The sequence below is a fragment of the Apteryx mantelli genome, chromosome 2 (genome assembly GCF_036417845.1).
Source record: "Apteryx mantelli isolate bAptMan1 chromosome 2, bAptMan1.hap1, whole genome shotgun sequence".
NCBI lineage: Eukaryota > Metazoa > Chordata > Aves > Apterygiformes > Apterygidae > Apteryx > Apteryx mantelli.
Window position 1 is genome coordinate 65,589,354 of NC_089979.1, and position 71,672 is coordinate 65,661,025.

Below are 71,672 nucleotides of genomic sequence, written 5' to 3' on the forward strand. Positions count from 1 at the left end.
GATAAAGAGATTCCTCTAAAAGGAATGTGCCTGGGGGGAAAAGTATGTAGTAGCTCTGTATTTGGAAACTGATCTATCATCCAGGAGTAGAAACAGAAGCAGAGGTTTTGTGTTTTTCTCTGCCAACTTAAGGATTCTCGATGCTGTTCAAATATGGTGGCAGAATGGAAAATACCTGCTGATACTTGTCTTGCCCTTACCATTTGTCTGACTTTCAACCCAGGAATTGATGAGTTCTCTAGCTTGATCTGCAGCTGTTTGAAAGCTGACAGTTTCCAAGCCTCCTTTATACAGTTCCTTCATACATTGTAAGTATTCCTGTAACGTAAAAGTGTGCATTTGTCAGATCAGAATTTCAAAGCATTTTGTGTATGTGAAATGCAAGACTGAAATTAATGGATATGGACACTATACTATTGTAATATAGTATGTTACACTATATTTTACTACATACTATACTTAATAATGTATTTAGTAGTGTAATATATTTACAGTATGCTCTATGTAGCTCTTGCTGTAACTATTCATTAAAGCTAAACAATAAGCCATGATTCTAGTTCATAAACTTTTTAAGATTTGACATTTTTTGCTTCAAGAAAGAGTATATGCTCAGTTTTTAAAATATATTCCAGAACTGAGTTTGATCCAAAAATGTTGATTCATTTCAGTCAAAACTTTTTTTTTTTATTATGCCCACTTTTCATTTTGAAACTGTATTTTCCTTTAGCTTTAATTTCCAAATGAAACATTCCTTTCAATTGGAAAACTTGGATATTTTGTTTTGAAAGTGTCAACTGGAATGTTTTTGAGAGCAAAAAGTTATTTCCAGGTTTGTTTTACAAGTTAGAAAATAGTTTGTGTTAACTCCTTCCAACAAAAGTTACCTTTACTAATTACACCATGACATGGCTGGATCATGATTGTGCTTTGCACAAACACTTTTTCTCTGAAGACTGCAGATGGTTAGGGTTGTGACAGAGTGAAGTCATGAATCCTCTCTTCTCTTTGGAAGAATATTTCCTTAACAGAGCTTAGACTTCTGACACTGCTCTTGCATTATAGAATGACACAGCTTTGACATAGAAATACACTCAGATCTTAGAGCAACTCACCGGCAGGATTGGATATGTCTCTTCAGCGTAAAGTCTACTGGCAAGGCTGAGTGAATAATTGTCACTTGGTTTGGTGATTTCAGAGAGCATGTCTTTAAGTGAAGTGTGGATGCTTACAGATGTGCCGCACTGAGTCATTGTGATGAATATAAATAAAAAGATAGATGATGTTACTTTAGTTTTAGTACTTAGCAGGTTTTTCATACTGTGTGAGAAGAGTAACTAGTTCAGACACTTTTGCTTACGAAACTACTGTTTTTGTCCTAGATGTCTTGTTGCTATAACTATATTGATGTAGTTGTTTCCCAATATATACAATTCCGTGCTGTTTTTCTTCTGTCATTTCCTCATACCTCTCTCTAGGAACTCTTGAGTATCAGCTACAGTAACCTAGCTCCAGCAGATCAAGTAGGCTTTCCTCCTTTTGCAACCAGTCTGTTTTAATCAACATTATCCAGCTACCTTGAATAATCATACAAATATCTGTAATTTTCCCTATTTGCCCAATATTTTGATCCTGGGTTTCCTCTTCTGATTGTTCTGAATCCTCTGTTACCTCCCTTCTTTCTCTATTCTTATGAATAAAATGTTCCCCCAACTGCTGGATACAGAGCACTAGCTTCTTATCAGGGAGGGTTTGGAACTGCTAGGAGACTGCTTTTTCTGCTAGATTTTTCTCCCAGGAGAAAGTGACATAGACAAGGAGATGAAGTTATTTCAGTACCTGAGATTCCACAGACTCTCCAAATCCTGTGATTTTATCAAAGTGAATAACCTGTAATTGAAAATACTAGTAGTAAAAATAACAGATATAACAAAAAAAATTTATGCAGCTGAGATTGACAAATGATGTTTGAAGTTAATGGCTGACTGAAAACAAAGATGACTAAAAAGCTGTAATCCATCTGTACCATCTGTGAATATCTGTGGATACTTTTCTCGGCTTAGATGATCTCTTTTCCAGTGAACATCTACAAATCAGTTCCAGTGTGTGCCGTCAGTAGCACTAACTTTCTTCCAGTTAGCAAGCTGGCCACTCCACAGGAAGAAAGTGGGAACTGTACAAAACTCATGTGATACATTTTGCAGACTGGAAACATATTTTGTCTCTTTCCTTAGAGAATTTATCTAGTTTTTTCACTCTAGACAAAGTCCTGTTCTCCATGGGAATCCTGCTGCTAACAATGATAAATTTCAAATTAAAACCAGTTTCAAGATTTCTGGCTGGTGTATTTGTTTAACGCTCTGGACTGGGAATTTGAGGTGGCCCCAGCTTTAGATAACTTTGGATCTGGATTTTTTAACTTTGAACTATGCAAGTTCCAAGGAACATTATCGAATAATTAAGTGCTATGGCTCTACTGAGCAGGAACAAAGTTTAAATCCTTAACTGTAGCCTTACCTTCTCCATCTGAGCCTTAGTGTTGTCTCTTGCACCTAGGTAGACCATGGACAGGGCTGAAATGATGGTCAAGGGGGAGAAGATGATGTTCTGATTGGCATGCTGGACTTTCATCTCTTTGAACATATCAAAACAAAATTCTGTGCTTGCTGTGCCAATGGAGCCCATTGTGAAATCACTGTTCCTAGAGCAAACAACAGAAGTACGATGACAATGTAATGATGGAATGCCATACAAGCATAATTCAAGGCAGGATATTCTGTAGTATGCTACTGCTTCAAACAAATAGGAGTTCTTAGCCAAGGAAATATAAACAGGTAGATTTAAAACCATTCTGCAGTAACATGCCTATTGCTATGCCCACCTTCCATGCATGTTATTAACTGTATCCATAAATCTATTTCTTTCTGATTTTGTATTGTTACCTTTTTGGCAGTAAACTTCTTCAGAGATCTCAAATCTATATGTGATTTCTGTTTAACTTTTAAAACAGTCAAACAATTTTCTGTACTTATTTTCATTCAGTGAAGACAGGAATTCCTTGATACTTTGCAGTACCTTTGGTCAAATCAAGAAAATATGAGCTGTCTTTGACATACTTGCAATGCTGGAACAACAGTGTTAATATCAGTAGACTTGCTCTAGTTTTGCACAGACGTAAGTGAAAGCAGAGGTTTGCTGACTACTCTTATTTCCTGAAAAATAATTAAATACAGTAAAATATCTACTTATTACACAGTACCTACTGTCAGCACATCTCAAAGGCTTGTATCTTTATCCTCATTTTTGTAGTGGAAGCATGGAGAAGGAATATAATTTTGTCTAGTGTCACATAGTGTATAGGATACACTGATAAGTATAATTCATATTCCACTCTATTGTGCTCTCAGATATAGCTTGCTTTGCTTAAATGTATGTATATATACTACACTATGGCCTTTCTGAGAAGTTAAATTTTGTTAGTAATGTTCAGACAGAATAGAAATGTAGAGCTGATAAAATAGCAACGCATAACATAATACAGCCCTGTTAAATGAATATGTTCTTATGGCACAGACCAGTAAAAACTTTACATTTGTTTCTCCCTGTGGCTGTGACAAAGGAAGCGCTAAGCTGTGCAAGCCCTGTATAGCCAGTATGCTTACATAAAGGGCAGCTGTTGAGGTCAGCATGAATCTAGTTTCCTTCTTGCAATTTATAGAAATTGTGGAAGTTTGTTGTCTTTCCAGTCCCTTATCCAGGTGCTTAATGCTGGGATCTCAAGTTTGTCTTTGGAGTGTTAAACTCCACTAAGGTTTTTAGTGACCATACATGACAGTGTACGCATACACACGCACACACTTTTCACTCTCTTTTCTGTATACAAGTTATATTTATAGATTATTGTAGAATGTACATCTATATACTCTCACACATTTTTATCTTGTAGAGTGTTCAGCAGCAGTATTTTCTGGGGTTGCAATTGTTAGAGATATTTCACTCTAAAATAAACCTAGCACAGTCACTGAATGCTGCTGTTGTGCTCTGTGTGCACTCTTTTGAACAGGAGGTCAATCAAGCAATTTTCTATTCTTCTGCTGCCAAAATCAGAGTTAAAAGGTACTGAATGAAAAATTAAGCTATTCTGAAATAAAATCATATTTTAAACACAAAGGATAAACTTTAAAAAGGTCTCCTGAAAACAAATAGCTAGGCTTTACACATAGTAAAATAGTATAGGAGGTAAGAAGTTTTTGTAGAGGATATCATTTAAATATTCCTCCCTTAAAGATACCAACAATAACACAATAAGTACTGATTTCTTTAAGTTTAGGTATAAGCAAGAAATAATACAGTGAGAAGGTAAATTTTCCTAGAGAAATGCTTACCTTTTGAGCTTCAGCACCAGAGGCAATACAGCTTTCCAGCTATGTGTAGACAGACTGCCTGAGCTCTTAGGAATTTATATGGTCTGAATTCTGACCCACCCACTGTTGCCCTTCAGGAGTTTGACTTTTGACACCATAAAAATCATTTAATGGGATTAGGTCAGACTTTAGTTTCAATAGTTCCATTTTTGATTGAAGTGAGAGCAAATATGAGGTTTTATTCTGTGTAACAGTGTTTTCCACCAGTACACCAGGGCTGTTGGGCTGGAGTTAGACTGGAAAATACTGCTCATGTTCTTTTACCTCTCATTTGCAACTAGATACTGGGATATTAATAAAAACAAAAAATGTGAAAACCTTAGAGATCAAAAACACCATTAGCAATTATCAGTTAATTTATTTATTGTTATGAGTGTAGAAATAGACCAGAACTCTTCTTTCAAATGTTCCTTCCTGAACATGCAAAATGCAGCTGAATTATGCTAGACAGAAGATTAATAGGTGAGAACAGGACTTGGGCTGTTATTCTACTAATAAAAATGGGAAAATATGTGAGAAAATCGGTTGAGGTAAGACTCAAAAGCAGAAATTTTGTCTCTGAAGAGTTGAAATCTTTAGAAAAGAGCTTTTGACGGGTGTACAGGGTTTTATAGCAAACTATTTCATTCTCAGGGAGTAATAGCAACACTGAGCTCCAAACAAAATTTAAAAAAAACTCATTTCCAAATGTGTTTATGTATATGTATATATGCATGCAATATTTCTCATAGGTCTTCCATGTGTAGCTTAATGGTCCAGCAGATGATGGAGGAACAGTGAAACACAGCTGAAGGGAGGTTCATGGTCTGTGGGACAATCATAATATACAATAGCAAATATATTTCAGTTATAAAAGCTATTGTTCTGTGTTGAAATAATAGAATGGGCAAACAATAAAGAAACCAGTTTGACCTCTGTAAAGCACCCTGTGTTTTAAAAACAGAAAAAAAAATTCAAAGTCAGTACAACACAATTCTTCAGAACATATATGGAGATGACTGTGATCTCTGTGAAGGAGAAGAGGCAGGCTACTTTACCATTGGTGGAAGTTTAGACAATATGGTTTCCTTTGGCTCAATTGGCTTCCTTTTATAATAAATGTGCCATAGAAATCTATGTTCTCCTTGCAGAGTTGTTGTAGCCCAGACAGTCTAAAGACTTAATGAAGAGAAGATTGTAGGTGGAAGTGACATTTTTTTTTAGATCTTTATTCCATGACTGGCCTGTAGTTTCCTGGGTCCTCCTTCTTGCCCTTTTTGAAATTGGAGTGACATTAACCTTCTTCCTCTCCTCAGGCGCCTCTCCTGTTCTCCATGACCTTTCAAAGATGATTGAGAGTGGCCTAGCAATGTCATCCGCCAGCTCCCTCAGCACTCATGGGTGCATCCCATCAGGGCCAATGAACCTGTGTATGTCCAGTCTGCTTAAATGATCTTTAACACAATCCTCCTCAACCAAGGGAAAGTCTTCCTTTCTCCAGACTTTCTGCCTGGTCTCCAGGGCCTGGGATTCCTGAGGATTGGTCTTCCAGTAAAGACTGAAACAAAGGCAGCATTCAATACCTCTGCCTTCTCTGTATCCTTTGTCACCAGGGCCCCTACCCCATTCAACAGCAAGCCCACATTCTCCCTAGTCTTCCTTTTGCAGCTGATGTATTTAAAAAAGCCCTTCTCACTGTCCTTGACATTCCTTGCCACATTCAACTCCACATGGGTCTTAGCCATCCTAGTCCCATCCCTGCATACTTGGATGATATCCCTATATTCCTCCCAAGTGGCCTGTCCCTGCTTTCACCTTCTGTACGCTTTCTTTTTCTGTTTGAGTTTTGCCAGGAGCTCCTTGTTCACCCATGCCAGTCTCCTGCCCCCTTTGCTTGACTTCTTGCTCATTGGGATGTATCGTTCTTGAGCTTGAAGGAAGTGATCCTTAAATATCAACCAGCTCTCTTGGACCCCTCTTCCTTCTAGGACCCTATCCCATGAGATTCTTCCAAGCAGGTCCCTGAAGAGGCCAAAGTTTGCTCTCCTAAACTCCAGGGTTGTTATGCTCTTTGCCCTGTTTCCTCCTCTCAGGATCCTGAACTCCACCATCTCATGGTCACTGCAGCCAAGGTTGCCCCCAGCCTTCACATCTCCAACCAGCCCTTCCTTGTTTATTCATAGGTCCTCATTTGTTCATAGGTGCAAGGATCCAGCAGAGCATCTCTTCTCATTGGCTCCTCTATCAGAAAGTTATCATCAATGCTCTCCAGAAACCTCCTGGATTGTTTATGCCTTGCTGTGTTGTTCCTCCAGCAGATATCAGGGTGGTTGAAGTCCCCCATGAGAACCAGGGCCTGTGATCATGAGGCTACTTCCAGCTGTCTGTGGAAGGCCTCATCTACTTCCTCTTCCTGATCAGGTAGCCTGTAGCAAACACCCACAACAGTATCACCCATATTAGTCTGCCCCTTAATCCTTACCCATAAGCTCTCAACCCACTCATCATCCACCCCTAGGTAGAGCTCAATACATTCCTGTTGCTCTCTCACATAAAGGCCAACTCCTCCTCCTCACCTTCCTGGTCTGTCCTTCCTAAAAAGTGTGTAGCCATCCATGGCAGCATTCCAGTCATGCAAGCTATCCCACCATGTCTTTGTAATCGCAATGAGATCATAGCCCTGCAACTTCAACAGATCTCTAATTCATCCTGTTTATTCCCCATGCTGTGTGCATTGGTGTACAGGCACTTCAGACACTTCAGAGTGGTATCCAAGCATACTGATTTCCCAGAAGGGGGGTATAAGAGGTTTCCCCATAGTCTTGTCTTATAGGTACTTCCTTAGCTGCATGCAATTGCTTGAGATATCCCCACTTGAGCCCTGTTTTGCTGACTGCATAGTCTCTATAACTCTCCCCTTTTCCCATCTTTCCTAGTTTAAAGCCTTCCTTATCAGGTTGACCAGCCTGTTGGCAAAGATGTGTGTGGCCCATTTAGTGAGGTGGATTCCATCTCTCCCAACCAGTTGTCAGTCTTCAAACAGGATCCCATGGTCATAGAAACCAAAATCCTGTTGCCAACACCAGCTGCACAGCTAGTTGTTTATTTGAAGTATCTGTCTACTCCTCCTCCCATCCTTCCCCCTCACTGGCAGGATTGAGGAGAAAATGAGCTGGGCCCCCACACCCATGACCACCCTCCCCAGAGCTCTGTAATCCTGTTTGATATTTTCCAAGTTGCCCTTGAGAGTATCATTGGTGCCCATGTGGAAAAGCAGCAGGGGGTAGTAGTCAGATGGGTGGACAAACTTTGGCAGTCTTTCCATGACAACTCAGATCCGAGCCCCTGGCAGACAGCAAACCTCTCTAGACAAGAGGTCAGGTTGGTAGATGGGTGCTTCTGTCCCCTGCAGCAGGGAGTCACCCACTACAATCACTCTCCGCTTCTTCTGGGTTTTCCTGCATGACACAGGTTCTGTCGGTCCCGTTGCTTCACTTGAAGCTATGCCCAGCTCCTCCTCAGCTTGAAGGGCACTGAACCTGTTCATCAACTGCAAGTCTTCAGGAGGAGCAAGAGCCTTTCTGCTCATATGAGAAGTGATCAGTTTCCAGCCTTCATCTTCTACAGAGTTATGACTTACCATTCCACATGGCACAGAGCCCACCTGCATCTCCACTGCTCCACTGCTCAACCCTGTGGAGGGTTGAGACTCTTGAAGCTGTAGGGTCTCTGAGAATATCCTATCATCTCACACTCATCTTCTTGGATGCTATGCAACCTGCTTATTTCCTCCCATAACTCCTTTCTCTGTTGACACAACTCGTCAACAACAGCACATCTTCTGCAGAAAAGTTGACTGTCAGCCCCAGCCTCACAGAGAGGTCCCAGGCACTACTGCAGCCTGAGACCTGCAGAGCTGCATCACCATCAGAAGGTCTGTCTGGGTGGAAGCCTCCGACACAGCAGATGTTGCGACTCCAATGGCTACTGGGGAATATGCTCTGCAGCATGTCATAACCATATTTGAGGAAGTGTACACTACTGTGACTGGAGACGAAGGCCCCTTCTTTGCACCCTTCTGCATGAACTGCTGTGCAAACTGCTGCACCTGTTCGCTGCCTCTGTTAGCTGTGCTCAGGTGTCAACTGAGTTTCCTGTTTTGGTTTAATTTTTCTTTCCTCACAGCTAAGCTGACAGATACATATCTACATTTAAGCACAGAATAATTCTTCTCGCTTTTTTTTTTTAATCTTGAAGTCTGCTACTTCTATTTCAGCCCCTAAGAAAGCATAAAAAGATGGTCTGTTCATTCTAATGATAGATGTGGTTCTCAGAAAGCATTCTTTCTACCTATAAAATATATATCAGCCTGATGATGGAGAAAGGGGAAGGGTAATAAGTCTCCCCAGGTGCATGGGTAACCGACAAGTAGTTAATACACCATCTGGTATCATAAAATAAATAAATAAATAAATAAGTTGTGTACATGTACCCTATTTAGCTTTTTGTGTCTGTTTGTTAATATGCAGATTGATGTAGACCAGGAGGTTCTGTCACACAGAAACATCCTAGTGAAGTACCAAGAAGAAGAGGGGCAGTTTTTCACAGAGTCAAGGAACTGTTTACCAGCCATCCAGGTGCCAGGGAAGGCATCTGGCCTCAAAAGAAATACTTCTGTCTCTAAGACAATGAGATAGTGCTACCATAGATGAGAATGGCCAAAGATCTCCTGGAGAAGAAGACAGTAGAATCAGTTTTAGTGTCAGAATTTTCATCTGTCTGGCACTCTGGTCTGAGAACATCACATGGTTACACCCAGGGGACTGGGCAGCTCGGCCAGTACCTAAGCTCCTGGCTCACCCTCCACTGCATTCAAAAGTGGGGTCAGCTGTAAGGGTTAGCAAGTCTCGTGAAACTAGAAGGACACAGTGGTGTGTTTTTTATGAAACCTCTCCAGGAGAGTTGTGAGATGGACAATCCTGAATAACTTCTGTTTTATGAGACTCTCAGCCTCAGGGGCAAGTTATCCATAAAGGCCTAAACTGTGAACTATCTTATCTTAGCAGACACCAGCTCAGCTGAGTAAGGGCATGGTGTTTGCAAAATAACCCTGTTATAAATAATTAAGCTTTCTCTTTTTTTATTACTTACTTCTTTTATGAATATTGTTTAGTGTGTTGCCTCTTTTGGGTGTTATGAATAAGTACTGTTATTAACACTCCACCAAAACCTGTCTTAAAAGTGGTGAATAACAACAGGACGTTTCTCACCCAATTGTATGGTGTACCCGTGGGCCAGAGCACTGAACACTTTAACAAGTACCTACATTGCCTCTTTTGTATCCAGCAGCAGAGCTGGTGTCCATTTTGTTTGTGTAGCTCTGGAAGTGAGGTGGTCACCACAGAGATCAGGAGAGGCAGAAGTGCCTTCCAGTACCAGGTGGCTAAAAGAATATCTGGTGTATAGTAAAATGCTGGGATGTATGCCTGGACCCTGAGAATCACTAAGAGTGTATCCCACCTTGCTTTGCTTTTAAGCTACAGCCCTCATACATGTCTTTAAAATAATGGTTATTGGGAGTCCTTCAAAGATGAAGATGACAAGGTTAAAGAGGACATACCAAAGTGGGCAGATGTGTCTACGCTTAATAAGCCCTTTTCTCACACTGTTCGTAGTGACCTTCAGATCTATGGCACAGTCTTCATTCTTTATCTCTTTATCTTTATCTTTATCACATCTTTATCTTTATCTGCTCATGTTACCAAAAGGCCTCAGACAAGAAAGAGTCTCAAAGGGGTGGGGGGAATGGGGGAACCGTTACCAGCTCAGACAAGAAGGAGTCTCAACAGGAGCCTCAGACAACATACCCAAGGGCACAGGTCTTGCAGCTGTGACTGATACATCCTGAGAAAGTACAGATAAACCAGCAGAAGCCAGTTGGAGCCAAGATTAGGACCGAGATAGCTTTCTCAAACAAGGAAGCGAGCCAGGTTGAGACCATGTATGGAAAAAGGAGCTCAGAGTTCATGGGCAGACACTGAGAGGCACCTCTTCAGAGACCACTAGGGACCACCAGAGACCACCAGAGACCCCCACAGAAGACCCCCGGAGACTCAGACCACATGCATAATGATTATGTAAATGCAATAATTGTTCTAGGGAATAGAATGAATATATATAATCATTCCAGGAAATTTAATGCATATGTATGTGATAGAGCAATATAAACTTTAGATGATGTGACACACGGTGTGCACGTTGGGTGGAACGATCCCCTGTGCATCCGGCACTGTAATAAAGAGAATGCCTGCTTCTTAATACTACATTGTGTTAAGGAGTTTTACTGCTGATTTCGGTGACACTCAGAACAACTTTGTGTTCACAGAATGTTCATTAAGACTTCTCCCACACTGGTCTTCCATTGGTGCATATAAGATGTGACCCGTACTGAAATCTACTTTCCAAACATACCTCAAGCCCCTTTCCTAGGCAACGGTGATTCCCATTCCCTTGATTTACTTTATCATATATGAACCACAAAAGTGTCCAGACTTGAGTCATAGGTCCATCACAGATGGCCTCTATTTTAGTACCTGTAAATAAATCCAGGAAGCAGCTGCGGTTTTGTCAGTGATCACCTTGTCATACCATCACACTGCTGATTTTGGCTTTGTTTTGAACCACCAACCATTTCTTGAATATAAAATATGCCTTTTGTCTGTCTCATGAAACAAAGCTCTGCAGGCCAAATGCAAACAAAACTGTTATTCAGGTCCAGAACCAGGACACTATGTAGAAGTCAAATTCACAGAGTAGAAAAAATACCTCTGGAATCATTTTTATGTTATATTTGCAGTGTGATGGTGTGACAAGGTGATCACTGACAAAACCACAGCTGCTTCCTGGGTATATTCATGGACATGGAGGGTAAGAAGTTAAGCTTTGCTAGTGGATGAGAAAAAAGTGCTGTCCTCTCACTCAGAGGCCTGTTTTGCTTTTGGTTTTCTATGTTCAAACTGATGGTTAATGTTGGGCCAGCTGCAGAAGCAACAAAATTACTCCGTGAGCAAATGAAGAACTTGATCAGAACATCCCATCCGTGTAGAGTCATCAATATACAACTGGTCTTGTGTAGTCTGCTTGGCATGGAGTCTGGAGAGATTAAACAAACCTTCCTGCAGTTCAAAAGCTGCCTGGGACAACTGGTAATGGATTGCCTTGTCCAGCACAGCTGTGCAAAGCAGTACAAACAGTTCTGTCACACATCCTTGTTTGACAATGCTTGTCCCAGAAAAGAGGTCAGCTAAGACTCTGCTGCCCTTTGCTCTGCCAGGCATTTCATTGTAGAGCTGTCCCTAAACCAACAGACTCTTGAATATCTGAGCCTTGGACACCTGAGAATAAAAAAGGCACTCAAAAGGATACGAAGTTCAGGTCAGCTCACAGATCAAAGCCTCCCATCCAATCACAAATACCTATGAAGAACTCAGAATTTTGTTCTCATCCTTGCACCTGCTGTTTTGCCAGTACAAAGGAGCATGTTAATCGTTAATTGTTTTGTGTTTGTCTTTGGTCCACACTGTGCCTCTGGAAGCCTCCTTTCTATGAGGGGCAGAAGGAGCCATTCCAAGAGAATGTGAGAAATCATCTTGCCCTGATGGCAACAGACTGCCAGTGACTGTTTTGGGGATTGCCTTCACAGACCTTGGTTCTGTAGCTATCAATGAGGGTTTCTCTCTCAGCTGTTCTTTGGGACTGTGGCCCTTCCGCAGTGCAAATCAAATGAGCTGTCTGGTCAAGCTCCTTCAGACTGGGGCATAGCCCACCTGCAGGAGCACTGTGCCATCCTGAAGAGACTGGAATTGTTGTCTGCAACGCTACCTTGTTCTTTTACAGGCTGACAGAGGTATTTATATCTTTGCTCTTGATTCTCACTGGGATGAACCATATTGGGCCCTCTTTTACCTGACATCATAGTCTCTGTCTTCATTGTACAGCTGATGATTTCTTATTGCTTCCTCAGTGATATTTGATCAGACATAGTCTGACGTGGCCTTCATGGCATAACTTTCAATGATCCTGTCCCACAGGGCAGCAGCAGGTTGGATGGGAGTATGTGACCCAGAAGCTGAAGATCTTCCTCACTGTGACTGAATCAGTTTTAGCCTCACCCTAGATGCAGAGCTATTCATTTGCTGCCATACATGCCACATGTCTTGCTTTTGGCATAATGCACAGGCTTTCTCTGATTATGAAGACTCTTTTATTCTGACTGAGCTCAAATGCAAAAAGATAATGTACGGGAGGTGGAAACAGGCAATCTACTTGGCAGGAGTAGCTTTTCCCATGCATGAAGGGATTGAATTTGGAAATCAAAAGTTCAGCTGGAGGGAAAAGTGGCAAGGGATGGGAAAGGCAGTAAGAAGAGCTTCTTAAGGTATAACAGCAAAATAAAGACTAAGGAAAGGTCATGGTAATTGGGAAGGTTTCTGATGACTTGAAAAGGGGACTCTTCTTCAGAGGAGATGGAGGAGGAGAGTAGGAAGAGAGAAGAATTCAAGGAACTACAGGTCATCTCAGTCACTGGGAAGTAAAGCTTCCTGGAAGCCATTGCCAGGCTCATGAAAGAATGGTGATTGGGAAAAGCCAGCACGTATTTACCAAGGGCAAATCACCCCTGACAAACCTCATTCTCTTCTACAGTGAGATGACCAGTTCAGTAAACAAGGGGAGAGCAGAAGATACTGTACACCTTGATTTAGCAAGGCCTTCAACATGCTGTCCCAGAGTATCCCTGTGGCCAAATTGGGGAGGTATGGACCATATAAGCAGACAATAAGATGGGTGGAAAATTAGCTGGACTGCAGGGCTCAAAGGTTGTCATCAGTGGTAAAAAGTCCACTGGAAGCCAGTTACTAACAGGGATTGATAGCAGATCTTATACTGTTATTATCTTTGTTAATGACCTGGACAATGGGACAGTGTACACTCTCAGCAAGTTCACATACAGTACAAAGCTGGAGCAGGGGTCAACATGCTGCAGGTTAAGACTGCCGTTCAACGTGATTTCAGCAAACTGGAGGAATAGGCCAACAGAAAAACTCATGAAATTTGCCAAAAAAAAGGCGCTAAAGCTTGCACCTGGAATGAAATATTTATTTGCAACACTTTAGAAATGGGATCCACTGACTAGGAAGTAGCTTTGCAGAAAAGGTCTTGGGGGATGACAAATTGAATACAAGTCAGCAGAGTGTCCTTGCAGCAATGAGGGTTAACCACATTCCGGGCTGCATCAGCAAAAGTGTAGACAGTTGATTGAGGTAAGTGATTATTTTCTTCTAAGCAGCACTTGTGAGATGTCACCTGGAGCACTGTGTCCAGTTTTGGGCCCCCAACACAAGGGAGATACTGATGAGCTAGAGCAAGTGCAGAGGAGGGCCTGCCATAGAGGCCTCCAGCACAAGGGCTGGAGCACATGGCATGTGAGGAGAGGCTGAGAGAACTGGGCTTGTTCACCCAGGATAAGAGACAGCTGAAGGGGGATCTGACTGCTGTCTTCAAATCTCTAATTGGAGGAGAAAGGGGGTCACAGAAGAAGGAACCAGATTTGTCTTGGACATGCACAGCAAAAGGACAACTTGCAACAGTGACAGGTTGCAGCACTGGAAAATCTGACTAGATATACAGAAAATATTTTTCACAAAAAATGTGGGAAAACACTAGTTCAGGTACCTGAAGAGGCTCTGAAATCTCCATCCTTGGAGATATTCAGAACACTACTGGACAAGGCCCTGAGCAGCCTGATCTAGTTGGGCCTGCCTTAAGCAATGGATATGCCCAGATGACCTTCAGAGGTCCCTTTCAACCGTAATTGTTCTGTGATCCTTAAGGAGGGTACTTACAAAGACCTTGCTCACAAGTGTCTCGCACCTATCCTCTGTGTTTGCTTAACAGCCAGCACAGAGCACCCAGGGCCTGCTGCCATACAGGGTCTGGACCAGGGCACAGAGCAACCCCTTTGTTGGTCACCATGAGGTATGGCAGAGTCCCTCCAACATCCCTCAAGTCCCTGGGATCAGCTGTCGGGCAGGGTAAGGCCCTGAGTGATTTTACTTCACTGGGTCCTAAGGAGGCAGCATGGACAACCAGGCCCCTATGCCCAATGTACACATGCTGCAGGGCAGGTAGCTGCTGGTGTTGGCACAGCTAGTCCCTGGGCTGTGCCATACGGGAGGTGAGTTAGCAGGGTCCCTCCCCACAGAGAAGCGTGTTTGTGGCAGCCTGTGACTAGCACCGCTCATATCACCATGCCTGCCACTTTACCTTCCACTGCTCACTGCAAGGCTCCAGCACACCAGTTACCTTAACTCATACTCCCATGAAATTCCTGTGGACAAGGAAAACCCATTGTCTGTGTCTGTTTCTCTGGAGATTCCCATTCATTAAAATTTTCTGCCTGGAAGTACACTAGCACTGCACTGAACTGTATCAGGAATGCATTTACCCCCAGAGTGCTCTCTCTTGACTGTGACCAAAGAGCATGACCAAAGAGGATGATCAGGGAAGTCTGTGAGAAAGGGCACAGGCATACCTGATACATCATCTTAATCTTCTCTATTGTCCCAGCCTCTGGCTCTCAGGGAGCAGTGGGAACAGGGCTGCTTTACAAGAGAGGGCGAGCCAGGAGCCAAGGGTGACCCCAGCACAGGTAGTGCCCTCACTGATGGGATGCCACCCTTCAGAGTCTGAACATGGTGGACAGAGCCAGGTGCTGGTAACGGGGTCCCCTGACAACAGCCCCAGACACAGCAAGTGGTGAACCAGGCCGGTGTCCATCAAGGGAGCCGTCAGGAGGAACAGGAGATGGGGCCAGAGACAGGGCTGGAGATAAGGCTACAGCGTGGGTCAGAAGTTCATCCCAGAGACAGGGCTGGAACACAACTGGAGACAGGCACACCTACAGTGTAGCTCAGGCAGTGACTGGGAGCCCAGGGCTGAGCTGAAAAGGAGCCCCTGCGCAGTGGGTAGAGGGTGGGGGTGGGGGTCCCAGGTGAGGCTTGTCAGGACCATTAAGGCCTATTGGTGCCATCAGGGCACTTGACACTGGCTATTTTCAGTTCTAGGGCTTTCATAACTGGTTCCATTTTCTGTATGTTTATTACCTGTCAGAGGGCCCTGTAATGCACTGATGCAGCTGTTTGTTATGGATCCAAGTAAGAAAGGCGCTCAGACTCTGTAAGGCATTGATTAAAATGTCATTTATTGGAAATGACATGAAAAGGAAAAAGGGGATAGCATAGGTAGTTTTAAATCCCTTTAGATGCTGGGAACTCCAAGTTGTGCAGCGTTAGACATAACTCTGCTCAGGGCATGGCATGCTGTGTAGATAACATCTGTGGAGAGGTTCACTGGCATTGTGGTCTTTAGAGTTTTTACAGAATGTCCTTAGAAGTAAACTAACATTTCTACTGTCAAGAAAAGGATGTTTATCTGAAAACGTGCTGCTCACTTCAAGATAAAGACAAGGATATGTCAATGGTGTAATCGCCAGGTGCCAAGGTGGGGGGGGGGGTCAAATCCATTATGATTAGCTGGCTAAGTTTATCCTGTGGCCAAGTGATATGTGCAGCATAGCACAGCATAACACAGTCCTGCACCTACTTAAGTCAACTGTTAAGTGGATCACTAACTCTTTGATGTACAATAGTCTTCCAGTTAGGACCACTACAAACCCTGACCCATGGACTTGTCTTCCTGGCATGATCTTGGATCTGCCTCATCACTACAGACCTGTTTGGCCATCACTGGATTATGGCTGCTCCTGGGTGCCATCATTGGACCTGTCCCTGACCTGAAGCCTTGATTTCTTGCCTTAACCTCAGACCTGCCCCACCAGTATAGACTTTGCCAGTGACCACTGAACTCTTGGCTGAACCCAGTTACAATCACTGGACCTGCTCTCCTTGTCTTGCTTTGGAACTGTAGTATTGCATCCTTTGTCAGTGAAGCCACTGTCCTGCCAACCTGGCTGTCATCCAGAGTCCTGGGGCCCCTTCCTTTGTAGAGCAGGCTCACTGCTGCTGTTCCCTGAAAATCCCCTCTGGTGCTCTCTTTTCCATATGGAAGAGTCTTAGCTCCCTAGCCACAATAAACAGAAAACTGAACCACTGAAAAACTACTCTTCTGTGTTAAATCCTTCTGGGGCTGATACACAGCTTTCAGTCTGATTCAGCATGCTGTGCTTTTTCAAATATTTGGGAGCCCAAAACAGCTTTCGCCTTGGAGTCCAAGAAGTCCTCTGAATGCTGTTCCACTGGCAACTATGACTAGAGCATACTACCTGCAAAGTCCTGTAACGTCAGCCATGGGTTTGGTTTGGTTAGAAGAAGGTAGGCCTTTTGGGGAAGTCAAATATGCAAAGAAATGTGGAATGATCGCACAGATCAGTTGTTCCCCAGAGGGTAGATACCCTTGATCTGTGCGATCATTCCACATTTCTATCTAACCCTGCTCCAAGTGACATAAGAAGGAAGGACACATTTAGGCCACAAAGCACACTTATCCTACACATCATTGAAAAGAGTGTGATCATGTGTGTCAATACTGTTTTCATTCCACAGACCTCTAGCAATACTGAGTAACCAAAGCAACACAGTAAGTAGAGAAAATGGAGTGTAGCAGATGGACAGATGACAATATCTTGACATGCCAACTTCACTCGTGCTGAAAGGGAACAAAAAAGACTATTGGACAATACCTGGACTCCATCATTACTTTAAACTTTTACTGGGTCTCAGAGAGCTCAGAAGCAGCAGGCTGTTTTTGTTCCCCTCGTGGCTTCCCTCATGCCTTTGTAACACCCTCCCTGCTGCTCTACAGGATTGTTTCCTGTGTGGGGCACACTCACCGCAGCAGCTCCCTTAGAGCAGACCCTGATGGCCCAGAGCAGTAATGCACAGCACAGTTCTGAGCCCAGCTATAGATACTGGGCTATAGATGTTATTAAACCTTGTTGAATCTGCACTTTTACCTCTCATTTTAACTTCTGGAGAGATAGGAAGTTTTCTCATCTCCTTCATAAACTGTATAGCTCAATCTCTTCTACAATATTCTTCTCCTGTGGGATTTTTTTTTTTAAACAGGGCAGAGACTTGTCATCTTAAAATGCCCCTGGATTTTTATCCAAAAATATTTCTGTCTTTTCCTAAAAAATTACTAGGTACAGTTTTCAAGTACAGTGCCACTAGTCTACATTTTCAGCACAGAGATCAGAACCATTCGCTTGCACAAAAATTAAAAAAAACAAAAACAAAATTGAAACCTACGTTAAGCTACAAAACTTAGTTTTCAACAGCTGTCTGTCTTTTGGAAAACTGCTAAAAAACATTTAGTATCCCCAGTGACACCTAAGGGGTTATTGTAAAACAGAAGTCAAATATGTTTGTTTCACAGCAAGGACACTAGGTGGACCCTGTGCCTTGAAAACTTTTCTCATGTTTTAGGAAGCCACTTTGCATTTTGCCTTGATTTTCTCCATTTCTTTGCTTTAAAAAAATCATCTAATGGAAGAAAGATTTAACAATAAGATAACTATTTTTTCCTGTAATAAAATAAATACTCCCATAATTAATATTGATGGTTTTATTGTCATTGTACCCAGAAAGTACAGAGTGACAGGCATGCTTATTTCTCTTTAATAAGAGTTTTATGGTTGCTTAATAACTTTTGCTCCTCAGGACAGTATTTGACTAGTACTGTCATTTTTTCAAGTTGTAGCAAAACTCTGTCGACTGCTTTGGGCTGTAAGGGAAACACAGATATAATGTATGCAGTAAGCCTTGACATTTCATGTTTCTTGAAATACTTTTTTGATTAAATACTTGTATTAACAACAGCTAGTCCTTTATGACTGTCTTGGGAAGACCAGGATTTGCAGTATTGCCATTAGACTTCTTAGTGGGTATGAAAATGTGCTCCTTGGCTGTCAGCATCATCATCTTAAGTTATGTTTAATGCTGATGTTGCAAATATTTCAGGCAGCTCCAAAGACCTGCTTTCTTTAAAACTTCTGAAGTTAAATAGCCTGGTACTTTAATATGTAGTTTTGCATGTGTACTCCAGCAGAAGGGAGATACTTAGTTCTATGATTAACACTTTTTTGAAAAATACATTTTCTTAAATAAACTTTTTATTTGCATAAAATGTAACCCAAGAAATTGCCCTGTAAAGACTGTGAAATAGTAAATAATATCTCTAGAGGATTATCACTTCAACAGGTAATAAGAAAGATTTCCTCATATGAATCGTTCACAGAATCACAGAATCACAAAATCAAAGAATGGTTGAGGTTGGAAGGGACCTCTGGAGATCATCTAGGCCAACCCCCCTGCTCATGCCAGTCACCTAGAGCACGTTGCCCAGGACCCTGTCCAGGCGGCTTTTGAATATCTCCAAGGATGGAGACTCTACAACCTCTCTGGGAAACCTGTTCCAGTGCTCAGTCACCGTCACAATAAAGAAGTTTTTCCTTGTGTTCAGACAGAACTTGCTGTGTTTCAGTTTGTGCCTGTTGCCTCTCGTCCTATTGCTGGGCACCACTGAAAAGAGTCTGGCCCTATCCTCTTTACATCCTCCCTTCAGATACTTACACACATTGATAAGATCTTCCTTCAATCTTTTCTTCTCCAGGCTGAAGAGTCCTAGCTCTCTCAGCCTTTCCCCACATGAGAGATGCTCCAGTCCCTTCATGATCTTGGTGGCCCTTCGCTGGACTCGCTCCGGTAGCTCCGTATCTCTCTTGTATTGGGGAGCCCAGAACTGGACACTGCACTCCAGATGCGGCCTCACCAGGGCTGAGTAGAGGGGGAGGATCACCTTCCTCAACCTGCTGGCAATGTTCTTCCTAATGCAACCCAGGATGCCGTTGGCCTTCTTGGCCACAAGGGCACATTGCTGACTCATGGTCAGCTTGTTGCTCACCAGCACGCCCAGGTCCTTCTCCGCAGAGCTGCCTTCCAGCAGGTCAACCCCCAGCCCGTACTGATGCATGGGGTTCTTTCCCCCTAGGTGAAGGACTCTGCTCTTGCTTTAATTGAACTTCATGAGTTTCCTCTCTACCCATCTCTCCAGCCTATCAAGGTCCCTCTGAAGGGCAGCATAACCCGCTGGTGTATCGGCCACTCCTCCCAGTTTTGTATCATCAGCAAACTTGCTGAGGATGCACCCTGTCCCTTCATCCATGTCACTGATGAATAAGTTGAACAGGATTGGACCCAGTGTTGACCCTGGGGGACACTGCTAGCTACGGGCCTCCAACTAGACTTTATGCCACTGATCACAGCCCTCTGAGCTCTGCCATTCAGCCAGCTTTCAATCCACCTCGCTGCCTGCTCCTCTAGGCAATACTTCATCAGCTTGCCTATGGAGATGTGGGAGACAGTGTCAGAAGCCTTTTAGGCATCACCTTGATATATTTACTGAAGACATCTAGAGGAAATTTAAAAAACTATCTGAAAATACAATGGCAAATTCAGAGTATGAATAAAGTTTCTTGATACAAGGTTTTGAGAGGAGCTGAAGGTAAGAGCAAGAGCTGTAGACTCTACCTTGCTTTAACTCAAAATTAAAAAAAAAAATTGTAAGATATTTAGTGACTTCATATATGGGTGCATTCTCATTTTGAAAATAGGATGTAGTCTAAATCACTTCTGTCCGTAATCATTACTCACTATTTGGTATTCTTCAGGTTGTGTTATATGGTAACCCAGAATAGGTAATGACATGTTTAGTTTGCAAAGTTTTTATTACATAAATATGAGGACCACCAATTAACATTCATGAAATCAATGATATATCACTAGAATGAAGACAGGAATAATATCAGTTAGGAAGACATTGTATTTGAAAATGATGATTTATAAAGAAATGCTAGGTTTTCTGTATGCACCCTTAGAACAAGAGACACAGCCTTATAGTATGTGCAGCACAAAGAAGACCCACTGCATTTCTTCAAGAAGAATGGTGTGCTTCAGTTTAGAATTTAATCTGAAAGTTGTCCAGTAATCAATTCAATAATAATTGTTCAATGAATTCAACAGAAAGAGATCAGGATTATTCTGAAAGCTGTTTTTGTTTCACTGAACTCCCATGGAGAAACGAGATTTCTCAGTACCAGGTTTCTCAATAGCAGTGGTGGAATTTCTCACAAAAATCAAAACACAATCTCTGTCTCCCAAGGTATTAAGTAACAGTGGGAAATATTGCTAAGCTACCTCCTGAAATTGTCATTCAATCCTGAATATAAGTACTGAATCCACGTTGTGTGAGCAGATATATACCTCTACCTAAAGATCTGAAAGTCATACGCTTCTTCAAGAGTATCTCCCCACTTCAGGACTTAAATGAGTCTATTACATTGGAAGACAACTCAAAGGTGTGGGCTGCATAGGAGATCAGTTAAGGGCTCAGAGTGACATTATAATGACAGAGCATGCAGAAGCCACTCCCCAGCAGCTAGCAAGATGGTAAGTAGACATTGACATAGGAGCCAGTTAATAACCTGCACAGCAGAATCTTACCCACAAGCCTCCCTTCCAGACTGGAGGTCTCCAAGCCCTAGGTTAAGGCACTGGCAACATGCATTAGTCAGCAAGACCCACCAGGGAATGAGACAAGCACAGACCATGGCTTTCTATGTGAGGGACTCACAAGGATTTGGGGTCCTGCCTGTAACTTGTTCCTTGAGCAAAAATCGCTTGGCCCCTTCCTGGCTAGCGGGTGCCACCATTCTCACCTTCTTGTTTGCTCAGCCTTTGCTCAGCTCAAACTGTCCTGAAAGCGGTATGACAAAAGAAAGAGTGGACATGCTTGGTGCTGTCTCCTCATCTTTGGTTGTGGCTTTGCTATGGAGGCTTCCCAAATGGGCATTTTTTAGATCAGGCTTTCCACATGGAGAACACGCGGAGCAGATGAGGTTATGCTACCATACTACAGTAATGAGGGTCTGTTTCTGAGGGGAAGGAAAGTATTATTTCCAGCTGTCTCTCTTTTTAAGGGGAATAATATCTGCCAAAGAAGAGGATGCTGTTGGTTGGGTTGTGTTTGATCAAGCAGAGGAATGGGCGGTCGGCCCTAAACTCCTCGGACACAGGGGAGTATTTGAGGTCTCCCATAGCCCCAGTTGAGCCTGCCACCTCAGTGCCTGCTTCACTGACTTCCATGGACGCCTTGTGGAGAGCCTCGGACATCTTCAGAGTCTTTGCTGCAGAGATGCCAGACAGATTGGCCAAAGGGCTGAACAGGTCAGTCATGCCCAAAGCCATTAAGACAGATGTAAGATTATATTTTTCCTCAATCTTCATGCGGGGGAGGTACACTTTCACAGTCTTCTTTTCCATCATATTGGGACTGGTCCATTCAGTTAGTTTTTCAAAGCTAATTGTGCTCTCCAGCTGCAGAGAGAGGCAGGGCGATGAATTCCCTCCCACCGTTCATTTTTAGCAAGGCTACTCATAAAAAAAAAAAAAAAAAAGGACAGAATGGTCCCCAATGAGCATTCCATTGGCATCCTTCTTGCAGTTTATTATTTGCTTCTCCATTGCTTCTCCATTACTGCCTGTCACTGTCCCTTTATTCAGTTCCTTGCCCACCTGACACGTCCCCTTCTGTCCAGCTAAACTAGTGTCTCATGTGACACGGCGTAGCAGTTTGTCTGACTTGCAAATTAGTCAGATGGTGAAAGAGATTGCAAACAATGCAATGAGAATTTACGTACAGTTTAGTACCAAACAAATGCAAGCACTTCCATGTCTTTAATAACTCTGTTTTAAAAATAGTTTCAGTAACTTGCTGAAATAAGAATAATGAATTATATAAAGTAGACTGCATCACTTCTTCTTTCTTGAGTATAGGTATATAATTTGATATCATCATGATAACTTTACTCAAAATCATTGATATTGGAATTCTAATTTTATTTGCTAGTTCTTTCAGAATTCCTGCATAAGGATAATCCAGTCTACCTGACTTAAGCACCTATTAATCTTTCTAGTTTTATTTCTCCTTTGCATCTGACCATTTAAATTTCCCTGTTTGCCATTAGCATTCTTCATTCACCCAAATGTTTTGCATCATTTTCCTCATTAAAGATGGAGGCAAAAGGCTCATTTAATTTTGGCACTGTGTATAGACTTTGCGCTCTTGTCTCACAATGGCCCCACTTTGCTCTCTTTCTTCATGGGACAAAAACATTTTGGCTATCAGTTTTCATTTACTTGGCAAAAACTAACTCAATCTGACTTAAAGCAGTTTTAATATTTTCTTTTACTTTCTTTACTGTTCTCATTTTCAGTCCTTGCATGTTCATGGATTCTTGCAAGCATTCCTTCTTCTATTGACATTCATCCCATTAGCCACAAAGTTCTTCCTCTTTGTTTGACATGGAACTTACAAATATCTTCCATGCATTTCATTTACATCTCATGTTATCTCTGAATTTTAGACCCTATTAATTGACAGTGTTGTGGATCAGTTACTTTAGCTTATTGGGTTTCATCATGTGAAAATGGAGAATCTTTTATTAAAATCATGCTTTATCTAACTTTGCATTTTCTCCCTTAATGAAGTAATCACAGAAATATTTTGAAAGAAGTTCACTTATAGTATTTTATTAGGATTTTGTGGAAAAAAATCTACTAGTGATTCTTGGAAAGAATACCTGGTTCTCATCAGTATTAGTAACATTTGCTCCACAGTTTATATGGAGGAGAGGGTATGAAATTCCCTCTCAATGAAAAAAAATTTCCACATGTACCTACAAGCTCTTCTGTAGGGCTGCAGCAGCACTACTCTGTGAAACCCACTTTTACTAGGTTGAGGCAAGGGACTCCTCTAAGAAGCCGTTCTCTGCCTGAGCACCACTAACAGCTGAGAGGCTGTTGTGTATCCCAGCCCAGCCAGCAGAGCCCTCATCTGGGGAGCCTGGGTGGGAGCGGACAGTGAACGGCCCAGCGGCAGCCAAGTCTCACTGAACTGATAACTCCGCTGCTTCCCCTGCAAGGCCCTTACCTGCTCCAGGCTGGAGGCATCCTCAGGCAGTAGCACCAACATGCTCAGCTCTTCGCTGGTGTAAGGAAGCTCCAGAACTTTTATTTTCTCAGCAGCCACCACTGCCACTTTGAATGTACCGTTCTGACACATCATTTGCACTGGCTTGCTTTCTTGCTAAAAAAAACAGAAATGTGAGAAGTTGTGACTGGGGAGCAATGCTTTCTTTGGCCAGTCAAATGTACAAGCCCTTTAAAAGGGACTGGGCTTGACTGTCAGGCAAGGTGCCTTTGAAGAAGAGATGTGTCTCCATGTTCCTCTCTTGCCTGCTGCTGTGGTCAGGAAGCCTGGACAGACACAGCTGTTACCAACACTCCTTGGGCTTAACCTCAGGTGCTGACAGCCAGGGGCCCAGCTAAAGCACCAAGGTGATGACCACTGCGACACGTGTGTGTAACACCCAGCCTGCTGGCTGTGAGCATCAGCAGCCTGGCCTCCTGGCTAGAAGCTGTGTCCATGCCCCCCTACCTCCGTCATGTTGAAGAGCACTTCCTGAGTGTCCTCTTCCCTGAACGCTTTCTTCCACATCCCTTTGAAGTAAATGGCGTTTACAAGAAGCAGTGCAGTATCGAGGTCAATAGAGCCTGGATCAAGGAAGTCTTGGATCTGTCCTTTAAGAAAGAAGAGTCAGGGTAGCATGTTGTAGGTTACATCTCCTGTGGCATGCACAAATGCCTGCAATGACGGGCACAGGGAGGGGGGTGGGGCTGGGAGTTGTTTTTGTCCTGTGGAGCTTTGTTTTCATAGCTTTCCTCTCGCATCTAAGAGATCTATCAACCTGCTGTTGCTTGACTTGACTTCCTGCTCTTTAAGGAGCTGTACGTAGAAATCAGGTTCATAAGAATGATTTTAAACAGAATGATTAAATCTGGGTGTCTGGCCAGACATTTCTGAAAGAAGACAGGCCAGTTCAAGAGAATAGATCTAAGGGTGCATTTCAAGCTGGTGGCTGGAGAAAGATTTATATAGGGAAGAAGGAATAGGAGATGAAAACAGGGATATAGATTTGCTGGATCCCCCTATCTTTCTTTTTCACACTTCACTCCTATTTTTCCTCCCATCTTAGTTACTGATAAATTATCACAAGCTCCTGAATCATTCTTTTCCCCCCATCAGCCTAGTGTGTGCAGTACTTCCTGTCCTGGAAAACTTTATCTTATACATCCAGTATGTAAAGTGATTCCAGTGTTTTAGAGCTGGGATTAACCCTATATGAGTTAAGTTCTCCAGTCACAAAGAATGTGTGCTGTGCATATCCTGTCACCTCTGCCTTTGCCAGATATATTCAAAAACCCAGTGCTACTGCCACACAGGTGCAAAAAACTCATCCTTTTCCACAGGAAATATCCACTAATGCAGACAAGAGGAAGAAATTTCTTCTCTAATTTTTAGTCGGTCTTGAAGTTGTTCAAATACAGTAGCAACAAGGAATTATATTCCAAAATCTTGTCTGACCTTACCATTTGTCTGACTTTCCACCCAGGAATTAATAAGCTGTCTGGCTTCATCTGATGCTGTTTTGAAGCTGATTGTTTCCAGACCTGCTCTGTACAGTTTCTTCACACATTTTAAGTATATCTGTAAAGACAGCAATTGCAGCCATCAGACCAGCCAGTCTTTAAAAACAGTATGAAGGTGAAATAAATGTTTATAAAAGGTCTCTTAATTTGTATAGTAATGGCATGTTCACCTTGTTCTCTGTTGCTTACTTACTACAGCAAACTGTTAAAGCTGGGCCAGAAAAAATATTTTGACTCCTGACATTTTCAAATCTGACATTTTTATTACTTGGGCAGCTAAAAGCATATGTTCAAGATGTTGAAATATTTTCTTGAACAAAGCCTGATCCAAAAACATTGTTTCAGGTCCACTGAAGAGTGTTTGCTTATCGTTATGTCTTCTGTTTCTTTGGAAGTATTTTTCCTTATTAAATTTCCTTATTAAAGATAAGAAGTTGCTTTGATTTAGAATATTTGCATGTTTTTCTTTGAAAATGTCAAGTGAAAAATTTTGACACATTCAAAAGCTGTTTTTGAGGGTGGGTTTTGAAGTCAAGAAATGAGCTGAAATCAAATTATTGCCTACAAAAAGAAAAATATATATATTATGACAAAAAGGCTTTTTGGGGGGAGAAAGGGGAAATACTGTATTTCCAAGTAATTTCATTTATTAACCCATTCATTTTTTGAATAGGCCCATCTTTTTGCCTGAAATTGCTTTCCATTCAAGCTATTTTCAGGGCTGTGCCAAAAAAGCCATGGAATTCTACCCCAGTGAGGAGTATTTGGTTAACGTATCCCCTTCCTTAGGCAGTGCTCCTGGATTACAGGTTTATACTGGGATTAGCAAGAAATCACTGTGATGTACAACTCACCGGTAGGATTGGACATGTCTTTTCAGCGTAGAGTCTGTTGGCAATGTGGAGCGAATAATTGGCTTTTGGTGCAGTGATATCAGAGAGAAGTTCTTTAAACAGTATATGGATGTTCACAGACTTGCCGCACTGAGTTGTTGGTGAGAAGATAAGAAGATACACTGTGTTAGCTTATTTTACTAGGAAGAGAGCTACTTATAAGATACAAGTAAAATGGGAAAACACACACTGTTTAGACATTTGCAAATCAACATGTACTATAGCCTAAAAGCTCCATGGAACAGATGATCAATATAAGCGACTAATGATGTATAATTCATAGCATGTGGTGACACTCTTTCTAGGTGATAATAAGCAGAAAGCCTCAGTGATAAATCAGAAGCTATATGGCTCAGGACCAAGGTGCTAACTGAAGAAAAATTCAGGTGTAAATGATTGAAATTGGTGAGTGCTTCTAGATACAGTCTCCAGTTTCTTGCTTCTGTTTGCATTTTCATGGAAACTTTGTTCGGATGTTGCGGATGCAAGAAGAGTGCTAGACAATAGGAGAGTCAAGAAGCTTCTCATAAAATAATGGAAACTAGATCAACTGTTTAATGCCCCAAAAATGGTATTCTAGGTGACATAAGCTAAGAGTATCTAAGAAAAAGTCACACTTCTAATCACAGACTGGGACTGCATTTTTTGAAAAGGAGAATTGTGTTGAAATGCTCCTTTCTAGATGATTACCAGCCACCAGAAACTCTAGCTGATGTTATCTTTAGTTTTCTTAAAAAAAAAAAAAAAAAGTCTGTGTTTTCTGTGCAAGTCCTGCTTTGCACTTGAGGATCCCAAGCAGATGGGGACGTGCCAGGGAGTGCAGTTTGTGCTGTCTTCACAGAGAGAGCAGGTGAACACAGAGTAGACCACACATATGGTATCAAGAAACTGTGACTCTTCATGGCGCTCTTCTGGTAACAATGGGAAGCGGAGCTTGGAAAAGGCCCTGTGACTTTTTGATGAGTGCAGTTACTGTCCAGTCACTGAGTTCTCTGGGGCCTTTTCTGCACAGCATCTTTCTGCCCCAGTTTGGAGTCTCTCAGCTGCAATCTGGCTGCTGTATCCAGGCTCCAGAGTCCCTTTCACTTGCTGTGCCCCAGCAGCACTCACAGATGCGCAAGTGCATGTTTGCCCAAGTAGGTATCCAGGTGCCCAAAACCTTTCTCCCTGTCTTGCCACTTGTTTTGGTGCAGCATGTGCAACCTACCTTCTTTCTCTGGTTCTGGAACGAATTTGAGTTTTCCTCTTACATGCCTTTAACTGAGAACATTAGCAAAAGTGTGGGAAGGGGTTAGACCTACCTGAAGCACAGTCCAAACAACTCTGATTTCTACTCTCAGGAGAAAATTTTGAAAGAGAAATGAATGTACCTTAGATTTCTGTACCTTGCTGTGAAAAGTTCCTCCAAGTCCTGCAATTTCATCAAAGTGAAGAACCTACAATTGAAAGCAGCAGTAGAATAACTTAAGTATGTGAAGACAACTGAGAATTGATGTTTCAATAGAAAGTGTTGTCTCAGCATAACCAGGTCTGATTAACACACAGAAGAATTGAGAAATTGTGTGTGAGCTTGAAATCAGTTCTACTGCATGTGCCACTGAAAATTTATGAATGTGACCCTCTGCTTAGATCCCTGCTTTCCAGTTACTAGTATTCAGTCTAGAAACCAGTTATGCCCACACTGTATTCTGTTTGTAACTGATTCTTGTTTTCTGAATGTTTCATTGTATATTACAAGTTGTCAGTTATACCTGGAAGGGATCAGGTCTGGGAGAGAATATAAGCTGAAGTAAGAGACCTGCCTTAAACACATTCTTCAAGAGTTCTTTCTACTAATGGCTGTTCTTGTCCTTCATGGTGAAAGGCAATGGTAAAATGTTCCAGATGCAGACCTCATGGCTGAATTTCATTCTTCTTCTAAGCAAGTTTGAATTCAGTGACAAATATGACTATGGCTGGCCTATCAACTGGAGAAAGTCCTGAAAACATTGGTGAATAATCGGTTGCTGTGGTGAACAGGATCAAAAGGAGCTTGTATCCTTTTATGTAAGTAACTTACCTTCTCCATCTGAGATTCAGTGTTACCTCTTGCTCCCAGATAGACCATGGACAGGGCTGAAATGATGCTCAGGGGGGAGTAGAAAATGTTCTTCTTGATGTGGTAGACTTTCAGCTCTTTGAACATATCAAAGCAAAAGTCTGCGTTTGCTGCACTGATGGAGCCCATTGTGAAATCAGTATTGTCTAGAGTAAGCAGAAATATGACTGTGTAGTGGTGATATGTAGCACTTACTGTATGAAATACTCTTAACATCCCAGAAACTGTTAGTTCAATGCTGTTTCTGTGATGCTGAACCAAAGACGTCAAGCCTACAGATTCTGTGATTGTAAGAAATATTATAACCTCTGACCCATTTCTCTCCGAATGTGCTTGTTTTCCTTCAGCAAGAGACTAGCTCATTATCAAAATACTATCTTGTATTTGCCTTTAAGGAAATAGATAATTTAATCCATGCTTCAGTATAATAAAAAATAGCAATGGATGGATGAGATTCCCTATGATATCCAGAGGATGTTTGAGACAATGTAAACTTCATATTTCATTTCTTCTTTGGCTGCTATGGAACATGCTCTGGATCTTTCAATCAAATGTAGCCAGCTTCATATATTCTTAGTGTACTTCTTGCTGCTTTTTAGTACAAGCAACCATGAATGTGGAGGTTACTTTCCTGTAATTTATAGGAATAATGGGAGTAAATTTCTCTGTAAATCTAGCTAATTGCTTAGATGCTGAAATGTAGATTTGGCAAGTTTGCTTGCTTGCTTGCTTGCTTGCTTATTTTCCCTGTGTTCCTGTTTTTGCCACTTAATCTCTGTTGAGGCTTTTTGCAAAGAAAAAGAAACAAGTATATATTATAAATACAGGTTCTGGCAGTACATCTTGTTGCAGCACAGAGCTGTAATAGTTCAGTCAGGTAAATGTCCAGCACGTGTTAATGAATGTGGCACCTTGTTGGTATTCACTGAATCCTGCAGTCATTCACTCTCTTGAATCTGAGTCCAAATAAGCTGCATGCTGTTCTTTTATCTCTAAAATAACACTTAAAGTCAGAGGAAGAGCATAGCTATGGTTTGGAGCAGATGTGTTCCCTTGTGTGACCTGAGAAGTGTCTGGCATTAATGACTGTGAAACCACAGTCATTTACAGTGAATTGTGATATTGTTGTTCTCCTGTGTTCTCCAGAGAGTTAGCTCAGAGGGACAGAAGCATTTTTTATTTCCAAAAGAACTGTTAAAATGATGAAAGAACTGTTTTAATATGACACCAGATTTTCAGTGAAGAAGAGGTAAGAAACTCAAAGCTATGGTATACAAAGACTCAGATTTTGCACATCTAAAAACATTTGACAGTCAAACAGTATAAAACATATTGATAAAATGAGATAAAATTACTGTATATGCTGGGTTTTTTACATATCTTTCTTATACTTACCTTAAAGTTCTTAAGAATAATAATTCTTTTTTTCCATATTAAAGAATACAATAAATAATTAGAAATTGTATTTTACTTGGAGGAACACTTACCCCACAAACTTCAAAGAGGCAGGTAATAATCCAGCTTGCTAGCTGAACCTAAACAGGTTTTCTCAGCTCCTGTTGATATATATTGTACCATTTGGGACACTCCCACTGTAAACCTTCAGGGAGTCATCCTTTGACTTACTACCCTTTGTTGTTGCCTTTTAATTTATTGCCCTTTGAACCTTTGAGTAGATCAGCATTAGACTGGTACTTTATTTTCAGCAATTCAATCTTTATTTATTGAGGTAACACCTAATGAAAAATGGAACAATTCAAGGTTTTGCTGTATCTTATAAGACTGTATCAGACAACTGGAGTACAAGTCTAGAGTTATGTTTAGAGCTGTTCTTTTGAATTCAAACATTAATGTGTTTGGGCCTTACAGGCTACTAGAACCAAATGGATAATGAATGCAAAACAGTGTGAGGGAAAAAAAAGTATTACAAAGATATTTAGTAAAGTGTAATACTTTTTTTTAATAATGTTTATTATAAACCTAGCTGTAGCATCATGTCAAGTGATTTTCACAGTCAATCTATAAATCTTGAAACGTGAGGGGAAAATAAGATCTGATCATAGTACAGTGATCTGAGAGTGAGCAAACAGTTCGCACCACAGCCCATCATTAAGAAGCATCCACAGCTATAGCTGAGGTAATCTCTCATTACAAAGGAGCTACAAGAAAGCACATCAGATTATTAAGATTTTATTCTCTTCCTAGCTATTTCTTCTGTTCTCATTTATGAGGCACTATGTATGAGAAGCATACAGAAAGTACTTTAACACAGTAGTCCCACCAAGAATGGAGGGAAAAGTGGACATTGGGGTAATTGCTGAACATCTGATATGAATGAAACAACTCACTACCGTGTCTATACAATGAAAAAGAGGGAAGTGCCTCACAGACAACAACAATTTGATATTGGAAAAATTGTGCAGATCCAAGCAGAACTAGCTGCAGGATGGCAATTCTACTCAAAGGTTTTTGAAATGGGTTTTATTTCATATAAAAACAAAACCAAAAATTTCTATTTATTTTTGAAAAGAAAAATAGGACTGAAATGTATTTTGCTCTGCCAAAACACAGAACTATATTCCTGGAGTCTGAAGACTGAAGACTTGTTGAAAGCACAGCCACAAGAATATCTATTTCTGTACCTAGGTCATACCAAAGCTTTTTACCTGAGGTGACACTTTATCAGGTATGAGCCAGAGGCTCTACAAACATGGGGTGGAGGAGGAATTCTGAGGAGAAAACACATTTTGCTAAAACTTAATTTTGAAGAAAACATTCAGAGCATCAATGTTGAGATGAACTAGAGAATGGAGGATGGGCATGGCAGAGGAAGAGATTTGAGGAACAGGGTCAGAGAGTATTTGCTGCTTTGTTGTTAGACCCTAGAGTTTTCAGAAATGGATTTTAACCAGCCAATAGAATTTAAAGAATGATTGAATGATTGAAAGTGAGCTTTTAATTTGCATTCTCCACAGGTCACAGCAACAAGGCTTGTAGTACATGCACAGACCATTCTCATATATCTCCTATACCTAACTTTTTATTATGGCAGGTGAATAAAGTACAGAATCTGTCTGAAGCAGCATTCATGGTCTGTTAGACAATCATAATGCACAATATCAAATATAATTCAATTTTAAAAAGCTATTACTCTCTACTGAATAAAAGACTTGATGAGCAATAAAGAAACAAACCTGCCATCTGTAAAGGCCACAGGGATGAATAACAGAAATTCCAAGTTTGTACATAAAAAGTTACAGAACATACAGCAGCGGTTACACCCTCTGGTGAAGGGGAAAGGGGTTACCTTATCCTTTGCAGTGTGTTTTGTTCTGCTGAAATGCATGAGTATATGTGCAGAGCCTGATGATTGGGGTGGCTTGCAGCTTGCCAACTCAGAATGGTCTTTCCACCTGAGGATGTTACAGCAGTCATGAGGGTGTGTAAATCTAAAGACGGTAAGTACCTTTTCTCACAGCTTGCCTAATGTTCCTTATTCTGTGAGCTGGGCTGCTGTAGGTATTGCCTTCGCTATCCTATCGAGCCTTTCCTGTGGAAGGGCACAGATTTTGTGTGGAAAGAGCTTTAGTGTGTCTTCTGTTACTCTCCCATTTTCACATATTCATATTAGATTTCCACCTGCTGATCAGGGTGCTACTCAGACTTGCTTTTGGGGCTTCCTTAAGAAGCTTTCCTGGTCACACATGCTATCTCTTCATACACTCTGGTTCAATGTGTTTTTTCCATGTGGGCATCTGTGGAGCAAGTACCTGAAGAACTCAACTGGCTCTTCACAGATGTTTTCAGTTCTTTGACTAATATTCAAGACTTTCGCAACAAACATCTTGTTGCACCCTCTCATCTAGAGGAAGGCATGTAGGGGCTTCTGGTTTGTTCTCCCAGATGATATATTTGCCTTCTTTATACATTCCACATTTCATACCTCTGCAGCAGCATGATCACCACAACAGTCACCAGCATACAAGTGCTCATTTGTAATTTTAGATAGGGCATTGGGTCTAGGGAAATCAACTGCTTCTCCTGAAATTCAAAATCTAAGAGTGTAGTGCTGTAAAGCAAGACAAACAGGATAAGCTATGTTCCATATTCTTGTTTGTACCAGGAAGGAGGTCAGCGAGGACTCTGCTGCCCTTTCCTCTGCCAGGTATTCCACTGTGGAGCTGTTCCCAAACCAATTCATGGGGTTTGCCATTCTTCCTCAGTGTTGGCATAATCAAGGAGATGTTAAGCAGCAGGAAAAAACAGATCTTTCCATCAATATTTCTCTGTTACGATATTTACATTTCATTTCCTATGGTTGTTTAGCAACTATTGTGCAGTGCTTGGGGGTAATGGCAGCTTATACTTTGGACCTGTTCATGCCATGGCCATTCTATCTGCCTTATGCTTAGCAGAGACTATTCTGACATCTCTCAAGGACCTTAAATGAACAAAGATGTGGCCAGATAAGTCACATTTACAGGATGCCAAATGCTTTTTATTCATTCATGGGATCTGTTGTGTTGGGGGTGATCAGTTTTCCATAGTACATGCTCATATGAGGCAGCTTGAAGAAAATAAGCACTGTTCTTCATATGGAAAAAGAGTATTTTCAAAACTGTTCTCTTTGCTTTTTTCAGAGAAGGCCAAAAACTCTTCCTCTGCCCTTCTTGTCCAACAACTGCAATTTTTTTAAAAATATAATAGTAATTAAGTTATAGATACATGATAAAAGAGAGTTTGGAAGAGTGTAAAGGAGAGCAAAATATCAGAAAAAATGAAGAGAGCTGGAATCACCATAGAGGCTAGAGTACAGTCAAAAGGGTAGTATGTAAATTGAGTGTTACTCAGTAATGAGACTGTGGAAAGTCACAGATAGTAAAATCTATACAGTGTGGAAATATTGGAGTTATCTTTCCATGAATGATCATCCAAATAATATTTGTCTTCTTTTGCTTTGCTTTTCGGCAGTGTACGTGCTTGTTAGGGTGTGAGGTATATTGGTCTGGATGAGCAAAAAGATATGTTGAGCAGGATGTGAAACAACATTCAGTATCAAGCCTGTCCTTGGGGAACATGCAGTCCTACCACACTTCGGGATGTGTCTGCTCCAGTCACTATTCATACTCTCTAGTTTCTCTCTGCTTCACAAGATCCATTGTTGGAATTGGACATTACCAAGATACAATTCAAAGAATCACAGAATGGTTGAGGTTGGAAGGGGCCTATGGAGATCATCTGACCAACCCCCCGCTCCAGCATGGTCAAGCTAGAGCAGCTTGCTTAAGACCATGTCCAGTCGGGTTTTAGATATCTCCAAGGATGGAAACTCCACAATATTTCTGGGAAGCCCATTCCAGGATTCAACCACCCTCACAGTGAAGAAATGTTTTCTTATGTTCAGATGGAATTTCCTGTGTTTCAGTTTGTGCCCGTTGTCTCTTGTCTTGTCAGTGGTCACCACTGAGAAGAGTCTGGCCCCATCCTCTTTACACCCTCCCATCAGGTTTTTATAAACATGGATAAGATCCCTCTTGAGCTTTCTCTTCTCCAGGCTAAACAATCCCAATATCTCTCAACCTCTCCTCGTATAACAGAACCTCTGATTTGGAGGGTGAGAATAAGGAGCACCAGCCTACATCCCAGGGATTCCTGCAGGGAGACCTTTAAGAGCAAAAACTGTTTTGTTTGAAAACTAACTTCTGTACTAGGAGCAGGAGACTACTTTCCAGTGCTTCCTTGTTTTCACAACCTTGTTTAGATTTTTTTTAAATTAAGATAGCATTTGGAAAGAAATGTTATATGAAAAGAAATTTTCTTTATACTGCATTTTGTTCCTGGCTTATAAATTATCTAGATATCCCTGCAGTAAATTTTGAAAGAGGTTAATACTGAGACCACACACGACTACTTCTGCTGTTGTAAGCTGAGTGATAATTTTCATTTCAGTCATACCCGCTTCTTTGTTCACATGTTCACATTTCATGTGTCTGTGAGTTTCAGACATCACCTGCTGCCAGCTGAGTGGGCTACTCTCTTCACAAGCTCTCAGCTGTGCATTCTCCTACTTCCCCTACATCATCCGACCCTACAAGGAGGTGGTTTAGGGAACTATGCCATCAGCAAATTAACTTTACCAGAAGGTTTCCTCTTGGTTTAGGTCCCAGAGAACTGGCTCATCACCAAGTCAGGCAAGTGATAGCACTGACATAAGGGAGGCAGCAGAAATACATGGCCAAGGGGAAAGAGGGAGGCTATGGGAGCAGCATCCTCTGCTTCAGTGGCAGCAGAGTGGCTCAGCCATGTCCTAAAACTGCATCCTTAATTCCCTAGTAAAATCAAGCACAAGAGAGAAGCAAGAGGTGAGGCTTATGGTTTACCTATCCCAATGCTGAATTGTCCAGTGTCTAAACTTTGTATGGTGAATATTTAAAAATGGGAGGTAGGCTTCTATGTCACTTAGATTCTTTTGAAAGGTTTACCATTATTTTTACTTGCTATATTAGACTATTCCTCTGTCTGCTTAATTCTACAGACTACTACATTTACTATTTAGTTTGCAATGGTTTTATTATGATTATGAATAAATACAGGATTCCCATCCAAACACTATCACCACAGATTTTTTTTTTAATTGGTTTTCATGCTGATGAGAAGAAAAACATGTAAATCTATTGCAGGACCAGGTAAGCTTCTTTGGAGCAAGGAACTTGTGTTTTCTGAAAACATGTAAATCTATTGCAGGACCAGGTAAGCTTCTTTGGAGCAAGGAACTTGTGGTTTCTGGGGTACAAATAAAGACATAGTTGTTTTTTAGAAGAGAGAATGGCTGATCACAGCTTAAAGTTTTATGTGGAAATTAAATCTTTAATTTAGTCATCACACTGCAGGTCTTGGCATAAAAGAGCCTCCATTATTTTGAAAACCTATTTCTGTTACATGGAAATTTATGTAGGAATTGGATAACTTTCTAGCACATACACTTTCTCTCTCTCTCTCTCTCTGTCTCTCTCTCTGTCTCTGTCTCTCTCTCTCTCTCTCTCACACACACACACACACACACACACACACAAATTAAATGATGATCTGCTCTGCTTGAGAAAAAGCAAATTGCACCTGAAAAGTCTTCTGCTTTCTCCAGTCTCTGAGAACAAAGGTTCTTGAGAGCCTCATTCGAACTCCAACCATAATCCCCAATCAATGGCTAGAGGAGGGGTCCCACAGTGAGATATTGCTACTCTTATACAAAGTGGCATTCCTTGAGTCCTATACCAAAGCTGGATAGACAAAGCTAAAAGAGACTGAGTACCTAACTTCTTATAGATATCCTTTTAATGCAGATCCCTATTGTTCTGTGTCCTCCATATGTGAGACTCACCCCCTTTAGGGCACTGAAAACATAGTTTGGTTGGAGAGCTACTACATTGGAAAAGAGGAAGGCCCAGCACAAGATTTCTGTGCAAATGTCTCCAGGGACCCACAACTCTTTGACAAAGATAGCATAGTGCCTTTTAAGGTAGAAGCATTTTAGCCTGGCCTTCTGATTTATTGAGTCCTTCATCAGAGTAAACCACCCTGAAGTTTATGTTAGAAAGGAAATAGTTACAGCTGTTTAGGTTTGGTCTCCAACATGGCCCTCATTGTCTTTCCTTACCTGAAATTAACACGTAAGGATAAAGTCTAGCAAAAATGTGCTCTTCTTTCGAATATGCTCCTCTGATTACTGTGCCACTGGGGATGTCAGCAGAGAGAAAGATCTAATTTCCAAAATAACCTCCAATTAGGGGGAGGAATATCTACCAAAGAAGAGAATATTTTTGGTTGAATTGCATCTGATGAAGAAGAGGAATGGGTGGTCAGCTTTGAACTCATAAGAAATCGGGTGACACAGAGGCATTGCTACAACCGCTACGGCACCTTCTGCTTCAGTGCCCTCTTCATTAACTTCCACAAATGATTTGTGGATGTCCTTGGACACAACCACGGCATCCTTTCTAGAGATTCCTGATAAATCAGCTTTTCCCCAGTCAAAAACGTTAATCACTCCCATCTCCTGGAGAGTTTTGTTGAGAATGTAACTTTCCTCCATCTTGAACCGAGGCACATACACCTTCACTCTTTGTTGTCGCATCTTAGCTGAGCTGGTCCATTCTGCTAGTTTTTCATACGTGAGGGTGCTTTCAAGCTGTAAAGGGGTATCGGGGGGGGCGGGGGGGGAACAGGTCAATCAGAAAAAGACAAAAAGATCAAAAAGGTCCAGCTCTGAAGTTTACAGGGATAGTGCAGCCTGGTTTTCGTTTATACTGGAACACAGTTACAGCAGTTATCTGTAAGAGTCATTCCCATTTTGATAAAAATAAAACTCACTGGATTAATGACTTTTTTAAATTCATGTGTCTTGAGCTCCGTTTGATTCAGAGCAGCTTGAAAAACACAAGATGGGGAATGCTCACAAATTATATTTTATGTCACTTTTTCAGAAGGGGTATTTTATCAAAAAACAATACAATTTTGATAGCTTCAAATCAGCTAAACTCTTTAAAGGTAGACAAAAGAGTTTTCCCTCATAATTCTGTATTTAGACTGATAAGTGACAAAATCATTGAGTCCTATCGGGCAATGATTAACAAGCTGCATTTTTTAATACACTGGTTTCTTTTTGTACATAGTCCATTGCTGTACTTTTGCTTCGGCAAAGACTGCAATGACATAAGGCACCCAAAGTGGAGTCCACCATAAGAAGAATCTTTTGGAAGTTGTTCTTATAGTTTGTGTATGTATCTTTGTTTTGTTTGTTTTTTTTTAATTCCAGAAACAAACAGAAAGAAACATATATGTAACTACTCTGTGAAAATACTTAGACCTAATAAATGATACCATAATAAAGAGAAAGAAAAGATAAAAGGTACAGTTTTTCCCAGTTGTTTTCTGACCATGCTGGAACAATGCTAAAATATCGCTCTGTTTGCAGCCCCATATGTATGCAATTAGAGAAAAGAAAGGGTATTACCTGTTCTAGGCCAGTAAAGTCCTCTTAGACAACTTCAGGAAGAAGAATGAACATGCTCAGTTCATTATTAATGTATAGGAGCTCTAGCACTTTCATTTGCGGTTCCTCTATGACAGCCAATATAAAATAACTTTCTTGAAACATCATCTGCACTGTCTTTCTCTCATTCTGCAACACATGAAACATATTAAAAAGAAAATATAGAAATGATCACACTTGTTGCAATTGGTTTCAATATTGGGATTAGATTTCGGTCCAGAAACCATTATTTATTCTAGCCATGGGTTTAATGTACTTGTAGCTCTCAGGCCTTCCTCTCTGTTAGTTGTAGTTCCAAAGAAGCTATCCAATTTAGAAGCATAAAACCTACTTTCATATTTTTACTGGTGTCAAGTAACTTTACTTACAATTTCCTCACTACTTCTTTCTTTTTTCTGACAACTCAGATGAGGAAACTTATGCATGAATATTTATGAGAAAGTCATTTGGAAAAAAAGATTAATTAAATATATTAAATGTGAACCAAACTTAGTGAATGATGTAAGGGAGAGAAAGAAAAATTGTCTCTACCCCATATTCTTCTTTAGCACAAATATTGTCCTAGTGACAAATAGTAGCAAAAGAATAGATTCCTCAAATTTAGTCCCAAAAGCAGAATATTTTCAAAATAGCTTTTTAGTTGTGAAATCCCTAATAAAATCAGTGCATACACTCAGTGACTCTGATACAATCAGGATTTCAGCCACACAAGAGCCACATCTGATGTGAAGCACTAGAAACAAATATTTGGTTATTTAACTGGAGAGATGTTGCACTCTAACGTTTCAGTTAAAGGATAGTGTTTTGACTTGCTCAAACAGAGGGCAGGTAAGCTCCCATCTGTTTTTAAAAGGAGACAGACATCCGATTTCCATTCCCCCAACTATTGCCCATGCTGTACCTTGTTCAGTCTGAAATACATTTCCTTAGTGTCTTCTTTCTTAAATTCTACTGCCCACTTTCCTTTAAAGTATATAGCATTGACCAGCACAAGCACAGTGGAGGGATTAACAGACCCAATAGCACATAGGTCTTTGATTTTACCTTTAAAAGTAATGAATTAAAGTGAATTACTATTTTGTTCAGACAGCTAGCTGCATTTGACTGTTAATAATTATTTCTATAAATCTGAAAAGTACTATAGTGCTTTCAGACAAATAACTACAAGTTTATGTAGCGCTATTAAAACCAGGAACTCAAAGCACTTTTGTACTTACTGCATTTACTTCCTGTTGAGGAAAAAAATGCAGTAAGTATTTAATATATGAAAATGTTGCAACCTTTGGAAGAAAAAAAGGTGGTAACTAAGATTCAGATATAATATTGACTGACTCGGGTGCAAACCAAATGACCTGCATATATTCTTCTTACCTTTTGTCTCATTTTCCATCCAGAAGTTAATCTTCTCTCTGGTTTCTTCTTTAGTATGTTTAAAATCAACTGCCTCCAATTCTGCTCCATAGAATTTCTTTTCAGAATCCAAGTATTGCTGGAAAGGAGAAAAGACAGAGGTTATCACAACCGGGTAATTTTTATAAGATTGATAATTGCATGGCTTCAAGATAATTCCATATAGTACATCAAAAAGAATGGAATGAGTGAAAAAAAGCATATATAAAGAATCTTCTGTATTAACTCAAGCAAGTTTTTAGAGAGAGATTATTTGAACAAATCATATTTGGAAATGTATTTTTCTATATTTGCAAGCTATACTGAGCAGTAGAAATGTCTCATCACGCTCATCACAGGGAAAAATATCTAAGGCCAAAAACTAGTGAATTTCTTTAAGCCTATATATCATTGTGACATTGCCTGCTCACTCCCCTCTCCCCCCCCAAAAAAAAAAATATATATATAAAGGTTATCTTATTTGGGGAAAAATACCCAGAATGGATAACATCATGGTGACAAATTGATAGACAGACAGACAGATAGATAGATAGAAGTGTAGATTTATACAGTGTAAAACTTGTATCTTGTATTAAGTATAGAACTTTTCCAGGGTGCTGGGTACTTGTTTTTGCCTTTGAAAAACTCTTTTTACCTTAGAAGAAAAGTCTGGGAAGCAAAATAAAATCTTGACTTGAAAAGAGAAAGGTCTTACAGAGATAAAACCGTACTATTACTAACAGTACACTTATATACGCTTTAAGTCTGATTTCCTGAGGAAATGCTTTGTCTGCGATTACATTATCACGACTGTCAGTGTTCCACAAAATAATTTTTGAGGTGGTCAGTTACACTTAAATTAGACTGATAAAGGTCTCAAAGATGCTACTTTCATCTAAGCCTTGTTCAAAAATGCAGGTGGAAAGCAGAGAGAGACTAGACTGTGATGGAAAGGTGGCAGAGTGAGTTCAATCATTTTTTAGAAACAAAGAAGCCATTAGGGGAAAAAAAAGGCTTCTGCCAGTCACAGGGCCACCCCACTTTGTTCCTTAAGTAGAAATCACACAGCAAGTGCCCGCTCTGTTAGACATAGAGTGGGCATGGCAAGGATATATTGACGGTGGTTAATGCTGTAATAGTTTCTGGAGTGCCCACTGCAAGCTGTTGCTATACATCAGTTTCTTTATGTAAAAGCTTTTAAGTCCTGGCTTCCCCCTGTTCTGCCGTTTCCAATGTCTAATCGCAAGCCAACTGAAACAGAAAGGCTCCCTGACCACAAGAACTGTGGTGTGCAGTCCTTAGATAGCGCATCCTGACTTTGCCGTTTTGTTTCATTTCCCGTCATATTTTATGATGAAAGAAATTCTGCTGAGCTCATAACTCCTAGCAGCTGTTAAAATAGACACTATGGCTGCTTACCTGGAGAAACTGGTAAGTAACTTCTCCAAAGAGCCTGTTGGCAATGCTGAGAGAACAACCTGTGCTGAGGTCACTGATTGCTGCTAACAGTGCCTGGAACTGGGAATGGACGCCTCCATCTTCTTCACACTTCAAACGGGAAAACAGAAGTTTCTTAGTAGGCTTGCTCTTCCCTATGCAAAGCTAGCTCTGAGGTCGAATAGCAACAACCCCATGTATGAGAAGTCTAACTCCACCCAGTTGATACTAGAATTGGAATAAATGCATCAGAACACCATCTCTAACTCCCCCCTGTACTTGATGTACAAGATGACATAAAGATTCCTCTTCAGGCCCACATTACTCCGCTTCCAAGTGACGTTATATCCTACAGTGGTCACTCTGCATGCGCTCTGAGCAAAAGTCTGCTAGCTCAGTGCCTGGAAGGAGCAAGCTCCAATATGCATTTGGCATGCCCTGTAGGACACACCTTTGCAGATGGCGATTTACACACTTATCACCTTTTAGATCAATGCTACTGCTTTGGTAATAAACCTGTAATGAGAAGGCTTAGCTTTGAAATGTGTGATTTCACAAGGCCCCTTAAAAAAATAATGAAAGAACAATAATAAGCAGGTCTGAGACTCTAAACAGAGAGGCTGCTCAGCCCTGCTGTGCTTTCTGATTAAGTGATGGTTTGCAGGGAAAAAGGCTGACAAACCAGCCCTGTTGCTTCATCTAAGCTGCAACTGTCTTACCTTTTCAGAAGGATGTCTGGTTCCTTGGCTTGTACTGTTCAAAACTTCATTGAAATGAAATACCTGTAATGTAAATGTTGGGTGAATGCAGGTAAGCACGACAGTATCTCAAAGCTAAAACAAATATTGCAACCCTATCCCAAAACTCAGTCAGACACAGTAAGCAGAGAAAGTCTGGTTCTTTCTTTAATTTGAGATCCTTTCAAGTGGACATGAAGCTTTCATAGATGTTGAGCTCATGAAACTTTGAAATATTTCTTCTCGGGAAAGAACACATTGAGTATTCAGGGAAGGCAGAAGATCACATCAAATGGAACCACCACTTCTGAGCCTTGGACTGCTGAGTGATATATCCAGAACACTTTCTTCATTGAACAAGCAGATACTGTGATAGCGTTTAGTTTGAAATAGTTTGATATTAGGAATAGTGCAAGAGAGGGTTTTGTTTTGTTTTGTTTTGTTTTGAAAAGGTTACATGTACGCTTGTGGATCAGACCTTTCGATGCCTAGGAACTATCTGTTCTATCAGCCTGTACTATCAGCCAGGAGAACACCATTCCCTTTATGGAGCAATGGAAACCCACCTTCTCAATCTGTTTGAGTGTGTTGCCCCTGGCACCAAGGAGGACCTTCCCAAAGGCAGCTGAGAGACTTAGTGGGGAGAAGAAGATATTTTCATTTCTTTTTATTTTGCTCAGCTCTTTGAAAAAGTCCAGGCACAACCTGGTATTTGCTGCACTGAGAGAGCACATCAAGATGTTGCTAAAGCTTAGAACAAGGGAAACAAAGACTTAGTCTTCTAATCGTTACTTCTGCTAAGCTTAGATGCCTTGACAGAGTTTAGTAAGGTTTCCTTGAGTAGCTCATCTGGAGAGCTCAGGGCGTCACTGAAGATTCCTGACTTACTAGGTCTGAGATTTCATAGTGAACTTCAAACTGAAACAACTCATCTGAAAACCATCTTCCTGAATGGCAAGAGAAATAAATTTTCAGAAACAGTATTCTGAGTTTAGCTATTTCTTCAGCTCAGTCAATAGTCATAGCTTTGTTACTTGCCCCTAACCTGGTGCTGTCCCTGCCTGCTATTGCACAGTCCCAGCCCACTTTATAGCCTGAGCTTTCTTGCCTCAAGTCCTCTATGTGTAATATTTATTAATTACACTCCTAGATCATTCCTCACTCCATCTCTCTCTCTCTAAAAACTGTATGTATGTTAATCACTTTTCCTCAGATATTGTGTCCTTCTAAGGATGGTTGCTTAAAAATTTTTCTACAGAAAACTGAACTACAGAAAGGTTAATTTAGCAACATTGTCAAGAAAGGCATGTTGTGTATTAGTGGCCATTTCCAGTCATTTTTCTTTTTTGCCATCTGTAGCTTTAACATTTTTTTCCAAATATATGTCAATTATGATCACAATTGTTACTAGCAGATGATTGACTGTTTTGCAAAACTTTTCACATTCTTAGACCTAGGCCTGAGTTCCATTTCTTCTTCTTCAAATGCCTTCATGCAGTAAGGTGATGTAGAGGCATCTGATCCCTTAGAAATTTAGTTCAGCATTTTGTAGTTTCTAGATATTCTAAGTCCCTTTGTTCTGACTTCTATCAAGTCCGAATGTCTTTCTCTACATATATGGAACATTATTTTCCCCCATTTCAGAGGAATAGTTAAATTATCAATATAAATATTTAAAACACTGAATGGTATAGAAATATTATGCTCTTATAAATTACCAATCTAGATCATACAGAAAAAAAGTGGGAAATGGTTTGTTCTTAACCTCTTTTAGAAACACACTTGGTAAAACTACTGTACAGGTTAAGCATAGCTTCAGGACACAGCCTAAACGTCTTAATGTAATCCAAATCATTGTACAACATCTTGGAAAAAATCCTCACTTCCTCAAGATGTGTTATATACAGTAGATCTGTGCTAAGCAGATGAGTACATCTTTAATGTACATATTAATCTTTAAATGTTTCCTAATCATATCAAAGGTAATACAAAAATTATAATTAAAGCTCAGGGAGATATTTACCTTCTCTTCAGGACTGTTGGTGTCGACTCACCTGCTGAGCTTTACGTCAGGGTTCAGGGAGCTCCGGAATATAGAGCCATTGCCACTCCCAGTGGCAGCGTTATTTTCATTCATGATGATTCACATTCCTGTCTGTTGCAAGCAGTTAGTATAATTAGGGGAGGTCTTGTGGAATCCTGATTTTTTCCTGATCCCCAGCATTTGAGAAAGAAGTCACAATTTTAAATGCATACCCAGAACTAAAAAAATTCTATCTAGTTATTAGTCATCCAAAATTGCTAGAAATGAAGGAGTTTTCAGTGTTTTTTACCTTTAAAAAGAAATTCTGCAATCCTTGATCAATGTCACTACTAGAAATAACATCACTGAATGCAAGCACATATGTTTTTCTAATTGAAATTAATTATTCTCCCTCTGCAGGTGGACTTGCACAGTAACAAGGTAAAGAAAAATATAAAACATAAAAGTATCTATTTGGCCAATAGCAACATGAGACAGTGGTTCCAGAGCAGAGGTGTGGCTGTTCCCTTTGCCTGCTCCAGTTCTGTGCTTCTGAAGACTTCTTTCACAGAGATCTCTTCCAGGAATTTTCCCCACACAAGAATTTTCTCTTTTTCAACTGGAAACTTTGTGCTTAAAGGAAAAGAGGCATTTAGCCTTTTGTTGAATGTCCATCAGTCTGGACAAATAGTATCTTGCTTTGGTTTGTGTGACATCCAGATGTCCTAGAACAACGGGCATGGTGCATGCACAGAATGGCTGTGGCAGGTGTGTGCATTAGGTCTGCTGCAACTGAGCACTTGGCAGTGATGCCATAGTGGATGTTTGTTTTACACAGACCATTTTCTGTCAGTGGTTATATTATAATTAATGAAATAGTTGGACTACCATTAATTCCCAGGAAAGAATACTTTTTGTAGCTCTTCAGCTCTCTTCCTTTGACACTTCCTGCTCTTCTAGGTTAGTAAAATGCAGGTTAGAGATAAGAAGTTTGAGAAAGATGAGAAGATAGAATTTAGACATGAGAAAACCTTGCAGAGGCACAAAGACAGTCTTTAAGTAAAGGTCAGGAAATAAAGAGTTCAGATCTCTAAGTAAAATTTGTTTTACACAAGCAAAGCCTTCTGATGGGAAGGTTTGGGAAGCATTGCAGTATTTTGTTTAAGTAGATTAAAATATCTTCTGCACTGTAGGGTTTGAGGGTGCAGTACACAGATGCCTGCTGGGAAAGACAAAGATATAAGTCATGCTGCCTTTGGATAGGGTGATGGACTAGGAACCGCAGTATCTATGTCGGCCCTGATTTTCTGTGATTCCCTTCTTTTTGCTCTTGAAATAATGCAAAGACTCATTGCAGGGCAGAGGAAAATGAAGAAGATTGAGGATGATCATAGTAGTCTCAGTCTCGGGAGACGATTTATTCCTTTCCAAGAATGAGTCTCATAACAGTGAAGGATAAATAACATGAGGCTTTTTTTGAAAGGTTACAAAGAACTAGTTGCTGGGATGAATTGTGTGGAAAGGTAGATGAAGATGAAAAACCTCTGCAAGTACAAAAGAAGTGGCAGATTTTGTTTCAGATACTTAGAATACTCTTGAGAGCATACAGTTTTCAACAACGGTCCTTTTAGCTCTGGTGGTCAAATGCTTGTCATGGTAAAGTTGTTTTCAGGCACTGAGGAGCGAGTCACCCACCAAGCTTCTTCCTACCCCTATGATTGCGAAGTTTCTCACATTTGTACACAACTGTAAGAACTTTCACATCATTATAGGTCAAGTACCTTCACCTGCAAGTTTTGTTCAGCACTGTTTGCCTGTTTGTGGTCAATTTGTCTTAGAGTCTCAAATGTTTCCTTCACTCACCAGGGACATTTCTGTTAGTGTTTCTGATGGTTTTGGGGCCAGGGCCAAGGGAATGAAGACTCCTGTATGTGGGCTATAAAGGACAGGAAGCTTTGATGGCGGGGTTGGGATGAACATAGAAAGCCAGAATGAGGAACAAGAAGCATTCAGTGATGCAAATCAGCAAGTACAACATCTCACAGCAAGAAGTAATCACTCATTCTGTACAGAACAGACCATCAGTAGGTCCCTTGCAATTATTCTTTGCTGCAAATGGACAAATTGCATTAAGCCCAGACGGCTACATTTCTCCCTTGGCTTTTTTCTCAGTTTCCAGCCATATGCTTCCCTTTCTTTCACAGTGTCTGCAGGATGCAACAGGTAAACAGAATCCTGTTGTGCAATCAGGTGTTAATCTCAAGCCTGACAGAGAACGCTTGTCACGTTCCTTTCCTCTTACAAAATGCACATTTTGCTACCACTCTGGGACTGCTCAGTTGGTAATTAAAAAGTACCTGATGAGTCTGAGGATGCCCATGAACAAAGGCACTATTGGATAGTTAGGGTTGCTAAACAGCCAGAACATCATAAGGGCTCCAGTGATTCTCACTCAGCCAAAGACCAAGAGGTCTACCCTATTTGTAGGCCATCTGCTAAGTAAGCATCATAAAAAATAGCAGACCTCATGCATCCTGTCAGAGAAGTTTGAATGATAAAGCATCTGTGGTGATGCACAGTAGCTCTAGTATGACAGAAAAGTACCTCTTGCAGTTGATGAAGAAGTGGCTTGTATGAACACTGCAAAGTCTGCTATTACCTCCTGGGACTTGCAGGTCGTATGAGCCAAGAACCTAGTGAACAGCAGATAACACTTTCTGAATTGCAATAATGTCTGCTGACTTTCCAATGCTGAACTTACTGGCAATGCAGTGTAAGAATTGATGGCTGTCAACTTTGCAAAGTTGCAGAGTTTCCTATATTCAGTGGCTGCCTCGTGTTGATAATTTAACTTGCCAAGGGAGCGGTGAGCTCAGCATTTCTTTCCTCCACCTGAAGTTCTTCCTGCACCAGAATTTTTTCCATGCTTTCAGTGGAACCCTTTACTCTCCAGGGAAAGTTAGACTCTGCACAAAGCAGGAGCCAGAAATTTTTTAGCTTTGATTCACTCATCTTTACTGACAACTGAAAAAAGCTCTAGCACAGGAAATTTCATTTGTGAGGAAGGGTGCCTGCATGTGCCTTCTTAATTGGCATCAACAGGGAAAGGGATTATGGCCAGACACAGATCATCTCTGGACGGTGATGCCAACTGTATACTGCCAGCTGATCCGAACTTAGCGACTGATCTCATTTACAGTGTCACAGGATATCCATTCCTCTGTGGCAATTTACATCATTTTCTAGGCCAGGTCTTTCTACCTCAACAACAAATTCAACATATTTGAAAACTACATGAGATAGAGACAATGACAACTATTCATATCCTAGCTGTAGCTCATGTGTTTAAATTTCTATTCATCTCAATGGATAGCTTTTCACGTCAGACAACATTTTGAGAGTGCAGTGTTAAAGATAATAGTAAAAGACTTTGCATTTTTAAAAAGAGGGCTGGCTTTTCATATTGGTTAGCCACCAAAAAAGAGAATAGAGTTTTTTGTTCAATGGAGCTGTTGTTAAAGGTCTTTGAAAATGCAAAAGACATTGATTTTCATTTTGAAATTTATTTCTACAAATGTAGTGACTGGTTACATTTTTTTTTATAATGAAATTTATGCCTGAATGGAAATGCTGCTGAGATAAAATATCAGGTCTGACTTTCTGCTTTGGGTGATGCCTATACTAGCACTTCAGATGTCAAGAGAATAGACCGTGGTACCCAACCACTGCTTTTCTAGAGCAGTGACAAGATTTTGGCATTCCAAAACAGACAACAGTCAATAGTTGATCTTTCAGTGGTCTCTTAGCACATCAACTCTTGTTACTTTCTTTGCTGAAGCCATGATAATCCTTCAAACTAGTGACTCTGCAACCCAGAAAATGATGAAAACCCAGAGTAAAAGTTTCGAGTGAAACAGGTATCATAATTCTGAGTGTACTTTGGGGTACTTCAAGTGACAGAAATGGAAATTATACATGTTTATTCACTTGCAATTTCTTATCACTTAAACATCTATCCTTAGAATCCTCAAGCTTTTTTACATTTTACCAAGGATGTTGGAGAACAATGGACTTCCATCACAAGCACTTACTGTTTCATCACTAACAGAGGCATAAGTAATGCCATAGAGCAAAGTATATCTTCAAAGAATTTGGGAATACCACAAAAATTTATACAACGCTAGTTAAAATGAAATTGTTTCATGATTTTCCTAACATTCTGCAGAACACAACACATTTGATACAGATTTATGCTCATTTTCACATTGTTCTTGGGTTTGAATTGTAAAGGACAAAGGCCTGCTTGGAAACATTTTGTATCTGAAGAAGTGGGAGAGACTTATGGCAAATTTTACATTCAGTCATCAGATACATTCTACATGCTGTGCAGTCTCCTTGTTCCATGGCTCTGGTACCCAATCATGGAAATTACAATGAATGGGAAATGGTTTCAGAACAGAAGGAGCTGATAGCAAAATCAGTTGTCCATTTGGTAAATGAAGATTCCAAGAGTAACATGGATGGTAAAGAGATGAAAAATCTATTCCCATCAACAAATCTTGTAATAACTCTGAACAGATACAGTGAGCAAAACCCTGTTGTTCTTTTGCAACTCCATGTAGCCATTACTTAGTTTTGGAAATCACAGAAATACGTGTCTGGAAAGGACCTTGAGATTGTCTAGGGCATCTGCTGCCCTAAGGCAGGATCAATGAGGCCTAGATTATAGTTAATGGATGTTTGTTCAACCTGTTTTTAGAAGCTTCTAGTCAAGGAGTTTCCAAATCTCTGTTATATTTCAGCACTTTATTATTCCCAGACTTTTAACTCATCCCTATCCTAAATCATCCTGTCTGCAAATTAGAACAGTTACACCCAGCCATCTTTAAATTTTGAGATATGCTGCTGGCCAAGTCATGCAGATATTTATTAGGCAATTTATTCCTCACACAGGATGTGAGTTTTGGGAGTGTCTCACCAATTGTAAAATGTAATTACTGTAGATGCACTCACAACCAAGAAATTTCACTACACTAATCACACTACTCTTCTCAGTGTGGGTATTGTTAGCTACTTCAACAAATTATGGACTTGGAAACTTGAAACATCCATCAGGGCTGCCCAGCCCTGTAGAGCATTGTATAGTTGTCTCAGTCCTGGCTGTTGAAACTAATTGTTCTTCCTCATTCCCTTGACCATCTTCAAAGCATGATTTCCATAGCTGCCAAATTATGCACTTGCTTGGTGGTCAATATATTCTTTGCATAATAATTAGTGTGGGAATACTCTTGCCAATCCTTACAGCTAGCAAAACCAGATGTATTGTGGTCCAAAATGAAAGGTGAGTGCTAGTCAATGTTGAGCTGCTATTGTTAGCGACCAAATTGCTGACACCAAAATAAAATTCAAAAACAGCCTTTTCAAGCTGCCCAACCCTGTGAGGAACTGACAGGTGTATAATTTGAAAACACGTAGTCAAATTTTCAGCTGATGTAAATGGATGCAGCTCCACAGGAGATGTGAAATGAGAATTTGTTTTAGTGAAAGGAGGCTCTTCTTCAGGCCACAGAATGGTGTGGGTGTCCAAACGATATGTTTTCCTTATGCTACCATGGAATGTGTGTAATATATCATTTAATCACTTTGTGATTCAAATTCCCTGCCTACTCCTGGGGTAACCAAGAACTACTGACCTGCCTTGAAAATCTAGTTTTTACTTCTCTTCCCATTTCTGGTTTCTGAGTTGAACTGATCTTTGCAATTGATAAAGTTGTTGCTTTCATATGATCCTGGATAAAATTTGGGAGCCTTTTCATTTCTGGCCTATGAGCCACAGCCATTTGTGAATACCAAATACTTGTATCCCATGTGGTTGCTAACATCTGAGGATAATCTAATACGGAACATATGACCAGTACCACGTGCCAGCAATCTGTCTCTGGTTGTGGGACAGTGGAACAATGTTCCCATGGCACAGCAGCACATGCAGCCACTGCTGGTGTTGGTGGAAGGTAGGAAAGTGCCATTTGACCCTTATATACAAAGTAAACTTTATCGCTAAGCCACAGTAGGTAGACAGGAGTTGGAATGTTGTTAAATGCTTATGGGGTGACTTCAAAACTCCCCAGAGGCTCTGTTCCTGCCAGTATGCACTTTCATTTGAGAAAGATGAAGGCCTACAATTATGTATCTTCCTTTGCAGAGCTGCAGTTTCCTATATTTTTAAGAAACTGTTTTGTTTTTTTTTCTTTGTTTAGAATCCAGTTACAGGATGTGCTTATAAACACTTTCTCTTTTTCTACCTTTTTCCCACATCAAGAGGCATAACAATGTGAGTTCACCTCTAAATTGGAACTTCATGATGTCCCTTTTTTCTTCTTGATATGCACAGGTGTCTGAGCAACTCAGCTGTAGACTCTGGGCTGACATTGATGTAAATCTGTTGCAACTCCCCTGCTATCAGTTCACTGATATTAGCATAGCTTATAAATGCACAGCTTGTAAGTGAGGAAAAGTGTGTAGGCAGAAGAGAGATCAGAATTAGACCCAAGGAATTTAATTTTGCAGTACAGCTCCATTCTCTCTATCCTGACTGTGACACTCAAGAGTCAAGATTACAAGTTTCAAAACTCTGGAGTTAGTAATATTCACTAAAAGTTATGTGTATTAAATACCTCATTCACTTCTCTACAGATAGAAAATGAGCTTCTGCATGCAAAAGCAAACTAAGCAAACTGCACAAATCTACCTAGATAACAATTCTAATCACTGAAAATCAGTAAAGGCAGATTTAATGATTAAAGGCCATTCCTGAAGTGGATTTTGACATGAAAAATACTCAACTCACTGTTTAGGCTGTACTTAAAATGGACATTACAAAGTACAAATACAAAGCAAGAAAATCAATTCCAAAAGATTGCCGTGCACTTGCTATTTTAAAATACTTCCTTTTAAATTTGCACATTTGTCAAATTGCAGCTAATCCCTCATACATATATCAGATGATGATTGCATTAATATATTCTGAAAATATTATTCAAGAAATAGAGTTCTTTGTGGAGAGATTCCATTATGAAAAAGCCTCCCCCCTCAATGATTGTCTCTCTGTCACTGAGTAAGGTAATTTTGCACTCAGCAGGCAGAGGGGTATAGAAAACACAGGATGAGAGATTACAGATTTAGAACTTTCCTCCAAAGTCAAGAATCTTATGGTCTTGAAGTGATGTGGTTTTTTGGGCACATGCCCAACAACAGAGCAATAGGAGTAAGTTTTCCTTGAAATGTTTCCCAGCAATGCCCGGAAAAGAAAACCTTTTGTAACCATTATTATTATTATTAGAATGGCAAATCAGATAAATAAATGTGGAGGACATGTAAGTCCCTGGTGGTGGTGAATTACACCTCGCCGTGCTTTTAGTTCATGGATGAAATACAACAGGATAGAAAAACAGGATACAAGACATATGACAAGATGTTCAAAAGGTCTGACACACTTTTGGATCATGAGTGCCTAAGACGTTTCAAATTAGGAATCAAGAAGCTAGTTCAATGAAATTCTTTCAAAACTTTCTTGCTACAGCTTCAAGATGGCACAAATATCCCCCTGGTCTATACGGTCCAAGAAACTACTACAGCCTCATATGACTACTATAATTAATATGACTTCTCAGCTCCAGTTTATTGTCATAAATAGATCAAGCTTTGAAAAACCACACATGCTCATGCCATGCAATATGACACATTTACATATGACACTTGAAACAGAAGAGTAAAAAGGGAAGAAAATAATCTTCAATTTCCACTCCTTTCCCCATAAGAAGAGATAAAGGCATGGCACAGCTGAGGACAACAGAGATGTAACAGAATTTTTTTGGTCAGAGGACTGATTGCTACATGGTTTTGGGGGTTCCTCCTGAAACCTATGCTGTCTTTGCCAGAGAGACAGCTGGCTTCTATTCACGGCTAGGACTTGCACAGGGACATTGGACTGCTCTCGTGCCCTTAGGGACTCCTTACAGCACTCTAGCGATGTGTCCATGCTCCCTAAGGAGCTGTTGAATTGCGCTGTGAACACACGCTGCTGAATCACACCCAGGCATCCACAGTCAGGCAAGGACTGTAACCCCTCAGGCCCTGCTGAAAGGAGCAGGATTTCTCTCCCCTGTGCCAAATGGGAGGACCAGTGACTTCTGCATGGGGATACCTTTTGTTTCTCTGCCACAATGGAAGGTCTGTTGTCACTCCAAAGGTCCTTCCGAGAGGTAAGAGCTGGAAAGCATAGCTTAGGTGAAGAATGAGGGGCAAACATAGAGACAAATCTCAATGCCCAACAGCTGTGTGGAGAAGCAATTTATATCGCCGTGAATCTAATCTTTACACAGGCAACAATGTTTAGCCCATGGAAAGTAAAAAAAGACATAACATTAAAAGATACGAGCTTGGCCTGCATGGCCAGGAAAGCATTTTATTTAAGAAGAGAAACAACATGGTGGCAGAATGCCTGCTTTGTGTTTCAGAGACATAAAAAAATATATATCTGATGTGAATTTCCACTTCAGTCTTTGACCCTACAAGGAAGAAGTTTATAAAAAAGATTGCACCAAAACTTGCATTAACATGCCCTCTGTTGCATGGAAAGAGGATGCTGCATTCCAACTCTGTCACAGAGTGAAGGAATTTGACTTGAATAAACTGGGCCCCCAACCTGGCCAGAGCTGTGCAGTGACTTCCCCTGCTGTCAGGCTGTCACGAACTCCCCTGTTCCCTCCAACCCTTGTTCAAACCGTATGTTGTTCAGCCTAAAAGGCATTTCCTTGTTTTTTTTCCTCCTCAAATTTTATAGCCCATTTCCCTTGAAGTATTTAGCATTGTTCAGGACTAGCACCATCTTGCCATCGATAGAGCCAGGAGGAAACAGATCCTTTATTTTTTCCTTTAAAATAATGAGCAAAGGTGAATTATGGTTTTGTTCTGGCCATTCATTGCAGATAATGCAGTAATTCCATTATTTCTTTGCTTTGAAGAATCTGCTGTTCACAGCAAGAATTCATACTAAACTTTTGCAGAATCAAAGATCCCAGGAACTCAGTATATCTTGTACCCCAAACTGATTTAATAATATCAACAAGCAAAATAAATCACCCCATAACACCTTCAATGTTGCTGGAATTAGGAAGGGGAAGAAATTTGGACACCAGCTACTGAATTTTCATAAGTTCTGATACACAGTCCCCCAGGCAGCCAAGCACAGGCTTTGTCTTTACCTTTGGTTTGCTTTTCCATCCAAGAATCAATCTTTCCGCTGGACTCTTCAGCAGCATTACTGAAGCCAGCTGCTTCCAGCTCTGCATAGTACAGGTCCCTTGCGGAGAGAAGACAAATGGGTACCACTACAGTAATCAGGCTGTCTTCTTACAGTTTCTTGTAGGACAACAGGAGAGTGGATTAAGTGCAAGTCAGGAATTAAAGAGGAGGATACTCACATTCTATAGAGACCATCCATAGAGAAGTATATTTTGAAAGTGCCTTCTGTAGCACTCAACTCTTCCTTTCTCTGCCCATAACTGTACTGCTGGTGCCTACCTATTCAAGAAGGGAAATTAGAGATAATCTACCAAAGGGAAAAATATGGGGCCAAATGCTGGAAACCAACTTTTAGGTCATAACTCTGTGTTTGGATACTTGTTTCATTTTTATAGTGCTACATATGCACTGTGACTCTTTAGGAGAGATTTTCAGGGCACAAACAGGAGGCAAGCAATCAATTCCCAGGGTACCCAAGTATTCTGTGCCTTGAAGAGCTTTCTTTTCATTCAGTTTTCAGGAACTGTGTCACGCGTCCCTGCTTCCAACTCTTGTATTGTTCCTTTGTATGTTTGAGTTTAGCCAGGATCCATGCAGGCTTCCTGCCACCTTTGCTTGATTTCCTTTTTGCTGGGACAGACCATTCTTGAGACTGGAGGAGGTGATCCTTAAATATCAACCAGCTCTCTTGGACCCCTCTTCCCTCCAGGACCCCAATCCTGCGGGATTCTTTCAAGCAGGTCCCTTAAGAGGCCGAAGTCTGCTCTCCTGAGGTCAAGGATAGTGATCCTACTGTTTGCCTGGCTCCCTCCTCTTAAGATCTTGGTCAGGGTTGCTGCAGCCAATGCTGCCCCAACTTTCACATCTCCAGCAAGTTCCTCCCTTGTTTGTAAGTATAAGGTCCAGCAGATCACCTCTCCTTGTCAGCTCTTCAATCACCTGTGTTAGGAAGTTATCATCAGTGCACTCCATAAACTTTCTGGACAGCCTGTGCCTGGCTGTGCTGTCCCTCCAGCAGATATCAGGGTGATTAAAGTCCCCCACGAGGACCAGGGACTGTGGACATGCGGCTTCCTCCAATTGTTTGAAGAAGATCTCTTCTATTTGTTCTTCCTGATCACACAGTATATAGCAGACACCCACCACAACATTTCCCATGTTGGGCTGCCCACTAATCCTGACCCATAAACACTCAGCTGGCCCCTCAGACATTGCCAGGCAGAGCTCCAGGCATTTCCACTGCTCTCTCACGTAATGGGCAACTCCCCTTCTCACCTTCCCTTCCTAAAGAGCCTGTATCCATCCATCACAGCATTTCAGTTGTGTGAGTTACCCCACCACATTTCCATCATCTCAATGAGATCATAGCCCTGTAACTGCACACAGACTTCTAATTCCTTCTGTTTGTAGGTAGCTCCACACCCACTTTCTTGTCCTCAATTTTTTTCTAAAGGCTGTGTACTATGTAAATATGATTATGCAGTCAACATTGTATTTTTCATACAAGATTTATTACAAACATTAGTAAGCCTTCTGACACTGTATTCCTCTAAAGAATGCACTGTATAAAAATTAGCATTTCATAAATAAAAAAGAAGTATAACCAGTCAGTTTCAGGGCACAATCAGATTGTCAATGAACAGCAAGTGCCAATGACTTTTTCTTTCCTTAAGCTGCCTGAGGTATATATTTTTTTCTGATCACTGCTGTTATCATTTGGCAGACCATCTCCTTGGTTTTTACACACACACACATCCATTTCGCAGACCTCTAGTCAAAGCCTGGATTTCTGAAAAGTTCCCTGGGCTAATTAATGCTGACACAGAGAGACCAGAGAGCTGGATTTTAAAGCCGTAGTCAAATAATGAGGTAAAAAGGTCTTCCTATATGTTCTGAATTAGAGGCTGAAATTTCATATAGTTGCCAGCAATTCTAAGATAGCCATCTTGTCATTTACCTACACTTGCTTTCTAAGGTAAAGGACTTACCAAATTCCCTACTAGTGTTGAAGTAGCTAGTTAAGTCAAGCAGAGAATTTGGCTAGATGATTCCTACACCTGGGGATTTTCACATTCAAGAAATGTGAAAGTTAGCCTTTAAATAATAAACACCACAGCCTGCCTTTGTGTACACATTACAATCAGCTGGAGTTCCATGTTTGTTCCTACATAGGAGAATGATGTCCCTTGAGCAAACTTTCAGTGTCATTCCTCTGATTAAATGGCTCACTATTTTTTTTTTTTTAATGGATTCCTTATGACCATTCTGAAATCGGTGGAACTTTGATTTCAGCATGATATGGAATACACATCTCCTCAGTATGAAATATACATCTTGCAATTTTCCCCATAATCCTCCAGTTCCCACTGGTCTTTCATATTAATTCTTCAAAATATGTTACACATCTATTTTAAGCAGAACTCTGATCATGAACTTTTCAATTCTCTAAGAGCACATGAACATCTTACCCTAAAATATTACAGCATCTTTTCCCACTCAGTCTCATCTAGTGCATACATAGTTAATACAAACTTTACTCTCATAAAATGTCTGTTGCCAGTCCTAACACTACAGTGAAGAAAATTAAAGCTCTGAATAGTTACCTTCTACTCTGTGGAGTTGACTCTGACAGCTTCTTCACTGATGAAGGGTGGCATCTTGCACTTAAATACAGGGTGATTGCTTCATAGGCTGACTCAGTTTTTTCTGAAGAAGAAGTGCTGCCTGGGAATTTCTGGGAAAATTCTTTTTCATGAGAAGTCCTGATATTCCTGCTGCAGATTACAGAGCTGAGCCTATAAACACAACATGTTTTTTCTTCTTTAACCCAGCTCATCCTGGAGAGGTGCAACAATCCCATCTCGTCTGCCCCAGCATCTTTTCTACCTGATGGCTCTCTTTAGTTGGGGTTGCTTCAGCACAGGCAGTTTATCTGCCTCAGAGACTCTCAGCATGTTTTTCTTTCTGTGTCAGCAAAAGCCTGGGACCACAGGCAGCCCTGGGCTGCCTCGAGCAGCACATTCTCCCCAGGGTTTTGAGAATCCCCCTGCACCCTGAGTCAGGAGGTTTCAAGCCTAATTAGGTGGTTACAGGATCAGGTCCAGAGGGAAAAGTCAGTCTGGATTGCAGCTTTAGGAACAGAACCAAGCACCAGGAGGCTCCAAGATGATGAGAATTTTAGGAAATGTGCTTTTTGTATTGACATTGTGGGGGAGAGGGGGAACAGGAGTGAAGTGAAGGGTATTACCAGCCCTCCTTAGAAGAGCTCGATACGGCTGGCACTGCTGCTCGTGTGAAGGGAACGGTGGTGAGGTGGGCAGAGGAAGAAATGTTACCTCTTCTAGGCAAGTAGAGACATTGATTTTGTCATTTTTCTGTCACTTTCCATGTATTACTAAGGGCAAAATATGCATGGTGATTAGACAGGATTCTCCAGTTCTACTAAGAGCTGCCCACAGGCATTACAGTTCTTCTCCTTACATTTTTAGAAGAAAAGCACTTCTGCTCTTCAGCAAAGAAAAGACGAAGTGTTATGACTTCTCATAGTTCATAGAAGCTACTTATTTTCCCTGGTTGCTCTTTGAAGATGAATGCCTAATTGTAATTCAATTTTTAAAATGATTGTTTTAAAAATTTCTGAAAACCCAAATGAATGATAGAAAAACACTACATGAAATGTAAAAAGTCACATTTTTCCTGATCAGGATATTCTCACAGTGGCTGGAAAACAACCACACAGATAATCAAATTGTAACTGTCACAATTGCATTTTAACAATATGCTACATGTGTGTCACAGGTTTGAATGCTTGTCAGGAATTACATATCTTTCTTTGAGCTTAATTTAGACCCTGTGCTGCGTACAGTCCAAAGGGACACAGTCTCTTGCCCTACTTTTTCTCCCTCTGCCCTAAAAGAACCTAGAGCCTTTTCTTTGCTCCATTATTCTGTGCTATTTGCTAAACAAGTCCCTTGGATGAATGTAATCATTCATATAATCAGTTTTTTATGGGATATTCTCGTTCTTTCCAATTAATTTTTTTCCTTCTAATGTATGGACAAATATTCTTTACACAAGAGCTTGACCTCTGAAGTTTAGGAAAATCAGTCTAGCTTGGGAAGCTCTGCATAAAGTCATTATCATCAAGGTTAAACTCAGCTGGAGCTGGTCCTTGTTAGCTCTTCATGGGTTGCCCTCTTCCTCCCCCCCTACCCTAATCAGAGATAAAAGGAAGAAGGAAATACTTGTGCTGGTTTGGGAGTAAGCAACTACCTTGTGGAAAGATAGCCTTTTCTGGAGAGCAGCTTTTTGTTAATAAAGCTCAGGACTTTCCTGAAGACATATATAGAATTTTCTTCTCTTTGCTCGGAAAAGCATTTAAATTGGTTAATTTGTAGAGGAGGGAGGGTGTTGAAAATCATGTTATTGATGGTTTATCTAGGTTGACAGAAACAGGGCTTAGAACTACATCTAGATTTTTTAGCATGTCTCCAATTAGGAACATAGGATAATTCAGGGTGGTAGGGACACCTGGAGGTCATCAAGTCCAATGTCTTGTTCAAAGTATGATTGCATGTTGTATATTTTTAATCAAGTTAGTGGAGATGCATTTGAAAAACTGCTGAGCAAGTAGGGTGCTACAGAAATTTCCTATAGCCACCACCAGTTTTATGATCACAAGAGCTAAGAGGTGCTGCCTGTCCTTTTTGGTGTCTAATGGTTCAGAAGGCTGCATTCACTTTTAGTTTTCTGAGTGTGCCAACCATCCTAAAAATGTATATGCATATTTTTCTAGGTTGCTGAAGGCAAGTAGAATGATCTCAACTACCTGTAGTCCAGAACAAAGATATAAATTTCTGGGAATTTTGATTTGCCAGTCCTATCTCCTTGTCTCTGGCACACTGATAAAGCTTTATAAGTGGCTTTGGGCCAGATTTAGATCTGTAGCAGAAACAATGTAACGCTGTTGTTTTAGGCATATGATAATTGGATCACCTCTAGCCAGCAGTTTTTGTGAGTCAGGACATCTGTTTACAAAAGCCACCTTGATTTTTCTATATTTCATCCATTTATACATTAATTCTTTATTCTAGAACAGTTTCCAGTAATATTCCTGGTACAGCTGTCAGGCTTACTTATCTTTATTTCCCCAGAGTCATACCTTATGCCTCTCTTAAATTAGGCTTCCCCTGTCAGTTCTCTGGTGCTGAGGCAGTTTCAAGATAGCTGACGGTTCAGCCACTTTGCCTTTCAGTTCCTTTGCAATGCATGGACACATACAGTCTCTTCCTAGAGCCTTTGTATTTTTAATTTGTCTATTTGTTCCATGAACTCTTTTCATGATAATTCAGTTTAATAACTCAGCTCCTCTCTTGACTGCCCCACAAGCAGAAACTTCCCTCAGCTCTTCCACAAGGAATAGATGCAAAATACAATAAAGCTCATTTTCTGCTTTTAAATGCTCCTTCTGCCTTGATCTATTGATCTTTTGGGGGCTCCCTGCTCCTTTTGTGATTGAAAAAAGGATTTAGTTATTGTCTATGTATTTCTGACCTGCCATACTGCATTTTATATTTTGCTTGATATTCAAATTCATCCTGTTTTCCTAATTGGGACATATGCTTAAGTGTTTTCTGAAGGATGTCTCTTCATTTCCAGTAATATTCCTTATCTCTCTATTCAGTCATGTAAACTTCCTTTTAGACTTTCTCAAGTCTTTTTTGAAAGTTAGTGTACATTTGCTCCTAATGTCTAATATAGTCTCTTTAAAGAAACTCCATGGCAACTGTAAATATTTAACAGCCTCTTTTATACACTTCTTACCAAGCTTCTTCATTGTTACAGGCCTAATTTTGAAATAGGAAGCTACAACTGTAGTAGATCTTTTGTTCCCATAAACTGTTGAACTCCTGTGGAATCTAAATTTATGGTCACAGTTATGGGGTAACTCTTCAGCAATAACATTATGAATGTGTGTCTCCTCTGGTAGGTGTCCTGACTAGCTGCTCCATGATGCAGCATGGGGCATTTGACCAAGGAAGGTCTATTCTCAGAGCTTGGAAAGCTGTGAAGGCCCCCCGCGGCAGTGTCCAGCTTCTAAAACCGCATAATCTTTACATCCAACTACCACTTCTGCAAGTCGCATGTGAACAGAGTCTTAAAATTTAGCTTTGGCATCACCCTTCTAGCATGACATTTACACAGTCTATATGGGACTAATTTAACCCTCTTTCTACTGTGGTGTTCTCTGTCCTTGAAGCCTCATTAATCTCCTCGTTTAGTTTCTTTAGCACTTTTTCACTGCCTCCCTTCTTTTTATGTGATTTCTCTTGTTAGAAATGAGCACAGGCATGTGGGGTGTTTTAGCTTCTGTTTCTCTGACCAGGATGTCAGATCTGAGCATGTGTCCATGCCAGAATCACAGAGAACTTTTCATCTATAAGGTTTTAAAGTATCTCCTATTCTACTCAGGACCAAATCAGGATTTGCACCTCTTCCCATGGGCTCCTTAACCTTGAAATAGTCACTCTTGATTTTTAAGCACTTCAGTCTCCACATCACATCCTTCTGTGACGTTGCTCAGTCCACGGGGTAGCTGAATTCTCCTCTTACTCTTGCAGCCTCTGCTCTTGCAGTCCCTCTGACCTTCCTCATCATACCACCGTTAGTGTCTCCAAACTAGCTGGGTGGATGGTTGCATAGGCCCATGTGGAGGCCATCTGTTTGGGGAATCCCACACCTCTGCACTTTGAGTGTGGTCCTGACCAGGGGCAGAGAGGGGGCCTTGAGTGGGAAGCAGTTGGATTCTCCCTGTCAGACACCGTGCGGGCTGGGGGTTCCCCAGGGCCGATGTCAGCAGGGGCTCCTGGCAGTGGCAGGACAGGTCTTTGATGCCAGAGCCTGTCCCACCACCCTGTGAGGGAGCAGGACAGCCGGGGCAGCCCCAGCTCTGGGCATCGGGCACCACCACGGGCATGGGCCAAGGCCAGGCTGGATGGTTGCCCATGGGTCAGGATCAGAGTGGGGGTTGGGGAGGGAGTACGATGTGGCCGGTCAGGGGCAGGGTGCATGTGCATGAGTTCACTCCTTTTCTCAGAAGAAACTAGCTGGAGGAGGAGGCACAGCTGTGACTGTGTCATTAAGCCTTTCTCAATTGTTATTTGGCCAGTGAGGCCTTACTTTGGTGATGCTGGTTTGGCCAAGCAGCAAAAACAAGTAACAGAAGGTCTCACTGTCTAGTAACACCCTTTTAATTGAACTGCTGGTTTTGACCACCTCAGCCTCTCCCATGTGATTTTGGTTAGCTGAAGTTTTAAATGAATGAATGTAAATGAATGTATATGCATGTAAATGCATATTTTGACTTCAGGTGCAAGGCTGAAGCCTGTGGGGGAGAAAGGCAGGACTGCCATGTGGGGTTTGGTGTTTTGGGGGCAAGTCTACGCATGTATCTGAGCCTTGCTGTTTGCAAATAGGACACCCGTTCCTCTGGTTAGTTCCTTGCTATGGAGACAGAATAGGCTTGCAAAGGTATGGGACCTTGTTTGTGCAGATGGGGGTTGGCAAAGAGAGTTGCTCCCTTCTGTAGAGTTTGTGCCGAGAATAAAAAAATCAGATCTGATTTTGAATTTGTCCAGCTAAAGCCAAAGTCATGGCTGAAATACAGCTCTGATGCAGTTTTCAGCTGTTATGCACCCAGGCCTGAGCCCTTTTCTACAGTCAGATACACAGTCTTATCTGCTGTGTCAGGACCTGGATCTCCTTGTGTTGGCCAGGCCAGGCATGCAGAAGGGTTAGATTCTGCTGTGGATATTTCAGGGGGACTTTCTCATCCCAAACAAATGTTTTTAAAACATCAAAAATCTATGTTCTATTGACCTTTCCCCCCCCCCCCCTTCACAGAATTAGTCGTCTTTTCATATTTCAGGAGATGGTGGCTGAAGTTAAACCACTGCTATTGCATGTACCAGCTATGGCCCAGCTATGGCCCTTGCGCTGCGTAGGGCTCACTACACAGCTTTAAGACCCCTGTGCTCTGATGGCACAGAAATAGTCCAGCCTAGTCTGTGCTAGACACAGCCTTTTGTGACAAAAGTTCCTCATCTCTTTCACTTTTGGAACTAGTTTGCTGCATAGTAAGTGCAGATCCATTCCCTTTCCTAATTTATGAAGTCTTCAGAAACTTTTAACCCCTGAAAATCAAAAGTGCTGAAAAACAATATGCGGGGGGATTGGAACTGTGCTCATTTCTGAAAAATGACTGATATGAAGGGAAATTTTTCTCCCTGTGGTATTTGCCACTTCATCACAGAAATCCCCTCCCCTGACTTTTCAGAAACATTGTTGACATTTGAGTGCAGTGCTAAGAATTTCACCAGGGAATGTAAATACTGCATGACTGCAGCTTTAGGTAATAAAAGCATAGTTTAATAGGGAATCTGTGCTGTCAGCCTCCAGAATGGAAACATGGACACAGACTGCTTAAGTCTTACTGCACCTTTAGTCAGTAAGCATAGTTTATCTGACTCCTTTACTGTCCTACTCCTGTCTGTTCTTGCTCAGTCGTCACTCACCCTTATTTCCTAGACTTTCTTGCACAAAGGCTTCCAGGTACTTTATGAGGCACAAACTATGGTAATCATGAATGCAGGACATTAGATTGCATTACACTCAATTATATGATTAATAGCTAACACACATTTTCCTTTTTATGGGTCCTAAAGCACTTTGCAAATGTTAATTAGTTAAACCTCACACAGAATGCCACTGAGGAAGATGTTACTTATGTTAAACCAGCAAATTAACAGTTGTGTTTCCTTGTCAGTCAGCAGCAAGTTTTATGTTTCTTTAGTTGTCCCACAAACTAAAAGTCTTCCCAGGTTACGTTTTAACTGTGGCTACCATGATCTACACTGCCCTTTATAAAACCCCTCTTCATTCTCCAGAGCCTGCAGAAAGGCCTGTCTTTATTAATGCATCTCACCTCATTAAAATTCTTGCAGACAGCTGCATACAAGGAAGAAGTTCAGGGCTATAGTCTTCTACGTCAGTAATCAGGTTACTACTTCTTGAGAATGAAATCAGTTAATTTATTTCCATATAAAAGGTGGTCTTATTTACTATGTAAATAAATAAGTCTCTTTAGGAACGTGTGTTTTTCTGTACTGTTTCCCCAGTCATGGTGCATACAAAATTGTCTTTGGAATCATTTGAGAACATGGTGAGGTTGGCAGAGGTTGGGTTAAAAAAAAAAAATGCAGAAAAACTCCTGTAAAAAGAGGACCCAAATCCTGCCCTCCTGCATATGTAATTAGTGTTGTAATCAACTTCCTTTCCAGGGGTGTCTGTGAGGGCAGAATCCTGTCCTGTAGGTGAAGTGATCAATGGTCTGAGATCTGCAACACTGATCATCCTGAGCTACAGAAGAATGAGTCTTCCACAGTCACCGGTACTAGTCGTCTTTCAAAATCATGCTACCAGTTTGTTTCAGGGAAAATTCTAAGTAAAAGAAAATTCTCAACATGATCATTTCAGTGAACAGCTTAGAAATATTGCCTTGGGGAAATATTCTCTCATAAGAATCACTGTCTCTGGTGACATCATCAGTGAGAGAATATCCTCTTCTCCTCGAACTTTATACTGATAGTGGTGAACTGGGTGACACTTAGGAGCACAGGGAGAAATCTTATTGCAGAGTGGAAGAACATGGTGCTGCTGAGACCTTGATTGTTTGAATAAAAAAATTGTCCATGTTCACTCGTTTTTCTCTCTTCCTGCAGCCTCCTTTCTAGACTTTTGATCTCCTGTCTCTGATGCATGAATTTAGATCCCAGGATCAACTTCTAACTTGTGCGATTAGAATTCAGGTTAATCTTCTTCATTACCATAAGCTTCCTACATGTGTTCCTGCATATTACTTTCTCTCTTCTTGGGCCCTCCAAGAGATAAAAATAATGACAATTCTTTCTTCCATCTTGTTTACCTTCAAGGAGTTATTCTCTGCAGCAGTTATTGTATTGTGTATCTAAGGCATCTTGTACAATATGGCCTTTCCCTTAGAGAATATTTCTACTTCTATTCTATTATCATATAGAACAATGCTACTAATAAAGACTCACCTTAAAAAAAAAAAAAAACAGGACTCACAAAAGGAGTACAAGTCACATTCCATCATATTTCCAGTTTGTAAGATGACACTTACCTAGGTTTAAATCTAAATAAATAAATAAAGCCCAAGTTTCTTCTAGCATAAAGCTTTTATGTAGCACAGAATAACACAAAGGAAGATCCAGTACACATCACTGGAGAGAAAGTGGTACAGTTTTCAGTTCATATGTATATTTGCAGTAAATGAGTATCTCCTGCTTGACTGCAACCGTTGCTGTAGAAAAGGGAATTATCAAAGGCAGATCTCCCCTGTGCAAAGGATTTGCTACAGCTACAGAATGTGGATAAGCAAAAAGTGTCTTTAAAGCACCTTTCTGTTGACCAGGACCCAGATGGCTAGGAATCAAAAATACGGGGCTGGGTTACTCTGCTTTTACTGGCAGTTATTGAAAACTGTTACAATCCTCCTCAGACAGCAGGGTACCAGCTCCACCTTTGCAAGGCCAGTCAGGTGCTGTTCTACACTTCATGGCTGGGCTGGAGAAGAGATACAGGAGCATATGTGGGACTTGAAGAAACAGGATGTTCTTCAAATTCAGCAAGATTCAGGCAAAATTTACTCATAGTGTCAATCCAGATCAAAATTTGCCATTCAAGGAGTGTCCAACTCATGGTCCTAAGCTAAACTGTCTGCAGTGAATTACTTTGAAATACAAGCTGGCTGTCAAAGGATTAAGAATGCATTGGGGACTATTACGGATTTTCATCCAAGTGTTTCTTACAATGCTAGAAAATAGCCCTGATTTTAAGGTGAGGAGAATTTGCCAAAGAAAAGAACAGTATTGGTGGGATTGTGCCTAATAAAGAATAAGAAAGGGTGGTCGACCATGAACACCTCAGTGAGGGGAAGAGATCTCCTTACAATGACAGCTCCTGTAGCACCTGCTGCTATGGTGCCTTCCTCATTGACTTCCACATAGGTCTTGTGGACAACCTTTGACAGAAACAGAGTTTTTGAAAATGACATTGTGGAGAGATCAGCTTTTGATTCAAGGAAGACATCAGTCATCCCCATCGCTTGTAAGAACAAGTTGAGGTCAAAGCTGCCTTCAAGCTTGAATCGTGGGAGATACACCTCCACTGTTCCCTCAGACATGCATTCAGAAGAGGTCCACAGCACTAACTTTTCATAGGTCATTGCCCTTTCAATCTAGAAGATGAAAAAAGAGCTTAGATTAGGTGGAGAACTTTGAAAAGTTATGATCTTTATCCATCTTTAATTGACTGATTGTCTAATCAACTTTTATACCAGTTCAACCATAGGCCATGATATACTGCCTTACCTGTTCCAACCCATTGGTAGATCCATTAGCCATGTCATCTGGCAGCAGGATAATCATACTCAGTGACTTCTGAACGTAAGGGAGTTCAAGGATCTGGGTGCCAATCTCCTCAATGTGGCCTAATTTAAACTTGCCTTTCTGATACATCATTTGTACAGGTTTGCTCTCATTCTATTTAAAAGAAAATGATATATTCAGCTAAGCAATACAGATCTTATATTTAAACTTCATATATAATATCAGTAGTCAGGGTTTGCAGTAGTAATTATTGTTAGGCTAAACTTTTTTATTTTGTTGGTTTTTGTTTATTTTGTTATCTACAGTGACATACAAAACATCGGCTTTACAATGCATAAATGAAGAGGATAATACTCTGATAAAATCCAATTTCCCTGTAACTAAATATCTAGTGAAGTGGCTTAATAGTGTTGCACTTCCAAACAGGCTGTTACTTGCTAGGTTTGAAAGCCCCTGTGCAGGTGCCAGCAGGCTAGTTTGGACTGGTATAAAAGAAGAGATGGCACTGCAAGAATCAGGCTGCTGAGTCTCAGTGTAGGACCAAACTCTGTACTTCTTCCCTCTTACAGAACCCCACATAACTCTATGGCTTTCTAGGCTATGACTCCACTTTTATAATGCTGTACTGAAGAAGAGGATTTGGATTTCACCAAAGTCAAACAGCCCACTTGGCAGTGGTAGCCTACAAAAGTGTTGAAAAGCATATAGCTACTTAAAGAACATTAAGTCATACTTTTCAGTAATAATATAGATGTTCAGACTTGAAAATCTCCTTTGCTTTCTGTGAGACTACAGTGTTTTCTAACATCTGAACAAGGGATTACAGGTGTGAGCCAGTTCTAATACTATGCAAGGGAGACTCCTGAAATCGAACAAACTTGATTCTTTCCTCATTTGAAGGGAATGGCAGTATAAATGGTAGAGCTGCTATGCAGCCACACAGCTGTTCTCCCAGGCACACAAACTGAAGTATGCAACACCCCAAATCAAGCAATGGATGAATATTATGGCCTCTTAGCCTCTCCTCTCCACCTCCTCTACTCTAGCCAAAAAATTCACCATTGACTTGCAAAGTATAAGCAGTAATAAGCAGAAAACCAATTTAAAATGGTGTAAGAGATCACCAGGATTTACTGTAATACAAAACCAGTATGAAGTGTTCAAACTAAACATAATAACAAGAAAATTAAATAAGCCATTTGGTCTAGCTCATGCTGCCTTTTGTTTTCAAGGGATCTCTGTCACTGAAGCTACTGGATATGAACACTACCACTGAAAAGGAGATGATGCTGGGATGTTCCATAGGCCAGCCTATATTAAGGATGAAGCAAAATGTTCATGCTATTCAGGAGAATGCAAACTTTTTGTAAAAGAAGAAGCAGGGCTATTTCTTTTTCAGTTTCATCAGTTTTACGGAGAGCTGTCACAGATGTTCGGCAATAGCTCATTTGGAGACAGAGCTGCTGGCTTCTGAAAAAAAATTTCAAAAGCTGCTTTCCTGTTTTCTCACACCCTTTACTGAGTCCATGGCCTATCTTCAGATTAGGTCATGAGCTCCTCAGCCTCCTATGTTTGGTAATACTTCAGCATGTTTTAAAAGTCAGCTGTTATATGTTTCTCTTTAATCTTCCTCTTTCTTCACAGAAGATAAAGTATTGTTGCCATTGGTGAATGTCCCTTCTTACAAGATCCCAGCCTATAACAATAGTTACTCAATAGATGGCATTTCAACACATCATCTTACTGTAGTTTCAGGAAAGTGTGTGAGGAATTCCCTTTCAGTTTTTCTTCTTGCTATCATTTATCAAACAGACTGTTATGACAGGAAGCAATACACAGATAAAGAGTATAATCATAGTCAGGTTTTTTTAGACATGCTCTTCTTGGTCTTGTTATCTTGTCTTTTTTGTGATGAGATTGTTTAAAGGCTGTTTAAAGGCTCAAGTTTCATTTTAGAGTTAACTAACTTCTAAAGCAGTGAAAGAAGAATTTTTGTAGATGACATTTTTTCAGAGAAATTCCTCCTAGTACTGATTAGCACCTGAAGAAAAATATATGCAGCTTCTATCTCGTAGTTTCTCCTACTGCAGCAATGCATTGAATGTTCTCAACTACAGACCATTTTCAATTTCCACACAAAGATGTATTCAAAGCCACAAATATAATTAACAAATGTGACCGTTTCTTACCAGTCTCTTAATAATGCAATGCAACACAATAGCTAGAAATATATATTTTTGTGGCCTTTTTCTTCCTTTGATAAATGAAGAACACTTAAAAGAAACTTTTTCCCATACAAGGCTCTGCAACTTAAGATCAGATCTAAATTTGTATTGTTTTTTTCTTTTGCTGTGGATGAGAACTAATAGAATATTGGCACAACATATAAAAAGAAGACAAAACTAAATTAAATGAAAGCAAATGTTCTTGACTGTCTTTTGGTAACATCTGGTAGACTTAAGTGACACACAGAATACTTGGATGAATGTGCTTGTCAAAGATTTAACTTTGCAACCACATTGATAACACCTTAGTGAAACAATGAAGGTGATATCCTTATGGCAGAAAAACAGGGCTAAAATTAAATATATTTTAAAAAAACTTTCAATCTTTCAAATGCTATAAATAAACCAAAATACCCTGAGGCTATACTCCAACACCAATGTGTTTTCAGTCATCAAAGCAAAACTCTGAATTGTTGCAAATTTTAAGTCTTGTGCATTTTTTCAGTAAATATTATGAGTTTCTGTGAAAACCTTCAATCTTTATCCAGTAGGAGAGATAGGTTAGCTTCCCAGTGCACCCACACCTTGTTCACAGGATGGGTGAAATCCCTGGACGTTGTGCCTCTGTGTTATGCTTGCTGCAATGCTCACAGTATGTAGAATAAATAATGTTAAGATTTATAGAATGCAGACGTACCGGATTCAGTCTAAAATCTCTCTCTACTGTATTTTTTTCCTCAAACTTGTGTTCCCAAGATGCTTTGAAGTAGATTACATTCACCAGCACCAGCACTGCACGTGAATCGATCACACCAGGAGCAAAGAGTTCCTTGATTTTACCTAAAGGAAAATTTCAGAAAGCACAAGTATATGTCAGCTATTCTTAAGATTCAGGACTGAATCGCAATTACCTGTCCTTGAACTTAGTTGGGGGAAACTTAGAAATCCAATTCTTTGTTTATTCAAAGGACAGGGACAATATAGGCAACCAAATGGTAAATTCCTCTACACTGCTACTAGCCTGTTTTAGAGGGGAAGGTGGCATTGCTGAACTGGCCATCAGTGATGATACATATGACATTCACCACTGGGGAAGGAGCCAGAACCATTAATCACATCCTTATGTTTATGTGAGGGCATCTTTCAGCTTACACTGTGCGCAGCGGTTAATAGACTGTGGAGGTTTTGACTTTCATCACGGAGTCTGAAATAGGAGTTAGCTGGTCCACAGGCCTTGTGCAGCTGCTCAGAGCAACGATTGCTCCTAGCACTGTGCGAGGTGGCTCCTGAAGCCTGGGCCCTCTTACCAGGAGCCAGCCGGGTTTAGCAGCTCTTTTCCACACCAGTCACAGGCTGCTCTGTCAGTATGAGCATAGATTTGTTCAGGCAATGGACAACTTATAAATTACAGAAGGCTGAAAATCTCTTTACCTGTCCCCCAGTAAGTTCCGTTTTATGTTCAGACAGAAGATTTAGAAAATAATCATCCACCTGATGCTTCAGCTTTGGCAAAACCAGAGGAAAGTGGCTTATATCATGTTTACTCTAATCAGCAAGAGCCTATGGCCCCTACCAGCTTGTTAAGGGGAGGAGCTGGTTGTCTGTTACTTGTGATAGTGCATCTTACTAGCTGCCGCGTCCCTCATCTTTGTGGGTATTGCTCTACATATAACCAGGCTCTCGGTCATCTTCCCTCCCTCACAGGCTTTTCCCAGTCTCACAGTGGTGCTCACAGCTTCCATCCTCTGGTGTCCCATTCCAGGTATTTGTGGAAGCAGTGGGTATTTGCAGAAGCAAATGAGGGCATGTGAGACTCTGTTCAGGCCTTACAGGTATTATTGTGGGTATCATGCCAGACATAAAGGTAGGAATATCAAAGTACTTGACAACAAATATATCTTTAATTCAGAAATAGTTTAGCTGATAACTTACTCTAATATTTCAATTATGGATGGGAAAATAAACTGTCTTTAAAGGATACAAGATTGAATGCTCAGAAAAGAGAACAAATCTTTGCTTTTCATACCCTGGAATTTGTTTTGTTGAAGCAGTGGGAGAAGGCAATGATAGTCTGGCTATGGTTTTCTTTTGTTTTGTTTTACCTTGTGTCTCACTTTCAACCCAAGAGTTAATTTTTTCTCTGGCTGCTTCAAGAGCATCTTGAAAGTCAACTGTTTGCAGTATTGCTCCATACAGTTCCTTAGCGCACATTAAATATTGCTGTAAAGTAAAATAAAAATTATGAAATTAGTCTATTCTGCAAAACAATTATTCCCTTTCAAATAAATTAGTCATTCAGAACTATTTTGGAAATGATGAGGGTCTTATTGGCTGCTTAAGGTAGAATCTGGCATCGGAAACATCAACTATCAGTTTATTCAGAGTCTTTGAAGAAGAGCTAATTACTCTATTGCATAAGCCAGAAAAGGTAAATAAAAAGAAAGCTACAAGAAAGAGTCTTTCCATGGAGAATTGCATACCTGAGGTCCAGATAAAAATAAAAAAATAGAGAAGATGCAAGTGTTGTTAAGTATCCAAATCATTCAACAGAAATTACTGACAGCAAAGTGAAGGTATGACTGGCAAGATATCCGTGCTATTAGAGTTTAGAGACAGCTTTTACATTTGATAAGGCAGGAATAAGAAGTTCAGCCCAGAAGTCCTATGCAGGAAGCTATGTAATAACTCGCATGCTAAACCCCCTCTAGGGTTCCCACTGCCCCAGCCATGCCACTTGCAAGCCCGTAAGTAGTTCATAGGCAGCTTGAGTAGGCCAGATTTGGATGCAGTCACACCTCTTGCTGAGTGTAGGCATATGCCAAAAGGGAAAAGTCTCTTGCTCTGTCTTTGCTCTATAACCATAGCTCTCCACAATGGTTTATTTTTAAATGAATGAATTGAAAGCTGATACCCTTGTCTTGTTCCCACCAGCCCCAGGAGAGAGGGCTACAAGAAGGATATCAAGTGCTCCAAAACATGCATGAGGGGGCAACAGTGAGGCTTGCAATCACAGGGGAGCTTGAGGTCACGGCCACAGCAGTTTCCAGATACAACTAACTTACCTGCCGGAGTTCAAATTCCTGTTGCACAAACAGATTGTTGGCCAGACTCAAAATATATCTTTTGTCAAGGTTTTGTAGTTGTAGAAGCAGTGCATGGAACTCTTCATGGTGAGTTTCTCCATCCGTGCTACACTATGAATATTACAAGCAGAAAAATTATAAAGATCCTTCAATATAGCTTTGGTTGTTAGTTTGCATCTTAGTTAAATTACATTTACTGATTTTTAAATCCAGCTAGTCTAAGCTTTGTAGCCTGATCCTCCTTCAGACAAGGGCCAAATCTCCCCCAAAGTTAATACCAAAGCTTCTCATGCTTTATACCAGGCATTTCCTAATGGATTATGATGGACTGTGTGTGTGAGCATGACTCCTTCCAGCAGCTCCATGTCTCCAGTGCTGTATAACCCTTGGGAGCATACAACACCTTGGGAGCATACAACAAGAATCATCATAATGCTAAACTTAGCAACATGTACTTAGTAAAATGAACAGGAGACAGATCTCACCTATACTGATAGAAGTCTGCAGATATATTTTGTCAGTAGACTCAACAATGGTTTAAGACTGAAGTAACAAGTAGAAAACCTGGCTTCTGTACCACTACATAAAAATAAGGAGTTGACACTGTTTTTTCTTTGAAAGCTACCATCACTAGCAGTGGCATATAAGATCTCTAGGACTAGCAATTCCTAGCTCTATATCAAGACACCAATGTTACCCTTGCCTTGCTGGGGAGAAAAGGCTCCTGTACTACCCATTACAAGGACATACTGGTGAGAAGTAAGGCTGTCTTTCCTGGCTTTGTTCCAGCTCGGTTTCTGGGACTGTGGTCTCAGGACTGGATAAAAGGCTCGTTCTTCCTGTAGCTTTCCTCAAGTGAAGCACCTGCAGTTGAAGATGTCAGATTATGGCAATTTTAAGTGGGATAAAAGACTTTTCCTTATTTAAAAGATTTGATATACTGTCCTGGAAAAATGACCAAGATCTTTAAAAGACATTTTTTCAATTTCAGTCAGGCTGAAAAGTCAAATTTGAAAATATTCATATATTCATGTTCAAATTTATATTTATACATTACGGAAACAAGAAGAACTTAGGTTTAATCCCCCAAAACACTAGTCTTCACTAACTCAAAATGCTTATATTTGATTTGTATTTTTATTGCTACAGTTAACTTAAATTTCAAAATGAAAAGTTGCCTCAGGCAAAGAGAAATAAATATTTTGTTTTGAAAACATGAAAATTGGCCTTTGGCAATAATTCCTAGTCTTTGTCTCAGCTCAGGAGACAGATCAAAACTACAGTGCTTTTAATGGAAATCAGTCCTTGTTTCTAACAAGCAAACACTGTGCTGAATAATTTCCAGCAGCTTCTCCATAACAATAATTTTGAAGCATACAAAGTGTTAATCTTTTCATTGGCAAGACTGGATTCCCATCACTTTCCTAAACTACACAAAGGTCACTGAGAACCTCATAAGGAAGTCATGGCTGAGGGTAACCTAGCAGTCAGACTGTGCATGTGGCAATGTTAGGATATCACGAATGAAGAGTTACCAGCACTTAGCCAGAGCCACTATGAGTGAATCTTCATGTGTGAACACTCTCAATCTGCAATGACAGTGAAGGTTTCCCAGCTACTGACAAGAACCTATACCTTAAGATCCTTGGTCATTCACTGTTCATGGGAATATAAAAAAAAGTCATAGAAAGAAGAACTTGCACTAATGTGCAACACAGGCCTGGTGTTCAGAGAGCTGGCTTTATGCACACCACCCTTCCCCCTGGGTCTCCAGGAGCTCTGCCTGTGAGACATTTTGACATTTGAATGTCATAAGATGATAAACGAGCTAACACTTCCTGCCATCCAGATGCAATCCTTTCAGCTTTCTGCATCTCTCCCCACTGCCTACCCACACTTTCAGGATTCCCATTGCAACCATAAGAAGAAAAAACTGACTTTCGTTTTGAAACAAAGTCTGATATTCTGGCAGTAGGCTGGGGGAATGCCAGAGTGCCCTGCGTATCACCTACCGTCACTCAGCTCTTGCTCTACATTCTTGAGTCTGAATGGGGGCATGAGGCAACTCACGCAAGCAGATGGAAAGGATAATGCAGCAAGACAAGCTGTAAAGGCAGCACTTGTTTTTGTATTCAGGCCTGTTTCCTACACATGTTGCACACATGTTGTGCTATGATGCTCAACACTTGCTTTAAGGAAACAGCAAGCTATGTGGAGGCATCTCCACGTTTCATTAATACTTACTTTTTCTATCTGAGCAGCACTGTTGTGTTTTGCACCCAACTCGACCAGGGCCAGGGCGATAGAGATGCTCATTGGAGAGAAGACAATATTCGTGCCCTCTGCATTTTTGTTGCACTCTTTATAAAGGTCAAGGCAAAACTCAGTAATCGGTCTAGAAATGGAGGCCATTGTAAAGACAGCAGTTAACTGGGAACAGAAAAGAAAAAACAAGAAATGTCATGCAGCTCATTGCCTAGCAAGGTCACACTGAGATTGTCCCACAATTGGTTGCTAAATTACATAAATTTGATAAATTCTGAGAGTTTAAGGCAGCCAACCTTGTGCACGCATCTGTCATTCCATGTTCCATGGAGGGAGCAAGGACACAGCAGGGTGTGGAAAAGGGATCCACACTCACACCATATGTTGAATTCCTCAGAAAGGTCTATTTTTCTGTCTTACCCCATAGTGTGTCTTAGTTCTTCTGTATGAGAGAGGTCGCAGTATTGAAATCAGACAAATATGGATTAACATTTTCCTTCTCCAGATTGTATTAGGACATAGTAGTTTGACATTTACAATTATACCAAGTCTCTCCTCTTATAACAAAGTATGATTAGTCACAGGGTAACAAACTACACGGGCATATAACCATGTCTGGTAACCAGAGCTCTGGTCTGAGGGATTCAAATGATAGATTTATAAAAAATAAAATCACTA

The 71,672-nt window shown here is 40.7% G+C and overlaps 4 protein-coding genes across 4 annotated transcripts in view; all 4 read right to left on the reverse strand.

The window, feature by feature from the left end:
- LOC106484041 (ovalbumin) overlaps nt 1–4,440 on the reverse strand; it is an 8,747-nt gene extending 4,307 nt beyond the window's left edge. The window contains exons 1-5 of the mRNA XM_013942138.1: nt 4,383–4,440; nt 2,515–2,698; nt 1,837–1,887; nt 1,113–1,241; nt 201–318 (exon numbers count right to left, since the gene is read on the reverse strand). Coding sequence (XP_013797592.1) covers nt 201–318; nt 1,113–1,241; nt 1,837–1,887; nt 2,515–2,682 — 466 coding nt within the window. The 5' untranslated portion in view covers nt 2,683–2,698; nt 4,383–4,440. The remainder of the gene's footprint in view (nt 1–200; nt 319–1,112; nt 1,242–1,836; nt 1,888–2,514; nt 2,699–4,382) is intronic.
- Nucleotides 4,441–21,448: 17,008 nt separating this feature from the next.
- Nucleotides 21,449–28,144, reverse strand: LOC106482680 (ovalbumin-like). Its single transcript, XM_013940299.2, has 7 exons — nt 27,977–28,144; nt 27,303–27,353; nt 25,879–26,007; nt 24,965–25,082; nt 23,973–24,115; nt 23,466–23,621; nt 21,449–21,850 (listed from the first exon to the last, which is right to left on the reverse strand). The coding sequence occupies exons 1-7, from the start codon at nt 28,142–28,144 to the stop codon at nt 21,449–21,451; spliced, it is 1,167 nt and encodes a 388-aa protein (XP_013795753.1).
- Nucleotides 28,145–35,795: 7,651 nt separating this feature from the next.
- On the reverse strand, nt 35,796–41,361 carry LOC106482671 (serpin B4-like). The gene is given in 7 exon segments (XM_067290776.1): nt 35,796–36,200; nt 37,026–37,193; nt 37,966–38,108; nt 38,436–38,553; nt 39,873–40,001; nt 40,610–40,672; nt 41,194–41,361. Coding segments are annotated over 7 exon segments (1,194 nt in total).
- Nucleotides 41,362–62,865: 21,504 nt separating this feature from the next.
- Nucleotides 62,866–71,672, reverse strand: part of LOC106482663 (serpin B12-like) — a 13,070-nt gene continuing 4,263 nt past the window's right edge. Inside the window, exons 2-8 of the mRNA XM_067290777.1 lie at nt 70,974–71,154; nt 69,480–69,593; nt 68,709–68,840; nt 67,749–67,866; nt 66,344–66,486; nt 63,404–63,574; nt 62,866–63,270 (exon numbers count right to left, since the gene is read on the reverse strand). Of these exons, the coding sequence (XP_067146878.1) occupies nt 62,866–63,270; nt 63,404–63,574; nt 66,344–66,486; nt 67,749–67,866; nt 68,709–68,840; nt 69,480–69,593; nt 70,974–71,141 (1,251 nt within the window). The 5' untranslated portion in view covers nt 71,142–71,154. The remainder of the gene's footprint in view (nt 63,271–63,403; nt 63,575–66,343; nt 66,487–67,748; nt 67,867–68,708; nt 68,841–69,479; nt 69,594–70,973; nt 71,155–71,672) is intronic.

What these genes read in the sequence shown, in the direction of transcription:
- LOC106482680 (XM_013940299.2), bottom strand. Translation starts at nt 28,144, where the DNA reads ATGGGCTCCATCAGTGCAGCAAACGCAGACTTTTGCTTTGATATGTTC. An exon ending in GGTGGAAAGTCAGACAAATG is followed by an intron (nt 24,116 to 24,964) that starts GTAAGGTCAGAC and finishes TCTTTCTTAAAG; the next exon opens with GACAGATCCAAGACTTCCTT. An exon ending in TGCTCTTCAACATGACGGAG is followed by an intron (nt 23,622 to 23,972) that starts GTAGGGGGGCAT and finishes TGTTTTTTTTAG; the next exon opens with CAAGAAAGCAAGCCAGTGCA.